The 72,089-nt window shown below is 38.0% G+C and overlaps 1 protein-coding gene across 10 annotated transcripts; it reads right to left on the reverse strand.

The window, feature by feature from the left end:
- Positions 1-7,462: 7,462 nt before the first annotated feature.
- Positions 7,463-46,755, reverse strand: LOC141448384 (uncharacterized). Of its 10 annotated transcripts, none has more exons than XM_074116725.1 (9): positions 24,954-25,082; positions 20,816-20,943; positions 16,178-16,264; positions 11,232-12,848; positions 9,894-10,502; positions 8,973-9,254; positions 7,924-7,968; positions 7,774-7,845; positions 7,463-7,642 (listed from the first exon to the last, which is right to left on the reverse strand). In XM_074116725.1, exons 4-9 carry the CDS (start codon positions 12,680-12,682, stop codon positions 7,606-7,608), a joined length of 2,496 nt encoding a protein of 831 aa, XP_073972826.1. In that variant the 5' UTR covers positions 12,683-12,848; positions 16,178-16,264; positions 20,816-20,943; positions 24,954-25,082; the 3' UTR covers positions 7,463-7,605. The 10 variants fall into 10 exon arrangements, 8 of the variants coding, with proteins under 8 accessions (XP_073972826.1, XP_073972825.1, XP_073972822.1 ...); XM_074116724.1 differs by having other exon boundaries at positions 20,816-21,013; positions 24,954-25,068; XM_074116721.1 differs by lacking the exons at positions 16,178-16,264; positions 20,816-20,943; positions 24,954-25,082 and adding exons at positions 13,455-13,614; positions 13,707-13,846; positions 13,968-14,105.
- Between the last annotated feature and the right edge of the window lie 25,334 nt (positions 46,756-72,089).

Here is a 72,089-nt window from a genome sequence, read left to right on the forward strand (position 1 = left end):
CTCCAGGCGCTCCACGTACATTTATAGTGTCTATTTCACTACAATCTTCCATTTATACTGCCTTCTGTATTTTTGTAAAAGAAAGTTTTCTATTTGGTTCTAGGATTTCGCCAAAACCAGTTATTCGGAATCTCTTAAGAGCACAGAATACCTAATTTGACCTATTATAATGTCTAGAAGAGTCCAGACACAACAACAATCACTCTCCCACTTATCAAGGAAACAAGAGCGGCCATCTTAAAAGCGAGCCAACAAAGTTAAAAGAATTGAACAATGCCGGGCGAAAAAATGAATGTTTAATTTCATATCTGAAAAGTAATCTAAGTTGGCAAGACTGGCCAGCATGCCTCCGGGCCATGTCTCTGAAGTTATTATTCATCAAGGAAAAGGAACCTAACCGAAAAGCGACAGAAATAAATGAAGTTAAAGAGAAGGGTTACAAGACAATAGGCGCTCCAACTGGCCTCGGTCCTGTAACGGGAGAAATATCTTTTAGCAGGGTGTTAAATGGAAAGAATGAAATAAAAGTTTGAGAGGGATGGAACAGGCAGAAGAAGAAAATGAAAAGAGAGAAAACTGAGATGGAGTGGGGTGAAGGAACCAATGCGAGGAGAAAGTGGAGATTGGCCAAGAAGTGGATCCATAACGGAGAGGATAGAAGCAAAAGGGCGGCAGTGTTTGAGAGCGGAGATTCGGCAGTCTTAAAAAACTGCGCATCCGAAAGTCCAAGTGAGGGAACTAGCCTGAAACTAAACGGGCAAAAGCTGACTAGCAGCAGGGTAGAGTCAAGTCTTCCTTCGGCGCGAACTGCAATAGGTGGCGTCGATAGGTGCCACTCTTGAATACATGAAGCCACCAACCTATCTCCGTTTCATCAACCTCCGCCACTTCACTACGCTGCCACTCCTCTTCGCTAACCTTAATTAAAGAAAACTATCAGTCACACCTAGTTCCCACAGAGGAAATTCATTCTATCTACATATTGGTCCCATCTACCACTGCCATCTTTGCGAATTCGCCAGAGATATCTGGTGAGAACAGTGCCAATTACTTCCCATGCCGCTAGTCATGTGATATTCTTAAACTTAGAATTAGTTCTAAATGTGTAGGCGCCATCAATGTACACATAGCCACTGCAATGAAGGAAGCATGACGCAACAACTCCAGGACCGTCTGGGAAATTATATTAAACTGGAATTTACCATGATCTGCTATTCCTTCGTCACTAGTATTTTCTTTATTTTTGTTTTCTTGACATTTAATGCTTATAATATTATAGAGTTGGATAGAAGAGAACCATCCAGAACAATGAAATGGCACATTCGATCCGAGCTAACTTAATTCCCTTAAGTCACTCTGTTGTTTAAGTTCCACAGAAAAAAATTACAAATAATGTGACAGACAACATACGTAACTCCTCACAGTTTAAAAAGTTAAGTATAAGGGTTGATTTACTGACAAAAGGTACAATTACAAATCTGCAAGAACTTAACATTTCGTTCATACTTCAGCTCGTAATTTCCGCCATTTAGAAATGTTTATTTATTAAATTTAATTTGTTTCAGATTAAAGAAAATAGGGCAAAGATAAGACCAAGCTCCATATAAGTAAGCTAACTCCTTTTCCATAAGTTGAACACGATAAGGCTCTGAAGGGCAAACCTGTATAAATGTTCCAATCGAAAGAAAACTCTTCATTGAAAATCGGTTCGCACCTTTAAGTCCTGCTCTGCCAAAACTAACCAAACGAAGAACTAGGAGAGTCAAAACAACAAAAATGACTGAAAATGCCATTTTTGTTTTCCCGAAAGTAATTTGATCTGTTTATTGCTATTATTATTATTGTTATTATTTTTTTTTTTTTTTAATATATGATTTAAGGCACGTCAACATCTAAGGTTATTGGCGCCCGGAGATTTTTTCAGTGCACTGCCGGCCTCCGGACAGTGTTCTCTCGTTACAGACAACACTGTTACATCACCGGACAGTGAGCTGTAAGAAGCTCCTAGGAAGAGAAAATCTAAGGGTCAGCTGCTGGATTCGAATTATTATTATTATTATTATTAAATATTATTATTACTTATTACTTATTAATGTTAGTACCTATTATTATTATTACTATAAATGTAGATTTGCTCTAAATATTAAAGAACATTTTTTTTATAGGAAAAGAGTAAAAAATTATCAAAGTTTGGCGTAACGCTTTTTTCACTTTTGTATACACTTTTGTGCACTTTTTGACGATAAACCTTTATAACACAGTGGGCTGGAACAGTTTTAATTACTTAGTGTGTAAACTTGTTGTACAACTAACACTCTAGCTCTGTGCAACACGATGTTATTAAATTAGTTAGCCAGATTGTTGCTAACTACCTGCAGATTGTTGTATTATAAAACTGTTCCTTTAGTGATAACTAGATGCAGGTTATAGACAGAAGTATTAGTGGAAGCTGAGCAGACCGAGTCAGCTCGGAAGGATGGCATTATTGTGATTGCACCGCAAGGGAGGGCTCCCGGACCAACTACAGTCGTAAGGGCTGCAATTCTGTCTGGCTCCCTTCACAGAGGACCAATTAATTTATCTCCTGCAAAGCAGTCCTTCTGGCTCCAGCAATATCTCCGGCATATTCTAGATTCACCTTCCATCCTCTTTCACTTAGCTAATTCTTACTATAGTTTTGCAATAACTGGTGGTAGCTAAAAATGTGATGCCAAACTTCTGACTTCTGTCTTCTTGCAGAGATTATTGTCCTTCTAAACGTATCAATTATCTTGAAATCTAAACCTAAAATTGCAGTCAAATAAGTGCCGGGTTGTAATAAAAATTTGTGAACACTTATAATTTGGTGCGCATTGAGTCTTGCAGGTAGCAGCTCTCTATTAATTTGATCCGCGAGGCGAGATTAGCTGATCAGCTGCTGAAACAGCTTTCCTTTTAACTGTTGAGCAGTAGAATCTTGATTTTTTAAATTTAAATGTGTATTTACTTTCTTTATAATATTTTAAATCAACTTTTAAAGATAAAATGTCTAAAAAAATACCGTTACATACTGAAAACTGAATTTCAAGAAATTCATGTTAAATAATGACGAAAGAATATCAGTAATCAGTTGTGCCAACTAAATGAAAGAAAAACTTAATATTTGGCGTTATGCAGCTGTCAAATAGAACTTTTTAATTAAATGACACTTAAAATAGAACGTTATGACTTCTCCCGTATTATATTTGGTTGACGATTATTTGAGTTAGTTTAAAAACAATACGTTTCCGAAAGAATGTGGTTGTTTATGGACTAGAAGGAGATCTATCTGGGACGTAGGTATGCCAGAAGTGGGCGTGAAGACGGGCCACAGGCCTAAACAAGTCTTGGATGTTCCTAAAGCACGTGACGTGACTTGTTCATCAGCTGCGCCCTAGCTCCTTCATTTAATCGCACTCAGCTCTAGATTCTCTCCTCGCTGGTAGAACGCAATGACTTGTTGGGATTCCAAGTTCCTGAAGACCGGACTGGATCAGGGTAATTTCCACTTTTTGAGATGGAAAATGCGATTTATTTCATCTTTTCATCGTGATTACAAACATATAAACCTAAAACGTTTATTTGCAACCTTTTCCAGGACAATTCTATTAAGGGTAGGTCTGGTAAAGAGATTTCCACTAATGTAGCATTCTTGGGTAATGTACGGTAGGAGTGGCGTCATCACCCGGCTTACTCGGGCAAGTGCCGGGGCACACATCACTTTTATGTTTTGATCTGACTTGGTACTCGCCGAGTAGTTCCTGAATGCACTGCCAGTAGTTACCATGTCTCTCTGTTTTTAGATATAAAGAACTTCTTCAGTGTTTTCTAATCTAGTTTAATATCGACTCGGAGCCGGAAGGTAGCGCTGTTCAAACATTGATGGGACGTAATTATTCAGTAAATAATTAGAGATACTATATGGGTAGTGTTAGTGTGTGGTGTCACTACGGTAAGCTACCCACACATTAGAAATACATATATGCTGGGCAATATAACTGCATTAGTTGCCACTAGCTGAGCCTTGGACACTAAACTATTCAGGAGGATGTGCTCGCCCTTACTGTGTTGCCATGGTTCACCTGTAAACGGCTTTCGTACAAGTTCGCCGACTACTCGCTGATAAATAGTTTGGAATATTTTACCGTAGCCATCTCCCTTAAACTAAACATTTTCTAAGTATTTCCTGTTACTATCCTTCTGTTTTTACTTTCTCCCACTTTTAGTGAGTGATCTACAGCAGGAAAATGCCAAATCTTCAAAATTGACTTTTTGAAACAGTCAAAGAGATTCTTTGATGCATAGATTCTTTGGAAACCTTTGAAAAGAGCAAATCTTCCCTTGAAATGATTAGTGATTAAGTTCTACATTATAAAAAGGGAGGCTTAAACTTGCTAGGCCTTCATAGGACGGCACAGTCCTAGCCTCTTTGGCTAGGTAGTAAAGCAGGACTACCGCTGTCCCCAAAGTTCCAAAGTAACTAGAGGGGAACAATGGGCAATATCTGCCTCCGCTTCTTCCCCGTTCGTTTTTAAATATAGTTAGGGAGGTAGGATAGGTAGGGGATATCTGGTAATGAGGCTAATGTAGGTTAATGGTCAACTCGTACGCTTTAACCTCTTTTAGTACTGCAATTAGTCCGTTGTTTAGCACTTGTCAGCCATGATTCTAGGTTTCTTTTGCGCGAATATTCTCGCAGCATTCTCCTTTAGAGGTTCGGACAGATGGGAGTCGGCAGACTAAGATGCTGATTGTATACCATTGAGGACTGATTATAGGATGTTTTTGGGGAAAACTGAAAAATGGTACCCAAAGAAACTTTAGCGAACTCAGCGAACAAGAGTGAAGACCCAATCCAAAGGGAAATAAAGGTACAGATTTGCTGAGATATTGCCATGCCTCAGTCACCCAAATAATCCCTTCATTCACGAGGGAATTTGGATTATTGATTGTAGAAAAAAAAGAAGAAAAAATCCCAAAATAATGATTATGGTCGATCAATAAATTCAGTTTAATGGGTTGAGAGGATCGACTAGGCCGGTGAAAGTAGCGATTAAAAAATGCCTAATTTACAACATTATGTAATCCTCACTGAGAGCTCCTCAACGGCAGGTTTCTCTGGTAAACGGAAGTACCTTCCCAAACTTTCTGGACACACTCACACATCTTTATTTCACTGCCGTTATTAATTAATCTTATTAATTATTAATTGCCCTTATTTATTTAATCTAGAATCATAGGTTCACCTCATAAATACACTTCAAATTTGCCGGCAAATTTCGATTTTTCGTCAGGTTGTTCAATCGGCCTCTCCCGTTTCAGCTAGTATAATGGAGCCCCTCTCTGGTCAAACACAAATTGAGCACTCAATTTTATCCAAACTCCCCAGATACGATTTTTCTAGAGAAGCGTTATTATTGGAAAAATTGCAAAGTCGCATTTGTTGAATTGCACGGTGGATATAACCCGAAAGCTTTGTGCGGAAGCGGTAATAGTCACAGAACCAAACACTTCGATGAGCCTGATATCTTTCTTGAGATGGTTTTATCCCATTGAAGACAACAAATTAGAATTCTGTCATTCAAGGAGTGCCCAAGGTCTCGTATTAGTCTTTTTCCAAGGAAGAGAGAGGTTTATGGCATATGGCTAACCAGACGGCTTACAGGTAATAAGCGGTTGATTGAACTTCTTTTGAGTTGATTTTAGGCCAAAACTCGCTCCTTCGGGCTGTCGCTAACTCCGATCAACGGCTCATTTTTTACGGGAAAAGTTTTATGTAAAGAAAAAAAAAATTGTGTTAAACAAAAAAATTAAAAGTAGGTTCCTTCCAAAGATCTTTCGTACCTCCGAAGAAGTGTTGATTGAAGTGATGAGCAAAGTAAGAGGGGCTTTAGGTCCACAAACCTAACAGCTGGATGGATGATTTCGGATACTTTACTGTGAATTTCTTTTTTACTCACCTAATAAAATCGGAGGCCAAGGCCGAGATCGAACCAAGTACCACAATAGATCTGAACTTTGCGATCCGCGTCTCTAAATGCTCGACCACAGTGGCGCCGGTTGAAGTGATCAATGGGCCATAGTTCGAAGGAAAAACACATTATGCTTCATAAAGTAAAGCAGTCAAAGAATGCAAATACTTTGGTTAGTACCAGTAACTGACTTAAACCAAACCATAAACTTAATTAAATACTTGGAATTTACAGTTAGTATGGTTCAGTTTAAGAAGCTCGGGCCGTTCGCACTATTAATGTTTGTTACTAAGATGGGATACCTATAGGGAGCCTAGAACCTTGCTAAACCAGGCAGTGCCCAAAGTAAGGTGTACTGCGACAATGGGCGGAAATAATAAGGAACATCGAGAGTAAGAAACATGTTTCGCGTTCACACACATCCGGTGACCCATTTACGCGGCCGTGGACGAACGGTGCATGTTGCTGAAATTCAGAAATGGCCGCCGGGTTTTTTCAGTAGGAAAAAATAAAGATAATTTGATGCAAGCAGTTGGCATTTCTATGTCATTAGTTAGTTTTATAATGCATAAATAAGGATGTCCCACATTTTCAAACAAATGAAGCCGGTGTATGCATCTAGATGCAGGACAAAAGGTGCAAAAATTGGCAGATGCAGTCGCTACTTGTTCAAGTACGGAGTGCATTTAATGAGGTTGAGCTGCAGATGTCCAAGATGTTGTGCAGCGGGCGTGCATCCCTTCTCCTCAGTGATCAGCCCACTGACCCAATATAGCTCGCCGGAAGCTGATACCACTGCACTTCCAAGACCTACTTAGTGACTCCTATCTGCTACATTCCCTCGGCTTCCCCACTTCTTGGTCGTCTATCTTCTTCAACAGACTGTGAATGTCTTATGGAAATGTGCAACCAACCACAATACCAAACAAACGAAACATTGCACAGCGTTCACATTTGATTTTTGGTCCAGTTGTCTCCAGCTGACCTCACCATGTCAATAAAATGAAAGTGCCACTTTATTAAATCAAATCTCCAGTATTTCAGATTTAAAACAGCTGTACTATTTGTGTACACACGTTGATTTAAAATATTTATCCAGGAAACTTTATTAAACGGGATTTTTAGAGGAGGGGGTCCTCTTGTAATAATATTCTAGTGTTCACAGGTCAGACTTTTCTCTTTGGAACTGACGAATAATAGATATTAGTGAGATGTTGGAGGAGCTGTGACGTCACGCCTGATTCGACATTGCGGTAAGAGGAAGTGATTGGGTTTTCACGGATTTCTCATTATTATTTATAATTGAATCCAGATCAATCATGATCAAGAATCGTCACAATTACATCATTACAATCTCCGTCAAGTCCTCACCGTTTCGGTCATCTACACAACTGAATATAGTGTTGGCGGAATGAAGTGTTTGTCGTCAACTTGAGAACAACAAAAATTAAGTTTTAATAAAATAAATGAAATGCAAAAGTAAAAATTTTTAATTGAATAACTTTTAGTTAATTACAAAAACAGTAGTTGTGTAGAATAATTAAAAAAAATCAGCAAATAGCTCTTCAGTTGTCTAATGTCGGCGGACCAACGGCCACAGTACGTTTTTCAGCCTCTAGTTATTGGAACTGCTATCTGGATAACCGCTTCTTCTGTAACGTTTCGATTACTTCTTTAATGATCTCACACAGCAGTCATCACTTATTTCAAAAATTTATCTCAAAAGAGGTCCACCAACTGAAAATGGAGTTATTTACACAGAATGACTTCATCGCCTTCTCACCTTCTCGACTTCACGCTATGGACCGATGTCGCTCCCTCATTCTCCAAACTGGTCGAACTACGATTCTTCCTCCTGTAATGTTCTTTATCTTTTTGTAAACAAGAAAGGGTGATAATATGTCACAAATACAAGTATGTTATGTTAACATACCTGAGTGTGTTGGTTAGAGTATCGACGACACGTTGTTCATTAGACCTGTAAAGTAAATCTAATAAAGAAATTTAACAATAATACAGGACAACCCAGACAGTGGCACTCCTCATCCGTTATCTTTCTCCTACGAGAGGAAGCATCGTGATCGTGTACATTTTCAAATTGAAGAAGGAAATATTGACAGTTTGTTATGAAGAGGGAGCTATTGACAGTTTGTTATGATGAGAATTTTAGCATTTAATCCTTTATCAGGCAGTCCTTCAGCGGGTGAACGGTTTCTCCCATTGGGAGACTACTCTGCCTTGCCTTAACAACCCCAGGAACAGCTCTACTTTGCCAGTGTCTAGTGAAGCTGGTCCACCCCATTCCGCCAATCAATACTGAATCCTGTTCAATATTAATATTTTAGAAAAGTAAGATAATTTGGCTGACGGGTGCTTCATCAATCAATTGATGACCGTCAACAGATGATATGACCGGGAATGGAACTCGGCCGACTCTCAATACTCTTCCTTGCTGAGTAGACTCTACTAACTATTGGAAAATAAATTATTTGTTTAAATACTGGGGAAGCCATCAATCTTTGATTTTATTATTCGTCTGTTTATGTGAACCTGCCACTTCTTTAAAGATCTTGGCGTTACAATGGATATTTTAGGCCAACCCCAATACCAGGAGGGGGTAACCCCATACTACCAGCTCCCAATTCCCCCAAGTTGATGTATCACATTTTGGTGATTTCCTCAAAATGGATACCCACATTTTCAGTAAAATTCGTATACCAGTGATGCGCGCAATAATTAGGTATTTGAAAAGTTTTCCATAAGAAAACTGATTTGAGAACTGCGCATGTGTACTTTTTGTGATAGCCATTTTATATTTGTTCGCCTATTAATTTCTTATAATCTGAGGCTACATCACACAGGCAACTTGCTAATTTAATTTCACTGTTGGAGCTATATAAGTAAAAGGGTACACGAATATGCGCTGGCTTTCACCCAGGTATTTAAGATTTCCTCAAGTGCAAACTGTTTACAAATATTCACCTGCTACTACAGAAAGCGTTTTGTGCGGAGGATGTGGCCATTGCTGACGTTAAAGTAGCATTCTCAGTTCTGTTTGGTTCCGCAGTCGAAATTCTGCGGGTATTTGCCGCCGTGGCATCGGCAACAGCGGCAGCATGAGATCCTAGTTGGTTGCTTCGCTCCAAGAAGTACCCTCCCGGTGGACAGATCTGTCCCATTTTGCGTACTTTCACCGGGGGTGCTTCTTTATCGTTAGCCAAGTCTTCTACTTTAGGTAGCTTTGAAGCCGCAGAATTTTTATTTCTATAAACGATAAATTAATTTATTAAAACAGATTTACATATATAAAAAGATATACATATGGATGGAATAGGAATTTCCAAATTTCGTTACGCGAAACCGCAAGGGCCCGGGATATAGTTCATAGATTCCACCCCGAGACTAGATTCTCTTTACCTCTCTCTGTTTCATAGAAATGTGTGCAGCATAGTGTGTAAATAAACATGTATGCAAAAGTAAGCACATATGTGTAAGCACATATTTCGGACAACAGGAACAAAGAGTCGAATTTTGGAACCTTCGATAAGGATGCTATGGAGCATTGAAGGAAACGAAATATACTCGCTTACAGACTCAATCAGAGGACCTCGAAACTCGTTTCTCTACGTGAGTACTGTACATAAAAAATTTCATTCTATTGCAATATTCCTCTAACTGGGCACCAAGAGCGGTTAGAGTCGAGGCCTGTAAGCAAAGATAAGTATTGTGGTACTGGCTTTTATTTCCGGTCTAGACCAGGGAATTTATTTAATGGTTAATATAAAAATGATTAGTACAGAATGTTTCCCTCAACAACTCCTAGTTTAGTGGTTGGACGCAAAGCCCGCCCGAAAAATTGCCATTACACTTTCATTTGCAAAAATATGCTTGAGTTAAACTCACCTGGAGGTAAGTTTGCTGCTACCACCTGCAGAGCTCTCATTGCTTATTTGTTGTCCTGAATTACTGTTGGCGGAAGTGGCTGTCGCAAGAGGAGTTGTTGGCGTGATAATCTGTTGGCGGTGGGTGTCAGGCACCAATGTCGACATGTCAACCGGCTGGGACACATTATTTGCCACAGATAGTTGTGGAATTAATATAGTCGGCTCGTTCACTGGCTGCGATACAGAAGCAGCCGGCACTTTAATATGGTGAACTAACGAATTTGCGAATAAGTGCCCATATTGAACATTAGAAGTGGTGGTAGGTGTTTGTTGTGGGACTTGATTTGATGATATGCTAATTGCGGCCACACTGGGTGGTTGCTGCTGTTCTGGTTGAGTCCCAACGGCCGGTGCAGGAGGATGAATCACTAGTGAGATATTATGGGTGACTGGATACACTGGTAGCTGATTAGCGTTTGGTAACACCGGCACTATCTTACTCTGCCTTCTTCCAGCTGGAGTTGTACGAACTCGTGGTTCCTTTCTGATTTGTTGCTGTAAGTGTGCCATTGTTTGCCCAAAACGATGATCTGAAGATGCTTGCGGAATATTTCCACTATTTGTGGCGCTACAAAGATTTATAAGATTTTTAATTTTTTAATTTACAATGAGAAAACAATTAAATGTAATTACAAAATTAAAACCGTATGGATTGCTTGATTGGAGCACTTTTTTATTTTTATAAAGCTAAAGGAAGATATGTGGGGCCTCTTAGATTCAGCTATCTAGAATGGGGCTGCCTTGAATTGTGTTTGGTAGCCTAAAGATGTTCGATTAATGGTTTTGGATGGGCTTCCTGAAATCGGAGAAAAGCAGAATTTTGAAAGGGATTTTGAGGTCATCAGATTACATCCTTACTAGGAAACATTCGCCATTTCCTTAAGGTTTGGATGGAAGGGATTTATTTGCAGAAAATAGGAACATTTGGTTGCATCCCACTATTGTAGTCTTTATGCCCAGATTAGTCTAAAACACAGGAAACAGTGTACAGGTAGACTATAATAGTCTTTTGTTTGTTAAACAGTTAAGATGAGAAAAGTTTATAGCGGCAGTTAGTTTCCCGGTTTTTCTGATTTGCATCCGGTATATTACTAGTGAGCCTTTTGTCAGACTAACGAACCGGATTCTGTCAACCTTTAGAAACAGTTTTCCGGCTAATCTCGGATAGAGAGAATTCTAGCGCTAGATATAAACATGTCGTTGAGGCTATACGGCCGTCTCGGGTTGCTTACTCCTTCAATAGTTTGAGAAATAACTAAATCCTGCAATTATATTTATGAGGATTAAAAAATATTACCAGGAAGGTGGTGTTTGTTCTGCGACGCAATGCTGAGGTAGATGATCACCAAGTGTGGCGCTGAGACCACGTTGCTCCACTTGAAGAGTATGCTGGTTGGATGGTTGTAGCGACAGGTTGGCACGACGTCCTGAGGCACCACACCTTTGCATATCTTGATATCGTTGTTCTCTCTGAACATTGTTCCCCATCACAGTCTGAGGCTGATTGTAGTAAGAATCAACAGCTTGGGCCGGCAGCGTAACACGACCGTTCTTTTGCACCAAAGCATTGTTTTGGAACGTTGGATTGTATGAATACGTCTGTTCTAACCTTTGATAACTTCCACAATGTTGGTGATTTAGTGAATTGGCATACCGCAGTGGCATCATGTTTCTCATCACATTCGGTGTTGGATGATGTGGAACATTGTACCGAGTTGGTGGTCTCACTATTGGACAGCTTCGGATGTGATTATAATCTGAAATGAAATTCTGCGATGTCAGATTGCGTGCGACGGGTAAATTTTCACTGTTCCTCATTACGTTTGATTCCGGGTGCTGAGAACTGTAAAGCTGAGGTTCTTGTGGAAGTCTAAACGAAATATACCGATCATGTCGCTCTTGTGGAACAATGTTGTGCAAAGAGGAAGGGAATGTTCTCATCTGATTGTAAGGTGGTTTAGCTCTGTAATGTTGTTGGTTTAGTGGCATTGAACTGTCCATTAGTTCATTCTGTTCGATACGACGAAAATCGAAATACTGAGGAAAAACTCCACCCAAAGAAGCATTCAGATCGCACCTTTCTTCTGAAACGATGTTCGGCAACATTAAGTTGTTTTCATACCTTGATCTTGTTCTATATGGTAGAAAACTAGCCCTCTCTACATTGTTCGTCAACTCGTTCTGTTCCAAATGGAATGGAGCGTGATTTCGAGCGACCTCTACTAAGTGAATATTGCGATCGTATCTGGGTTCCGAAATACTGTTCCTCCTATGTGGAATATTCTGCTCAAAAATAGCTAAACCAGCGGAAAGCTGAGGAAGTAGCCCTCTACTTTCAATTGTCATCATACCTAATTCTGGACGCTGCGCATCATAGTTCTGTGGCTGAACTCCGTGTAGAAATCTATGATCTGGAATACTGCCCTGCAAGGATGGTTGTATGGCGGCGTTACAGAAACCCATCTGTCTGCAAATTCGATGACTCTCGTAATGTTGATGATTTGGTTCTATTACAGAGCTGATTACTGCGATCGGTTCGCAACAGTTGACAGCATCAAAGAGGAGGGTGGGTGTGACTGTGGAGAGGATGGCTGAACGGATCCGGCTCATCGGCACCATCAAATGCGGCACCATAACCGTAGGGAACATTTGGACGGTGGGAAACGCCTGGCTGGTTATCAGGTGGGTGTTATCACTCTGCACTGTTGGAATGGTGCACAAGTGGTGGTGGTCGTTAGCAGCAATCATTGCAGTTACGGCCTCCTGTTGCAGCAGTTCCGGGTCAGCTTGCTGTATTTGGCTTGTTCCAGGTTCTGGATTCCCTGCAATGGGTCCTGGAACTTGAAAGTACACTTGGCCGTCAGTTGTTGCATTAGTTTCACGGTGCACCACTTTTACATCATCGTCATCATCTCTGCAAGAAAGAACACCGTGAAAGGCGGGCATTAATAAGTTATTTATCTAACACTGCAAGCGCTGCCAATCACAGAGCTTTAAGCGTAAAGGACAAATTTCGTGGGCAAAGTGGGGTGTAAAAAGTCATTAGGAAACAACCATATTAAAAGCGATAGAAAGAGTTTATCGTGTCAAGAACTTTTATTGATATCAACCCGGTGTCAGCGGCCCTCAAACAATGATAGTTTAGTCACTCCAGGGCATAAAAAGGCGTATTAAGCCGACCCAATTAACCCCAACAAAAATGGGAGCAAACAGCTGGCAATCCAGTAATTGTTTCCTATTCTTATGAAGTTGTGGGAGCAAAGATTTCAAGACAGTGCTGCCAAACCAATCATCTTTCTCTAAATGAGAACCAAAAGGTTGTTCTCTATTTGCAGAAATGCGTTAAATTACCAAAGTTGAAAAAGGATTGGCTGGTATTAAACAGTGACAAAATATATTGCAACAGGAGCCATTTGAGTAATACTCATGAAATATTTGCCCAAGATATGGATGTCTTGATAACTTATGAAAATAAGTAAATTTACTTAACATAAAGATAGTAGGAAGGAGGAGTATTTACATGATGATGAGAGGTGAGTAGAAGGATCCTGAAGGGTCTGAAGAGAAAGTGCTGGCGACGGTCTCGTGACCAGAAGGAGTTTCAGCGCTGGCCGGAACAGCTGCCCTGCGAGGCATCATTCGAGCCAATTAGAACAAAATCGTTTCTTATCCAAATGAAGCTGCAGAATATGCACTAAGTAAATATTAATTAGTAATCTCAGCCACTGAGACGGACAATTAAACGAATTATGGGTAATTTAGCGGTACTTACAGGAGTGAAGTGAAGAGGTAACGTGATTACTTGCGGATGTCGCTTCTCGTGGCCTTCCTAATTAATTTGTGCCGACCTCAGACACTTATGGGATATTAAAGATCAATGTGAACGGACTTAACCTGTAATTTGTCTATAAACTTCAAGAAAAGAAGTTAAAGTGAAAAAGCGGAAATCAATTACAAATCTTTTTGAATCAGCTAAAAATATTGCTGATAAGGCGGAAGTGGAGGCCCCTCAAAAAAAAAAGGCATAACTTACCTTCGCCAAACAGGACGCACTGTCACTGCCACTGCTCTGTTAAGACTGACTTTCTTCCCAACAATTCTCCAAACTTGGCATAAATTATAAATAGAATTATTTATTGTAATCATATAAACAACTCTAATCGCACGAAAGTAATTTAATGAAGTTATGGTTGCTAACAAGTGACTGCATACAAGAGTGAATTGTTTATTGCTATCTGACATTGTTTACTGAAAGAGTTTGTTTATAAATTCATATCTTGTTTTAGCGGAAACTAAAATCACAAAGATTTCGAACTGAAATAAATAAAATGCTTTTTTTTATTTAAAGAGAGAGACAGTGAAAAGTTCAGTCTTTATTCACAGTCGATAAAGTCTAGAATGTTTACAATTCAGTCGGAGATGATGTCATCGCAAGTTTAACGGGTAAACTATTACTTGTTTTATTTACTCTTTACCAATTTTCTGTTGGTCGACTAATATTTTATTGAAGATATTTCTTTAAATACTGATTGATCGATTCCTTGAAGGCTAGAAAATTATCAGTGATACTACGACGGAATTCAAAATTGCGGGGAAAAAACAGCTGCAGCTTGATTCCAGAACGGAAACTTACGGTAAAAATTCGATGCCTACAAGATTTGACTCGATCGCAATACTTCTCTTTCGCACTAGTAAGAAAAAGGAAATATTTAATACTTTCACCATTTATTTAAATACCACGAACAAATTAATCATTAAAATATTAAACATTTATATCTGCTATTATCTGGCAATACATGGCTGCCACTTCCGCAACACTATATGTGATGACATGACGTGCAAACTTCACAGCTTTCTGGTCAACAATGCCCAAGTTACAATTAGATTTTTAACGAGATTCCCTAGAGTAGACTGATGCTGAAAAAATCGTGGAAAATGGAAGAGAAACTTCTTTTTATAGAACATTTTAGATGTATCGGTACAATAGCGATACCTTTCAAGTAAAATATGGCCTAAAATAAGAGTCCAGCAAACGTTTTTACTTTTTCTACAATTAAGAGTTAGCATTTGGCGTGAACAAATGATTTAAATTCATTCTAATTTTAGGAGCAGCTTCTTCCTATTTAGGCGGTGTTGCCTTCTTGATTTTAAATCCGAAATGAGCTTACGTTCGCACACCACAATTATCTACCATCTGAAGAAAAATTTGTTCTTTTGAACAAGTTGTTGAACTGTTCGTAGTGAAACAAAAGCAAGACCCCCAAAAGACAAGTAATAGTTATTCCGAAACATGCGAATTGGAGGAAGTATATTATAAGATTCATTTTCATTTGCTTAATTTCTCTTTCTTTTTTTTGTTGATAAATTTTTAAAAACTGGACTTAAATCGAGCGCCTGCTTATGCAAATCTGAGAGATCAACCTGAATTTGGTCTACATTAGTGATTCCAGATCACCACTCAGACGAGTGTAATAAAAAAGATAAGACACGATAAAAGTATCCATAAAGCCAGATAGTCTACAAACTATGTCGTAATAAAAAACATCCATAAACTGCCATGAATTATTTAGAACGAGTTGGTCGGGGCGAAGATTGGTCGTAGCTATGGATGCAGACGGCTGTGATGCTGTAATAGGAAGCAGATCGGCGGACAGGTGTCCAAGCCGCGACACCTGTGTGCCTAGCTGGCCCAAGTCACAGCTGGCTCCCCCACCCATTGTCTAATTGTTCTTTGCATCCGCGATCTGCGTGGCTACAATTCTTTCAGCTTCACCCCAATGGTAAAAGTGTTCTTATGGCTTATCCTTAGGTAATGGTAAATTCTAGGCTCTTTCGGATAAATGAAGAGGACCACTCGATAAAAAGGCCTTATCAGCTAAGATTAGACGTACCCTTAACCTCTGTTACCAACTTCCAGGTCTCTACGTTGGTGTCCTCGACCCCTTGGCTTAACTTACCCAAACTAGTTCTTTTCAACTGCTTACATTTTGGGTAATACATTTAGCCACTACCCACTTTTATGAAAGTTATATCGTTTCGCTTTACTAAAGTAAAAAAGTAAAAACTTAAAAGACCCATGCACCTCATATGTATTTTTAACAATATAATTAGAATACAAAATATAGTCAGAAGTAAAATGAGGATGTTTAAAATGAGAGGAGGTGAAAATAATGACTCTGATTAAAGCAGTTTTTCCAAAAAAAAGTTTATTATAATCAGCACAATATGATCACTTTTACTCACCACTAACAAGAGAAGTAATTTCACTTGGTACTGATAAGGAAAGTAACGGCGATGGAATCGATTCCGACTTGCTGAGATCTCCGGAGTCTGAAAAAGATAGAAAATGATGTTAGTGGCTAAAAGGCGAAAATCGATATTAATCGATACTTTCGAACGGTAGATCGACCGTTCAAACGGAAGTACCACTTTACTGGCGGATTTTTTTCTGATATTTTCTCGAAAATGTCCAAAATTTGGTTTTCATCATTTTGTAATTGTTGCACTTATGATGGAGAAGAACTTTTATTTCGAATATTATTTTCGAGAAATCGATTAAAAACCAAAGTGGACAAATGGCCTTCCCCTAAAGAAGTATTTTATAATAACTTTGATTTTATCCGAGGTATCTTCGCCTGTTTATTGTATCTCTGACCGATTTCGGACTTTCGTCCATCATTAGAGGTAGTTTGGTTTAGAGATTTCAACTTCACTATGGCATTACTCAGCACTATTCTTGCTGAGCTACAAGAAAAAGACATGCACGTGCCCATTATTATTTTATCATACTATTCATTAAATTACTTTAGATCTGGACATTTTACCAAGTGCTTAGCAGTTTGGAAGGCACACCATGAAGCTTGAATTGTATTTCTGTGATGATGACACACGGTTTATGAATTCATACTGATGGTGGACGATGGCCAGAAATCAGTATTGACCAATAAGAAACGACTCTGGTTACAACTATCTTCATATCACACCAACAAGATGGCGGCATTCCTTTTCAGGAAAAGGAAATATTGATCATTGCGGTGAGTTCGCAACAAAACACTTTGCCACTGCTGATGTAAAATTAAACCCTAAAATTAGATAAATTATAAATATCAATTACACAGTTAGAAAGTCTGAAGGAGTTAAGTGGGGCCCAGTATGCGAGTCACATACCTGTATTCCCTTGTGCAGAAGGAACTCCCGTCTATTGACAGCCCTAACATAGTGAGTTGAGCAAGGTCAAGCGATGTCCAAGGTCAGGACAGTGCAGGCTGCAGTCTGTGTCAGTGTGTTTCAGCCATCGTCTACCAGCATCATAAGGGTACATTATTAACTTAGAGAAATTACGTAGTGGCAGAAATGTGGTCTTATTCAAGTGCAAAAATATATTTTCTATAACAGGTGATTGAGGCAGGCAATGGAATAAGATCATTAACTCTTTCCTGCCGAAGTGAGAAACATGAAGCTGCATGGAGCGATGTTGCCTGGGAGAGGAAGGAGCCAGTTGGATCTCATAAGAGGTTTGCTTAACCTCATCTACGCCGCCAACGATTCCATAGTCAGTGTTTCAAGTCTAATTTTCCAATTTGAGTTTTCATCTAATTAAAAGGTTCCGGAGTGACGTCGAACTATCAAACTATCACTTCTCCTTCTAAAGTTCAAAGTAGAGTTGATTGCAAAGTATCATTTTGCATTAATTCTTACTGTTGATAAATCAAGATGATAGTTTGATCATTCGGTGATACTTTAATAACTGCAAAATATGACTTGAAATAATTTGCCTAAATTTGGCGAGGTAAATGAGTTCAAATTAATTTTTAAAAAAACTTGAAAGTTGACGTTTAAAAATCTGAAGGCAATGTTTTATTGTTTACAGAAAAGATTTGGCGAGAAGTAGCGGTGAGAAGGATGCCTGAACCCCACGTCAAGGAAATAGGAGACCTTCCAGAAGGTAAAGGAATGACGTACTCTAATAGGAGAAGAAGATTTGTTATGCTAGTAGGCAATGAATGTTTTTTCTTTATTTTGTGTTTTTACTATGTAATGGTGAAGACTAGCGCTATTGGAAGGAAGGGCGGTTATTAGAAAATGTGATGTAGAGGAGATAGGAGAGTCAACTAGATGTGAATGTGCTGGCAATTTCACTAGTTGTGGACAAGAAAGTAAGCGCGTGTATGAGGAGAGAAGATTCCAGAACAGGTCGAGCGACAAAGGTACGGGTCAGCGTTGGTTAAAGAGCTCCTAGAGGAAGGAAGGTGGACTGGAAGAGAGCACTGTGGGAGAGAGCGCTCGAGGAAGGGAAATTAGATGTGGGAGGCAGCCAGTGCTGGAGAAGTACAGTTAGATGTCTATTACCGGAGCGGCGGCCCATTACCGACCAGTACGTGGGAACTGTGCTGCACTCTGAGTTGTCACAATCGCTGGAGCCGCACAGTAGACCCTATTTAAACCATATTCTAATATCCATGAGTATATTTAGTAGAATTATTCTTTCATAAAACTTGTTCCAATTCTTTTTACTCTCGTCGCTATTGTAGTAGCGAATTTTTACTTCCGTTTCCCACCTGGAAAAGTTGGTTTTTAAAAAAATCTGGGGAGCGTTAGTCTGAATTACGCAATTTTGGGTTTAAGCCCCCCCCCCCATTTGAAGAAAAAATCCACTCGTCTTTCTTTCTCGGGGGCGAATATTTCAAATACGTGCCTCTAATTTCAAAGAGGTATTTTCAAAATGAGATCTATTCCCACAGAAAACCTAAACTTTAAGACTTCCTGGAGAAGTCAGCTTTTGTTTGCTTTGGACTAATAAGGGTAACAAAAATCTTAATTATTTTAAATACGCAACCTAATATGTATTCGCTTAAACGGTGCCTTAGTAATGGTTGGGAACAGACAGCCGTAATTGGTGAAACTGACCAATGTTGGCCTTCTTCGAGGATCAATTTGTGGCAGAAACTCGCTCCAGTTTCTCTTATTGCCACCCTCAACATTCTGACTCATAATTTTCTCCCTGACTTCCATCTGGAAATATATTTCCTTCACAGGACATCCTGTCACTAGTCCTCCGCCCTAAAATGAAATTTTCTAGACAAATTTTTGATATACATAATTGTTATGGAACTGTATAATCTCTTGCGGAAGTTTAAATAATGGAAAATATTTCTGAGCCAATCTCAAAAACTTTAAAATTTACTGCGACGATTCGTGTTTTAACTAGAATTTCACCTACACATGGTCAAAACACACTGTTCCTAGAGTAAAGGTACCCTATAAGGGATATCTCCAAACGAACTTCGATAGAGACGTCCTACCCAGAGAAAGTGACTATCGAAGATCGACTAGCAGGAGGAAGTACGAATAGTAAAGTTTAACTCTAATAATTTGGAACGGAAAGGAGTGTGCTGGTAGCAGATATTCATAGTTAAGGTGAGTAAAGAGCTATCAAGGCTTCCCTGGCCGCCGAAGACTTCTTCACCTCTTGTCAGTTTAGTAAAAACAAGTAAATACCTGGAAGAAGGATAAACATTGTAGATAGCAAATAAAAACTTAACCATTCTCTGAGGAGAAAATAAATCGCACTAAATCAATCGATAATTCGTTGATGGCCAGATTAAAGTGAGCAGGACAGCTCCTATCACTGACCGTACAATTATCACCCATTAAATAACGCGGTCCGATATCAAACATCGCTGGCTCTCTGAATTAGTGCTCAGCTGCCATCATAAATTACCTTCTTAAATGCTGATCTCTGTATGCACATAAATTCCACTACTTATCAACTTGTTTTTATTCAAGTTTTTATAACTTGCGCACCATATTTGGAATGTTGAGAACATACAAATTATAAACACCCGCAACATGGCGAGCATGACTAAACAGCATTTCGTTTTAACAGACTATTGTAATTCAATTATATTCCGTTTTAATGATCTTATTAGTAATATTGCCCTCTCCAGTTCCTAGTGAGAGAAAGCAATGCCTATTTTTTCTGGCTCTACCAATTAGGGGTCGCACAAGGTAGTCAGAGAATTGCGATCGCGTCAGTTTGTCTCGCCGGAAATATCCGAACTGCTCCATACACATTTAAACTTTATTACCTTTATTTCTACAATTTTAGCCAGAAAATTTAATTAGCAGCATTTCTGTGAGAGGGGGGATGTTGACGTCACTCTTTTTGTTATTATAATGAGCGGTTGCACGAATTAAGTAATATTTAGAAAGATTAAATAAGGTGCTAACTTTTTAGAGTAGATAGTAGGTCTTGCCCGGAAATGCTAACGTTATGACTTTTCCCTTCCCCTTTCACCCGGTGAGTAATCAATCACACTTTGCAGATGAGCAGCTTAATAATTAGAGCTTCCAGCGGAAATACCTGTTTTGTTGTCCCTAGAGTCTTAAAAAGTTTTTCTGCTTGTGTGAGCGAAATCACCAACATTAACTCAAAAACCAAAAATCCCAGAAAGATGAAATTAGGAATTTCGCTTAGATACCAAAACAGGAAGGAAGCCTTACTGAATGAATTTTCAGATTTTTTAAGATTTTCTTTAAAATGACTCCTGCAAAATTCTTTAAAACTTGATGTGGGCCTCTTGAGAGCATTAAGAAGAGAGCTAATTATCTTAGAAAACAGCGTTTTGTAAGTGAACTATACGCAAAGATTTTATTTTTATTTGCCAATAAAATATTTAATATTCCCTCACATTACCATTTCCGCTTGTGTTACTATTATAAAACAGGAAATATTACTTGAGAAAATCTCGATTTTTAGATCAATTATTTTAATTGCTCATTCTGAAATTTCATCGAATACCTTTTTGGGAAAATATTGTGTAAAAAAAAAATTAAAATATATTTTAATTAGAAATAATTCGCATTAAAAAATTGACCAACCAGAATAGAGAATTGAAGAACCAAAATGTCGGTGGATGTGGAGCCAACAGGAAGCCATGATGGTGATAGCTAGCCACGCCCACATCAGACTGACCACGCCTGTACTAATGAAATCATGACTGGGCAACCTTTACAAAAAGGTTGTTTATTATTTTATTATAACTTTTAGAATTTGTAGTTTCTCTTGCTTTTTTGAACCTGGAAGTGTTATTGCAAAAATGTCAAGCGCTGTAAATTGTAGTTTTATATTTAATTACTCTTAATTCATTTATTTGGAGTATGTAACATCAGAATATAAATAAAAAATATTTAAAAGATAGGTCTAAAAAACACAGTTTAAATAATAAACTTTAGTTAGATATATTGATATCGGTTATATCCGTTTTGATGTCCCCTGAACCTGAGTCCGTAAAATGATTTTGGAAAATTGTGTGACGTGGACGGACCCTATATCACATATTTAAAAATAGCAAAAACCTTAAATTTAATAATTAATGTTCGAAAATGGCGTATAAAGATTAAATGTACTTTAATCTGTTACTTTTATTTCATTTATCTTCATAAAAAATATCGTCCATGGCAGATCCGCAGGATGGGTGGAGATGTTTCTTTCCAAGTGCCATTGCTGGGTTTCGTAACTTTGGCAATATGGAGTATCCAAAACAGAATTTTGTTTGTTTTATTGTGACCGTGTTTACGATAGCAATCATTAGTCACAGTGTTGCCAACCATATAAGAGAATGAGGACAAGCGGGGACAAAACAAAAATTCCTTCAAGTTAATATTCCTACCGCGCATTCAAAATATCATACAAAAAACAAATAAACTGAAAGGAAAAAGAATACAAATGATGTTAAAAGAAAGAAAAGATGAAATAATTGTTTTTGTTTTGTGTTTTTTGTTCTTTATGTTAAAGCTTTTTAAGAGATGAAATGTTATGGTGTTGGGGGAGTAGGTGACGCGGCAGGAGTAGTTACACACTGAGACAGCAGAGTGTGCTGGTCGGGCTACCGTAGCAAAGATCCTCTTCTTCTGAGAGTCGCTTCTTCCTTTTGTATCCTGGACTGTGAGCGGATCAGAAGAGTAAAAGCTAGCGTCTATCTTGAACAGTGAGAATGTTTCTCTTGGCTACACGGACACACTGTAGCAGAATGGTTGGGAGCTAGCTGGCGACGAGGGCAAGTGGGGTTTTAGCGCGGTCGGGTGTCATTGAGCAGCACTCGGATAGAGCGAGGTAGGAGGTTAAATGTGTTGGCGACCAACACAGTGAAGCTCAGAGAATTCCATAGTGTGTTAGTGTGAGGTATAACCGAGTGTTTATGTTCGCCTAAGAGTAAGTGAGATGGAGTGATTGTGTGTGTGTGTGTATGTGTGTGTGTGTGTGTGTGTGTGTGTGCGTCTGTGTGTGTGAGTGAGAGAGAGAGATTTGGGGTCGGCCCAGTTCGATAGTTGTCGGCCGTGTTCGCCGTGCGACTCCCTAGCTTTCGAGTCAATAAGGTGCAATGTCCGTGTGTATACGCTGCCACTGCTATATCTGTATATACATGTAGATATATTGTTAGAGTGTGTATGTATACGTGTTTGGTGGAGTGCCAATGGTTGGCCAGCCTGCTTCATGTCCACCAGCTCCACATACACTCAGAGTGTCACAGTATGTTGGTATGCGTGTATAAGTGGCGGCAGTCTTGTGCCAGTACGCCATCTACCCACTATTGTCATTACTACTGCTTCTGCTGGCTGTTGTACAGACGGCTCTGCTAATAGACACACGGCTCACCAGTGGGTGGTCCTCCTCGCATATATCGCCTCCATTACATCAACACTCTCGCTCGACCCCATTAAATCCAATAATATCATTAACATTTATACATTACATAGACACACACACTGATCACCCGTAGTCATGCAGTATGTATTGAGCTCCGCCAAGTCCAAGGCTTGGATCCGCTCACTGTTTTCCTCTAAGAGGAACCGAGTGTAAACAGAACATGCGATCTCTCCTCATAGATAGGCTTGATAACCTATTAAGTGTTTAAACTGCATATTGGTTGCAAGGGTAAGATCAGACTATGTTTCTCAAATTTTGGGACAAATTTCACTTCTAACGATATTCTACAATAACGAGATCATAAATTGTCCTTAAATTACACTTTAGAGGCAACTGAACCCTCATTTTTTCAGAAGTATCTTAAAAAGGTTTTGCTGACAAAATCACAAAAGAATTTAAAATCGGTTCTGTCAAGTGGCACTTTCGATTGGCAGATTTAGTCTCGAGATCTTATTTCCTGGTACCCTGAGAGCATCCAAATCAATCATTAAATCGAACTTCCCGAGATTTTGCGATTTAGAGTAATGCAGGGCATATGCCTTTTACGAGAACTTTTAGGTAGAGACGCCCTTTCGATTTAGGCAGGAGCAAGGTAGAGTTTATTGTAAATCCCCTTTTTTGGGGGGAAGAAGGGGATATGTTGTTTTCCCAAAAACCCACACCACAACTCGCCAAAAGCCCAAGTATGTGAACCACAAAGCATGTACTTCGGGAGAAAACAATTAATTGCAAAGTTTGGCTCGAATCAAGTGAGAGAAAGTGAGCAAATTCCAGTAAGTTACTCTGGAATAGGAAATGGTGGGGAGCAATGATTAGCGATGAAGAAATAATCGACGCGCAAGTGGGTCATACACGCTATCCCCGCGCAGCCTTGGGGCGCGCAGTTTCGTCACCGCTCTAACGAGAACAAGGTGTGTGTAGTTACTGGCTGACACTTCTCATACCATCCATTTCTTGTTAGCCTTCGAAAAATATCTTTGTAAATCATTTTTATATCAATATTTCTGTTGTTACGTAAATCACTCTGGGTAATTAGTTACTCTTTCTTTTTCCTCTTCGTGAGAGAAACTTTTGGGACTGAAAGGGATTTCCATTTTCCTGGAAATTATAGTTTTCCAGCAGGAAAAAAAAATTGGTATTCAAAACTGGATTGCATGATTGTCTGTCAGCGTTCGGAATTGGATTTTTCTACTTATCAACCCGAATGAGACCCCAAAATTAGTTTCTCTTCAAAGTCAGCCGACCGGAAATGCTCCTTCATTGAACACTTTGCATTTTTGCTAAAATGGTTCCTGTTTTATTTTTAGTTTGGGATATTCGCTGCCTGTATGTTGATCTATTAATTTTGTTTGTATTGTTTCGAAGTGCAAGATTGTTAGATAGGTTTTTCTCTCTAATTTTTGTAGGGATTCACCAAAGGGTGTTATTAGAAATTGGGCATCTTGGGAACCAACAGGTGGGAGACTGGTTTCTGTCTATATGCTCCCCCCGTTTTTTTAGGGGAGGAAGTGCTGCCAAGCGATAACACGAGGCTAAATAGTTAATGAGCCGATAGAGTTGGCAAGGCTGCGAGCAGGAGCCTACTGCACCACCTTGTTGAAATAGACCTCCTTCGACAATTGATTGCTGTCCACCGAGAACTACCGGACTCATTAAGTCGTACAACTCGAGACAGATTGCATTGTGACAGAAGTTGCACATGATTTCTTAAATATTTGTTTCTATCTGAAAACCCTTCGACCCGTCTGCTTCCGCTGATCTTTTTAATACGATTGTGAAACACTAAGTACTCAAAAGTTATCATTTTCTTCAACTGAGAGAAATATCAGAAATACTGTCTGGTTTCTTACCAAATTTACTTGGTTCTATCGCTCCTAACTCTTAATGATGCTGTCTTCTAGTTTCTGTGTTATGAAGTAATTAAAATATCTTCTGAGCCACTATTCTGCTAATTATTTATTTTAACGCAAAGCTATAAAGACATTGTCTTTAAGTGCAGCTTGGTTTACGGAAGCTTGCAAACTGTTTTTGCCAGATTCAGAAGAACTCATTTTCTTTTGGAAGAAGTTTTCCATGTCTTAGTTGGTAAAAATCGACATCTTTGGCCAATATTTCCATTCAAAAAGTATTTTAAAAGAAGTTAGTTAAAGACAACCATTTTTGTAAACATTTAGCCACCAAATTTGCCGTCTCGAATGAGAGAAGCCAAGTACACTAAACTAAAATCTCCATTTCAAAGTTCCTATTACAGGTACAGGTATACATACGAGTATATACGCAAGCAAGATCGTCACTTTTTTTAATAATCACTTTATTTCGTACGTTTGCCTTAAATTCTTCGCCTATTTTTTGGACTAAAGTACCAGACTCACCCAGCTTCTTGCCGCATTTGGCTAACTATAAGTTTTCTTTTATCTGTGATCTTCCTTCAAAGTAACATTACCATGGTTACACACCTAAACATACACAATTACTACTATTAATAATTCCAACGAGTTTGCGGTACTAACTCAGTTTAAGAAGTTGACGCGATTACATAAATTTCTGTTGGCTGCTGAAGAATATGGCGGTAAATTCCGGAACAAGCTGTATTCATGCATGTTTATTTACATAGTGCGTTGGTTGGATTCCATAAGGGAAAGTGTTAGTTACTGTTTGTGTGGAAAGCAAATTGGCGGGCTAGTTGACCCGCTCAGATAACGGGGCGCCACCACAACGGGCCATCTTTTCACTCATTCTCTCCTCTTTACGCTCCATCATTATTATTATGGTTACCTTCAGCCGACTGTTACACAACTCTAACCTTCCGGCCCCTACTCCTCACTAGTGCTGGCTGTTAGTCAGATCTGGGCTGCAGAGTTCGGTCTGTTGATCCGCGTTCTTGTGTAGTCAGCTGTCTGGTCTCTGCACGACCTCAGTTACTCACTACAGTTACGTTCCGCTGTTTGGTCGTCCTGACTATAGAGATACCGCTACTATTACGTCTTTACCAAAATACCGTATTCTCCTTCATTACTCTACTTTGATTACTATTTTGCCCATCCTAAATAATATAACATATTCTGACCAATTATTACCTTTTGCAAATAACGTTGACTTCTAATTTATAGCATCTAACTTACTAAGGCAAAGGAAGAACCTTCAAAACTTTCTTTTAGGTTGCCACTTCCGACCTAACTCGAGAAATCACTAACTCGTATTCTCTTTTACAGTTTACGAAATAGTGTTTGCTTTAACCTGTGGGTTTGTACTGAAAAGATGGTTTAAATATAAAATAACTGTTCTATATAAAAATTCTAATCATGGACGTTTGACGTCGCAGCTGCCCAACAACAAAATTAGAGAAGTGGTAGGCCTGACACCAGTTATGGTTAGCTTCCAATGAAACTTTTGGTTTCCTCTAAAAGTGAACCAGTAGCATTTCCGGTGGACTGATATCCCTCTAACTTTGGCTTTTTCCTACGCATTTGTTACTCATACATATTACACCCTAGAATGTACCAAAGCAGCATATTAGAGAGATAGGTCAAGAAGCCGCTTAAGTGAACTCTTTGAGGAAAATAAGTCCCGCGAACTGCTCTACATTTTTCTTATATATAGAATATTCAAAGAATCATTTCTTTAAATAACTTTGTTCTAGATTGGCTATGGAGAGGATATGGTATTGTGTCACTCCTTGCGCACAACTAACTCTAGATGATTTCCGTTAGTGATAAAACCTCCAAAACGAACAATTTTCCGACGGCCCGATCTTCCAGTGTATCCACTCCAGTCACACTCAAGTCTACTTTAAACAGGCGTAATAAAACTTCATGGTGTTCTGCAAAAACAACTTCATCTAAGTTCGAGTAGATTTACTTTATCTTAGTGTCGCAGATGAAGGGTTAACCGAACCGCATTTCATCACATAAAAATGATAACTTCCAGACAACCACAGAACAAAGAATTTACAGGAAGTTGATGGGTGTGAAAATGGATTCAGCTGATAATTAATATACGGATGGCAGGACCGACCTCATTCTGGTGGACGGACGCCTGCAAGCCAGTTGGACTTTCTTTAGATGCAACATAGCATTACCAATACTGCAACAATGCCAACCTCAATATTCAAGTCTTAATGAGCGCACGATTCAGTTGTTATTGCACCTTTCTCTTGGTGTTAGTGCAGATGTCTTTAAGTAGGAGTCATTCCACTCATTACCCATGAAGATGCCCCCTTACCGCACATCCTAATTACTTTCGCCTGGCCAACTTGAGCAGCTTTCATCGGCCCCCTCCCAGACTGCCTCCGCCACTTCCGCTAGTCTACAAGCTTGCAACTAAATCATCAGTGGAAATCTCATATTTGTAGCTAGGAGTGACAAGTGTGGTAACTAAGATTTCATCATAGTTCCGTCTCTGTGTCTTTCCCCACTGTTGAAAGTAACCACCAAAGTTTCAAGTTAAAAAAAATTCTATTCCCTTAGGACTAGAACTCTGGCTATCCTAGAACGGCCAGAAAAAATGTAATAATACATTTGAATCACAGTACAAGGCTGGATTACAGGCTCAGCACATCAGTGTAGAAAATGAATCCATTAGTTGAGCTGTAACGGGAACCTTCAACATTTTCTTGTTTAACTTTCTACTTCGTTAGATGTGATAAATATGGAGTCATTTGATTTAGTTTTGCGTCTGTGTTTGCGCTGAATGTTGCCCAAATGTCACTGAACCAACCAGAACGGAACTAACAGAACACGAGACTCTTGGCGTTCCCAGCAATTCAACTATTTCTTCCTTTGCTGAAGTTAATTTCTGTTTCCTTATTCTAGCAAATTACTGAATAACAGCGTTGTGGCAGACACTCTCTGACTGAACTAATTATTTTCTAATTTTCATTGGGAAATTTTGTTTTCCACTTAAATGTATAATTTAACTGGCGACCTCTTCATATTCTTGAAGCACCCCGTTTAGTGCAGCTGTTGATGGAGGGATGTCAACATGCCTTCAGTAATGTACAGTAACACTCCAACTATCGTACGAATGACGCGTACTGCAAATTCGAGAGCTGTTTTACAATGAGTTGGAACAGTGGTCTCCTTGTCCAGGTGGCTAACCTGACTGTCCACTTCTCGGAAAGCACCATACTCGGAAAGCTCATTCTCAATAACTCGGTTGGTGTGCCTTGTTTTGGAATGACGCTTCACAACTCTTCCCTATTAAAGCAATCATATGGCTTGTTTGCTAGAACTTGTGACGTACAAACTTGATATACAAAATTTGACTTTTGCAATTCTCTCTCTTAGAAGGAACAAGTAAAAACTGGTGGCTAAGAAATACACCAAGTCAAAAACAAAAATTGATGGAGGATATTGAGAAAACACAAACCAATCGATCTTAATGTCGAAGCGATAATATGTAATTGTGGAATTTTGAGTTTGGGCTTCCTGGTTGTAACGAGTTCGTGGTAAGATAAAGGGCTGACTGGGAGAAACCAGAGATTTCTCCACACAATCGGATGTACCTAACTTTGAAGGAGGATGGACCACGAAAACGGTCAGAGTGGAAATATATTATTCGCTCGCTCTTTATTAAAATCATCGATATAAATGCTTACTGATGTCCAGATTAAAAGCAAAACCGAGAGCGGCGTTAGTACATTTAATCTGGCAATTAAGTCAAAATAAATTCTTTATTAAAAGTTTTGGAATTAAACTTGTCAGCATCTAAGGAAGATGACGCCTAGAAGTTTTTTCAGTGCAGTTGCCAGTCTCAGGATAGTGTTCTTTAGTTACAGGCAGCACTTTCCGTTTACGAAGAAGCTCATAGATCTAAGAGTATGCTGCTAGATTCGAACCCGGGAATCCAGTGAGCTAACCACTGAGCGAATTGCTTCTCTGCTTCTGGTTATTAAAAGCAGTTTTGTCGTTTTACAGCGACGCATGATCTCAAAGCATTCAGCTCGCTCAATCAATCCATTGATCAGTAATTGAGCGAGAAACTTTTGCATTATTATTATTATTATTGTTAAATATCTATTTGGTTAGATCAATTGTGTTTTTAGTTCGATTATTGTGGTCAGAACAAATTGGCGGCCTTCTGCGCGCTAAACAATGGCGATAGATTACAAAATCAAATTATTAAAATTGATAACGTTACAAATTAGATAAATCAGAAATAAATGGCCAGCTGATGTAACTATTAGCTGGACGGTGAGGCTAGGTGGCGACCAGCCAGAATCTAGATGGACCATTTTGCTCGACTCTGATTTAAATATCATCAGTCTAGAACTAGCCGTCAAACGGTACACTTGGCTACAGATATATTTAGTTCATATACTCCACTGGTGACAATACCGATCTGATGATCGAACCAACTACCGGGCGTCCAAACATCCATTCAAATACACGAACTTTACGTTCTCAATCGTTAACGAAACAAAAGAAGGTGTCATTCAACTTCGTGTAGTTTCTAAAGGACATGGTCATAAGATTAATATCGATGACGATAGTTCAATCGATAGCGACTCAAGTGGTACTTCAGATTGATCGACTTTTTATCATTAGCGAGCACCTAATGAAAAGTCAAATTTGATCTTCAGCAAATTTTCGTTCCCCTTCCTAGCAATCAAAAGTTGAACTTCTTCCGCTGAATCAGCTTAACTGTTCAAAGGGTGGGGGAAAATAACTTCTTTCCGGTCAACAGTTCCAAATTTTATCACCAGCCGCGCTCCTTCATGCCCCGATGAGTCACCCGCAGAAAAATTCACCCATTTCTGAAAAAATCTTTTTTTTTTTAGTTTAGACTCACTCAGAAGCACCAAGAAGGAGAGAGGATTCTAGTTTGTAGAAGGGACGCCTGCATGTCTTTGTAGATATCGGGAGATTTATGTAGAAAATGCATTGTAACAATTAACCCACAACTCCATGTGTAATCATTAATTTATGCGAATGTGCATAATTTATGTGACCCGATAAATATGCACTTTCTTGAACCATGCAAACTGATAATAGTGGCATTGATACAGTCAGATAATTATCACCAGGTTGGCTCAAATTCTGTCAGGTCAAACTCAAACTCAACCCTTTTTTAGAAACTTTTTTTCGAACTCGAAGGGCCTTGCAAGTATATTTATGGTAACAGTTGGACACGTTTGCAGTGACAGCTCTTAGCAGTAAGCCAAAGGGAGTAAAAAAAATACCTCAAGTTAAAATTTGGTTAAAATTAAAACAAAATGAATAGATGCATCTAGACGAGCGAATTCGACTTCGAGGAGTACGATCGCCAAGAATCGCTTCAAATTGAAAAATAAATCCTCTCTTCTTGGTTTGATCGTAATAAAATCAATATGGAGTTTTGAAAAAGGGTTTTTACGAAAGAGTTTGTTTTCTGTAAACGGAAGTTGATGTGGAACGCTTTGGGAACACTATCAGCTGATCAAAGTTATTTGTTGCAGTCGCAAAGATCCACTACATCAGCTGCGGTCAGTTGTGCTCAATATAAATTGTATGAATAAATTATTAAATTTGATTTATCTATCTGTTAATAAATTTACTGTTTTAGAACTGAGATCAATAATCAGAGTTTCTAAACTAATAGATTATACCGAGGAGACATACATCCTACTTTTAAGTTTGCTGTTTAGCTGATGTACGGTTTACGAACTGTATTGGAATAGCAAGAACGATTGGGCATTGAGGAGAGCACAGGTGAGAATGTTGTGCATTGTAGTAAGATAAAGTAGAGATAGTTTACAACAGAGAGTCTGTCCTTATAATAGTGTGGCAGAATGGCCGGAATGTCTAGATTTCATCTCCAAGGGAGGTCGCATTAGAAACATTCGGTCAATAGGACAAAGAGAGAGATTAAGATTAAGTGAGAAAAGTTGATTGAAACTATTTTGTTGGGAATGTAGAAGTATTGATGAATCTCTTATTTTGTTTAGTTCTGCGTAAGAAGCCGAAGGCGGTGAAGTAGCTGGTTGCAGGTGGGGGTAATTTATTAGTGAGCAGACCGCAGCCTTTACCGCTTTCTGCACCCTCTTTGGCTTATTTAAAGTTTCCGTTTTAAAACTTTGCTCCAGCTTCTTTTTTGTCCGACCAACTTCCGGCCGCAAGTTAATAGAATTATTGGAAGTTTTTTAAACACACACCTAAAACCAAATATTTCCTCTTTCAAGTTACTATACACTTTAAACTTGATTTGTTTTATAACTTTTCCTTTCTATTAATCCCGGAAAAGTTTTGAAACCTATTTTCCATTTATATTTAATGCTTAAGTTTCTAAATTTGAAGAAAATAGAAGCTCCAAACTTTACAAACAACTCAAAAGCGGCTCTTAAAATTTTCTGCTTCCTTTTTGCGCATTACTGATAGCAACTCAAATTTGTTTAAATCAGCTTCCCATTCAAGTTGCAGAATTAGCGCATGATGATGTTCTTCCCAATCGCATCTTGTACCCAGGAATTGTCAGCCGCTGTTTGTTTTTCATTTGATTTTGAATCAATGAGTTTAAACCAATCTGTGATTGGAAAAAGAATTTTTCACACACACTTCTCGTTGACCAGAATCTGTACCACCAGATGGGATGGATGTCCTACATAGTCGCAATGGCGACCAGTCCCTCTCTAAGGGCTAGCACAATTCTACGTAATACAAGCTTCTACTATTTAGTGCTTAAAGCCAAACATCCACGTTAAAACTTGATTCCATTATCCATTGTTTGTTTCTTGGAAGGGAAAATTCGGCTAGAGAATAAATGCAAGTTACAGCCAGGAAAAGCATGAGTGACGATCATCGTTAAGACTGTATGACCATATTGGGGTCGGAAAAGCAGCTGGAAAATTTTTTGACCAATGAATCGCTTAAATCTGGCGGATCACGTTTCCAAGCTTCTTTTCCCGGGATAAAAAGCTTCCGCGAAGGAGCTATTCCGGATTCGCTTCCAGCTACCATCCACTTGTTATCCATTCATGTACCTACTCATTAGTAGATCTGAACTGACATTTTTAATATTTTTTCTTGGATATATCAATTAGGATCGAAGAGGAATGACTGTAGTTAGGCAGTCTTTTTTAATAAAATCTCCGATTCATGATATTTACATTGGTCAGCATTATTAAATGAATTGATAAATCCGGTCTGAAGAAAAATGTAAACATTTTTTTTTTTTTTGCCACAATTTTCGTGAAGTTAACTTTTGCCAACTTTTTAATCTCACTACAATACAGACAAGTAAACCAAATTTTTTGCAAGCAGACTCATTTAAGTGGGAACAAGGAGTAGACCTCCTCTAATTGCGAGTTTAAGGAATGGAGTGTTTTATATCAATATAATATCGACAGAAGTAACCATATTGAATTACCGGAAGTACGAATCTCTTGAAACGATTCCGCAGTTTTCACACAAGATTGGTCGCTTCTGTTTCACATTCTCTTCTTGATATCGAATTTGACTAGCGGTTCCTGCAGTCATTTTGTGCGTGAGCTCAAATCTTCCCATTAATTGAAAGGATCAACTCATTATGAATGAAAACAGAAAGTTACTTTCTATGCCGGGTAAAGCCACCAGTAAGCAATAAGACTCATTTTCCCAAAATTTATCTTAAGCGCAATGCTTTGTGTTAGCAAGAGGAAGTGAAAAACCTCTCTTACGTAGTTATTGAGGTACTCGAATCTTCTTTATTTTCATCAGAAAACCGAGGAAATCCTCCTTAATAATCTTTTTTAACGATAAAACATTGCCGGGTCTCAACGATTTACCAAAGTAAAACATGAAACACACAACTTTGAGACTGAAGAGAGCGCGAACTTTGTTATAAAACTTTGAAGTAACTTTGTTTAAACAACTTTGCCCAGCAGAAGGCCATAATATAACCCATTTACCAACACTTCCGCCAGTGAACCCTCCCCTCACTCTCGATATATATAGAGTGGGAGAGGGCATAACTCAAAACGGGGGCGGACTTCATTAATCCTCAAGCAATCGTACCCACCAAAAATATTCCTTTTGTTTTTGTAGACATGGCTTATTTCGTCTTGATGGGTCCATTAGAAGTGGATAATATTGAAGAAATGGCAACGAAACTTCCTGAAATGAACTTGAAATTTCAAATTAGGTGATTAGTCGTGTGAGGACGATGTTCAGTAGCACTCTGACTTCCAGCATAATTGTCAAATAACAGAACAAAGGACAATCTAATTCATTTGAAAACAATTTGTATGGGACGAAGCAACTCGCGCCTGTCCGGATGTTGTACCGACACAGCCCCAGCCTGTCACCAATCCAGTGCCTCCTAGAGACCATGAAATTAGTATCTTTGTAAAAAAATAAATAAATAAATACAAAAAATCTATTAATCTAATTTCCCTTGAAAATTCTGCACGATTTCAAAACTTCCTACTACGTTTTGTAAGAAAAATGATTAAATTAATAAATTTTTAATAGCTTAGAGTCGGCTGAAAGTCAAATGAATTTCTGTTAAATTTAGAATATAAAACCATTAGTGCAATCTATCGGAAATGGGCTGTACAAAAATGTAATTTATTCATTGAAAGCGCGGAAAATCCAGGCACCAGGGCGCGCTGTAACTGGGGCAAAGGGTGGCCTTTCTGCGCCATATTTTTATAGCACCATAATTACTATTAATTAATTTGGTCAATTAATTAAAATACTGTTTATTAAAGATGGAGTTTTACCGATGTTTCACGCTTCTGCCACTGGAAACCTCAAGTTTTCCCATTCGTTAAAACTCGAAACTGAAAACTTAACACGATCTCGAGAATTCCTCACACTAGGAGTGAGAAGTACAAAGAAATATAAAATGTGATCGATTTCACATCCAGTTCATTACCAAACTCAACCCTCTATATTAATAGATAGTGTCAACTTGCGGAAGGCAGTTGAATACAAACTGGCGCTAAATGGCCTCCACGTTGGAGCGAAGTTGGCGCTAATAATCTGGAGCGGTTTATTAAGTGATTAGTACAGGTGGCAATGCGCTGATTTAGTTCTTCCAGCGCGCGCGGTAGTTTCAGTCACTGCTGCGTGATGCATAACTCTTTGTTCTTTAACAACCACTGCATTCAAAAATTCCCTTAATCAGGTGCATTTTAATGTACGTATGCCATGTGTTACTCAAACCCCATATTGCGCTATACTGCATCACAGCTCCCCAGAAACCCGTCAATCGTCCCAGAAAAGCAAACAGAAGTGACGGGATAATGGACAGTCGGTTTGATTAGTAATTCTAATACATTACTCATGCGGTTTATATATGCTCATTTCTTTTAGGATCCAACAAAATCTCTATTTTTAATGCTAACAATTTCTAGTCTCGAGAACATGGACAAAAGTTATGTAAGGTCTGTCTATTCGGTTGGATTCAAACTTTCTTCAACGGAATTATGTTATTATTTGTACAATACTGGAGTCAACTACCCGTTTCGTATAAACTCATAGTTTGAAGAAAAATAAATTACGTAAACTACATTAAGAAAAAGAGGTGTGACTGTTTGTCCCAGAGTATGGCCTCTCGAAGTTATATTGTCAAATTGTGGAAGCCCATAAGGACTGGCATTCTTTTGGCAACCAATCAGCATTTGTATTTCTTCCTTCAACCGGTTTTCCAGTAATCTGGAAGCAAAATCTTTACGGCCTTTGAAAGAAGAGCGTTCCTGATAAAGAGCTTAAAACTTAATAGAGAGCTTAAAGCTGGCTAGTTTTGAATCTAGTTAATACAATATGGAAGTTGTTCACATTATTGTAATCAGCGCTGTCTGTGTGCAGCCTCACAGAACTGGTTTCTATAAAATAAAAATAAAGAAGTGAGAGGAGAAGACGCGACTGGGTGGAGAGGGGTCACAAGAGATGTAAAGTGTAGATCACAGGCGAGTTGTGCCCCCTCTGCGCTGAACTCTCTAATCTAGCTCCGTCTACAATCTAACTCTGTCCCAAGCTTTTATACATAGTTGTAACTTTATTAGATTTATTATCCAACAGGATAACCTTCTGTCTTAAGGAGACCAACTCTTGTATTTAAGAATCTCCTTTTCAAGTGTTTTCAGGAATGTTTCAGAATTCGTGGACGACTTGACGAACTATTCACTTCCTGGTCGACTACATCCTGGTTACTGTTCACTTGATGGGTGCGCTGGTTTCCATCAAAACATACTTCTCAATTTTATCATAAACTCGTATAGATTTAGGAAGTTACTGCATTAACAAAACCGGAAAAAGCTATGTGTGTTCAAAGCGGATTTGCAATTCTTAAAGGGATTGCAATATTCGACACATTGCAGTTTTTCAAATTTCAAACCTCTATATATTTCTTCGTATTGTTCCGATTTTAAAGATTTCTTTACCAAATTGTAGAGAAAAGTCTGCTCTATGTCAGCTAGAATCAGCAATGTTTTAGTTATATTAGTTTTTGAGATACAAAAGGTTAAAATTTGAAGTATTTGAAAACCTCCAAAATTTAACCTTTTGTATCACGATAAGTATTATCACTACAACATTGCTATTTACGCCACTTATAGAGTAGACTTTTCTCTACATTTTCGTAAAGAAATCATTAAAATCAAAAGAATAGAAATAGATAGGTTTGAAATTTGATCGATTTGAACAAATTTTGGAATTTTATCTTTTATAGTAAAAGAGCAAAATTTTGTAAAAGTTGGGCTTTTGGTTTTTCAACGTTGCGCTTTTTCGAGCTGTTTTTGACGATCATCTCTTACACTACTGCCCTACAGTTCTAATTAGAAGAATTCATAACCTATTCTTGAACGAGTCCATCTCAAGTTAATTTCTTCTAAATGGAAACTTAGCTAGGTTAGATTACTAGATACTAGATATTGTACAGGCGACGAAACTATAGCTTGTTTTAAAATAAGAACGGGGAAATGTTTCAAATAAAAATGTTAAGTATTGGGGTATATGTACAAGAAGTTTAAGAAAAATTGAAAAAATAGAGCTCAATTCAAATCTTTCAAGTTGAATACCCAAAATAAAAGATCCGTTCGGTTGTAATAATTTCCTCTTTCAAAAAATAATAAATAAACAATTTGAAACTATCAATTATCGTAATTCTGGAGAAAATTGTGTGATTCTTTGTCACGACATTGTTTCCGGTAATGCAAAATGAATTTGTTGTTATTGGACTGAGTGATGTATGAACAGTGCGCGGCATTACGTATTTATGTACATTATTGGGTACTCTCAGGTTGGCCAACCTGAGCAGCTATCCTGCCCCCTCTCTCTAACCCTCACTTTTTACTTACCAAAAAAAAAACCCTGCCTAGTGGAGGCAATATGAATCCGACTGTCCATTATGTCGAATACGGAACACCAAATGGACAGATACATAAAACAGACAAAGAAGGAGAAGAGAGTTGGATTCAGACCGGATGTAGTGTCCCAGCTCCATTAGTTAGACTAATTGATGCTGGGCTCCCGGGAAATTGAGTCGATCAATGAGCTGATGGCAACTCACTGCCTCTTCCTCATTTTTTCGGGCACAAAAATGTGAAAAATGAAAAGTACGCCCCTCTTTGAGCTATTCATGTCCACTATCAATGGTCACTTCTTTAACAATATTTTAAAGAATTTATTAATTTGTGGAAAGAAAGTAATATGAAGAGAAGTAATTTTACAATAGGCGGGTGTAACTGGGAGGTATTCCATCTGCTCATAGAAGAAATCCTAGAAAGCTAGTGGCTAGTAATTTGATTGGTTGCCTCTACAGTAAACTGCCCTGTATAGAGATCTTCGTACCCTCCGTAGTAGATAGAGGATATTACTCGGTAGTACGAGGTAGACTCCGGAGCAAATAGATAAAAGACGAAAACAGAAAAAAATCACGAAAATCCAAAAACTTGTTTCAGCGCGTTGATAGAATCGTTACCGTAATTATTTCTGTTAAAAATAATAAAATAATATCTGTAAAAACCTTACACAGTGCTAAGATAAGTGTAACAAGCAGCAGGCAGGCCTTATAATACGTACTAATCCTTATTGACTTCTAAATCACCTTGAAGAGTGCAAATATCATCTCCTTAACAAAAACTTAGAATTAAAAAAGGTTAAATATAAGGGTCGATTAAACCACCTTTTGGCGTTTTACGAAAATCTGTCGAGTAGCAAACGAGGTATTTAGAGTTAAATTTTGGTTTCCTTCGAAACAGTAAAATATTAACCTTCAAAAATCTCGATAACTTCTCGATAGATATTGTTAATATTTTACTTGTATATGGGAAAATCTATTGTCTATAATTGAGTAAATCTTAGTAAAAATCTATGGAGTAGGAAACGAGATATTTAGAATTAAATTTTGGTTTTCCTTGAAACAGTAAAATATTTAACATCAATTATCACGAAAACTATTCGAAAAATTTAGTTTATATTTTACTTGTATATGGAGACAACTATTGTCTATAATTGTATAAAATTTAGTAAAAATCTGTCGAGTAAGAAATGTGATATTTAGAGTTAAATTTTAGTTTCCTTTAAAACAGTGAAATATTTAACTTCAAGTATCTCGAAAACTACTCGATAGAGTTTGTTTATTTTTTACTTGTATGTGGAGACAACTATTGTCTATAATTCTATAAAATTTAGTAAAAATCTGTCAAGTAGGAAACGAGATATATAGAGTTAAATTTTGGTTTCGTTAGAAACAGTGAAATTAATAACATAAAATATCTCGAATACTACTCGATAGATTTGGTTTATATTTTACTTGTATATGTAGACAACTATTGTCTACAATTGTTCAAAGTTTAGTAAAAATTTGTCGAGTAGGAAACGAGATATATAGAGTTAAATTATGGTTTCCTTTGAAACAGTGAAATATTTAACTTCAATCATCTCCAAAACTACTCTATAAATTTTGTTTATATTTTACTTGTATATGGAGACAACAATTGTATAGAATTTAGTAAAAATCTGTCGGGTAGGAAACGAGATATTTAGAGTTATATTTTGTTTTTTTTTTAAAACAGTGAAATATTTAACTTCAATTATCACCAAAACTACTCTATAAATTATGTTTGTATTTTACTTGTATATGTAGACAACTATTGTCTACAATTGTTCAAAGTTTAGTAAAAATTTGTCGAGTAGGAAACGAGATATATAGAGTTAAATTATGGTTTCCTTTGAAACAGTGAAATATTTAACTTCAATCATCTCCAAAACTACTCTATAAATTTTGTTTATATTTTACTTGTATATGGAGACAACAATTGTATAGAATTTAGTAAAAATCTGTCGGGTAGGAAACGAGATATTTAGAGTTATATTTTGTTTTTTTTTTAAAACAGTGAAATATTTAACTTCAATTATCACCAAAACTACTCTATAAATTATGTTTGTATTTTACTTGTATATGTAGACAACTATTGTCTACAATTGTTCAAAGTTTAGTAAAAATTTGTCGAGTAGGAAACGAGATATATAGAGTTAAATTATGGTTTCCTTTGAAACAGTGAAATATTTAACTTCAATCATCTCCAAAACTACTCTATAAATTTTGTTTATATTTTACTTGTATATGGAGACAACAATTGTATAGAATTTAGTAAAAATCTGTCGGGTAGGAAACGAGATATTTAGAGTTATATTTTGTTTTTTTTTTTAAACAGTGAAATATTTAACTTCAATTATCACCAAAACTACTCTATAAATTATGTTTGTATTTTACTTGTATATGTAGACAACTATTGTCTACAATTGTTCAAAGTTTAGTAAAAATTTGTCGAGTAGGAAACGAGATATATAGAGTTAAATTATGGTTTCCTTTGAAACAGTGAAATATTTAACTTCAATCATCTCCAAAACTACTCTATAAATTTTGTTTATATTTTACTTGTATATGGAGACAACAATTGTATAGAATTTAGTAAAAATCTGTCGGGTAGGAAACGAGATATTTAGAGTTATATTTTGTTTTTTTTTAAAACAGTGAAATATTTAACATCAATTATCACCAAAACTACTCTATAAATTATGTTTGTATTTTACTTGTATATGTAGACAACTATTGTCTATAATTGTTTAAAATTTAGTAAAAATTTGTCGAGTAGGAAATGAGATATTTAGAGTTGAATCTTGGTTTCGTTTGAAACAGTGAATTCTTTGACTTCAAATACTCGTATCTCGAAAACTACTCGATAGAATATGTTTATATTTTACTTGCATCAAAATTTTTTTTTTCGAGTTTGATTCGTAAATTTGGATAAAAGTTTATTTCCACGTCAATGTTCCTACCCGAAACTGCAGGTGCTGATTCAAAGTACAGATTTACTTGCGGAAACTTCTTTGGAGGGAACCCTTCCTCACGGATATTTCCTCCGAAAACTCAAAATCGCTAATCTCAATGATCGCTAATCTCAATGATCGCTAATCTCAATGATCGCTAATCTCCATGATCGCTAATCTCCATGATTGCTAATCTCTATGATTGCTAATCTCCAAGATCGCTAATCTCCAAAATATAAAAAATATTTCTTCAATAAAATCAAAAAAGTTGTTTCACTTGCACCAACTGGGAACTGGGACAGAGCTCAAACTGGGTCGAACAGAAGAAGTGGAAATTTATTTTAAGATGACTCCAATTAATGACGTTCTATATTTACTGTTGAGAGCTTTTAGTGCGTATTCTTGGAAAAAATAAACTTTCCCTTTCCTTTTATTTCTAATGATGACGTAAATTTATTTACCGCGGAATTTTTTAAATTTATAAAATAAAAATAAATTTAAAATGCTGTAGTTAGGTCATTTGTTCGTAGGTTGGTAGTCTGATTGTAGAGTTAAATACGCTTGATAATCACGTTTTACAGATTAGGCACATTAGAGGCATGCTTAATGTTCCAGTTCTCTCAAAATCTCTGAAGAAATATTCTCAATAATCAAGTTACAGTAATTAAGAGTAATAATTGATTCTTGCTGAAACTTTGATGGGATTATTCGATTATTTTAAAAACTTGGTCGATCAGCTATTTTGTGTAGCTATATTTGAGTGGTTGGTCGACATGTAGGGTCACTGTATTTGATTCATCCAATCAAACTTCCCTAATTCTTACTAGCCAATAATTCTCAAAGTCGGTGATGTGTCTGTCCAGTTGTAGCAACAAACACGAAATTTAACCAAAGGAAGTTGATAAGCTGTTATCACTCAGCTACAATCTTGAGGTTAGTTTTTGTATTTATTTGTTTGTTGTTTGTCCCAAATTCTGTTGTTATCAATGTTATTTTGTTTTTGCGCTGAACTCTTGAATTGTCACCAGTTACGGGTAAAGCGGCCATTGTTGCCTAGGTTGCCAGGATTTTTCCATCCGACCTCTTTTAATAATACACTGTGACACACACAAGGACGGTAGTCGAATGGAGGAATAGGTCGAATGGAGGTTGAAGCTACTTTCGTTATCTACTGCGAGGGTTGTTGCAGAAGATGAATACAGGTTGGGTCCACTTAGCCCTAAGGGCTGGGCAACTCCAAACAATGTAAGCTCTAACTTGGTTCCTCACATGAGCTCAAAGAAATATCATAGGCCAATAAAACTTTTGACTGATAGCCAGGAAACCCTAGACGTTCTCAAAAATTTAAGAAGCTAACTACGCCATTAAAATTTTGCACTTCCTAATGGAGCTTGCAAAATAGAGGTGACATCCTGTTTAAAAAAGCGTTGGGTAAGTTGATGCAAGAATGATTAAAATGAAAGAGCCGACTATCTAGCAATTGTGCGGAACTCGAGAAGAGGTGCCTCCCACATCCTGCCTACAGAATGTAATGATCGTCAATAATTGGGAAACTGGAGTAGTAGGGGTTGATTGGCGGTCTGTGGGTGGGAGCTGTCTACTCTTTCACAGCGGAAGTAGCATGGAAAAGGACATTCTGGCACACAAAATCACGTGACATTTTGTTAAGTTAGCGGTTTGGAGGAGCTAGAGGATTACTACTGTAACTATGTTGATGGATATTAATTGTGTGTAGACGTTCAGTGTCGGGTAGATTGTGATAACAGTAGAGTTACTGGCCAAAACTGTAGTTCCTCTGGTCCAATCATTGGTATCATTCGATTCGCACAATAAACCCGCAAACAACTCCAGCAATCCCAATTTCAATTATTCAAATACTTCTCCGACTATTTGGACCAGATGATCTATTGTAGTGGACACTCTATCAACAAGCGCTGGCCAACAACACATTGAGACACTAAAATCCATGTTGACTCACACATAGAAAATGACTTGTATCTGCGCATATACTTAAATAAGGGGGTTCTCAGCGCCTGCTGTACATGATGACGTTTAGAGTCATACCAGTAGGTGAAAATTCATGATCAGTCAAAGGTTCACGGTCCAAGCACACTGATCTACGATCTGTAAATGTGGAATGGCTCTGAATTGCTTTTTTTTCAGTGGGAAAAGAGTTGAACATTATAAATTGGTTTACATAACGGTGATTTCAGAGGATTAATCTAAAACTGTTGGAAATCGTAAAGTTGGAGAACATTTAGAAAGGGTTTGGTGGTAACAATAAAATTTGGGCTGTCTGCGATATTTCCTTTTCTTGATATCCGGTTCTGGCGACGCGCACACGCAAACACTTCCACACTGACGCTCATCTCATTCCCTGAAATCGTCCCTTTTTTTACAGATATACGTTCCACCACAATTCTGGTGAAAATCTTATTTTGAACCTTTTCGAAAATCATGCTTATGACTTTATCTGGGCACGGTTTCCCAACTTATTGTATGATGATCGCATTGAGCCAAGTGAAGTGAATCTTCGAGTATTATCTTCAACTGCAGCATATCACCAAAGAAATTAAGCCTAAATAATTATATAAGCGATAAAACTGTAAAGTGTTCTGAAATGGCTCAGCTTAACTACTCTCTGCCTCAACGTACCACATATTTATTTATCTGGACAATAAACTCTGAGGTGATAGATAAAAGAATATACATGGAAACCGTATTATTATTATACATATAACCAGTTATTACGAAAAATACCTCTCTTTTAAGAAAAAAAATCGATTGATTGGAGTAGCACTTCCGTTTAATCGATTTTGGCCAAAACTTTTATTGGTCTCCAAGTTATCACAAAATCGAATTATTATTTCTAAACGCTGAACTAATTTCCATTTTTGTGCTGCGGTGATAATTTAGAGAAGACCAATTAATAAGAACTGCTTTTTGCGAACTCAGGGGAACATCAAAAGGTGTATTCTGGGAAAATTATAGAAAATCAGCCAGAGGGCCATATTTTTGAAGAGGTTTAGAGTGAGTAAAAAGATACGCCCGAGTTATCTGAGTGGAGTGGTAATATTTTTGCGAGCACGTATGCGAGGAGCAGCAGATATTAGATACAATGACCACCATTTTGCTAATTACCTTCACCCTACACCCCTTCCCTAAATATAATTTGTGGTGGTTCTTTATGTGGATGATGTTGAAGAGGGCCGAAGAGGCGGGTGTTGATTTAATTTCTTTATTTCCTTGTTCCAGAGTAACAATTACTAGAATTGGTCACTTAGTGAAATTAATGCGTTACTGTTACTGCGCTGTATCTAGATTAGTTATAGATTCCGTGTGTAGCTACTTGCAGAGCTTACTCTAAGTTAAACATTGACTTCACCTGACTGCGAGGATTGCTCGTCAATGGCGCTCTCCTCTCCTAAATAACTTTGCCCCTTAGTTGGAATCAGTTAGTTGCATCAACAGCAATTTATAAAGATCAGAACTTACAGAATCCTTTATTGGCCAACAAAGAATTACCATTACTTTTCAATATCTTTATCTCACACTTTCTTAAATATGGTGCACTAAGTAAATGCTCTAAATCAAACTAAAGAATCACTCTCTGATGGTTGAAAGAAAAAGCTTGCTGTTGACGGTAAAATAAACGATAAAAATACCATTTGAAGGTAAAACCAACAAATTGGCCTCCTTTTAGAAGAGTAGATAAGTCCATTTCAAAATTCTACCATCCAACCAATGTGCCTCAAAAACCGCTACTTGAAAACTTTATGGGGGAAATCTGTCAAGACTGCCCTTGCAGGGCGAGTAACAACTACTGAATATAGTAAACAAGATCTACCACGCGGGTACGCTCCTTGACCCCAGATGACGTGCTAAAACGTAAAACAATAGAGCTGGAGTGACGTCATTATGGTAATCAGCAGGATCTCCTAGCAGGGCACCCCCCCCCCCCCCCGGGCAGAAGTTTCGTCTGCACACGCCGCTTTATTGTTTTATTGTTTGCATTTATGGCTTACAGTTTTATACTCAAGCGGTTAGTACGCTAACTGTCTGCCGACACGCCTGTAATTGATTCCAGTCTTGTTGCGGCCATGTTTGCACCTCTTCCAGTTGCGATTTATCACCTCTGAACCACACTCAGAGCTCTAACCTGCGCCAATTACCTGGGCCTTTATTGGACGGCGAGTAGCGGTTTGGTTAATACAAAGAGAACCGATGAAATTTGTGATTAAAACTTCAAAAACAAAGAAAAAACTAGCAGTTTTCCAATAGTTTGTCTCAAAATATTAAAGGAATCACTCAATATTGGACGAACTCAAAAAACGCCCACCAGGCCCATCAACTTGATTGGCTCAAGGATCTGAAATCATGGTTATCCAGAACAGAAGGAAGAAGGAGTAAACCACAGAAAACTGCTGAAATATTCGCTTGTGCAAGGAGTGGGGAGAAGGTATAGCAGAACAAACTGAGTTGCAAAATTCAACTCCTCATTTGTTTGCCTTGATTAACATATGAATGGGATGCTGAGATTGGGATGAGTAATTGATATTCAGGTAATCAGTCAATCAGGCTGAGTTAATTACTTGCACACAAAAATGGAGCAGCTGTGTCATTCACACCTCCAGCACACAACAGCTCCTCATCTTTGTTTACTCTGGATTTACATGTAACAGCACCTCTGAGGCCAGCTGGCTAGTTCACAATCAATCACCCAGTTTTTTCACGTCCTTTAAAAAGGCTAATTTTAGAAATAAATCAGCGGAAGTGCTACTTTATTGAGCAGATTTCCAGTTTTTTGAAATGTTTGCGAATCAGCTGATACCATTTTCTTTCAACATTTCATGCTCATTACTATCGTTAAATTTTCTTTGTACCCATTTCTAGGAAATTTTCATTCCAGCCAGCCGTACTATCGATTGCAGTTTCGATTTTTGAGTATTCTCCAACGATTTTCTTGAAACTTTGTTCATGTTCGAACCAAATGGAAATCTTAGGAATCTGAGAAAGAACCAGTCAAGTAAGGTTCGCTCCAGAGATTGTTATCTTTTGTTAGATTAACTACTACTTTAATTTAAAACCACTTTTTGAAAAATTTTGATTTGAGAGATTCTTTGGAGAAACGTCACACCTCCGACTAAACTGACAGTTTGAAGAAAACTGGTGTTTTGATTTCAAAGAATCCCTGAGCAAATGTAAATCGAGGGCTCAAAACGGGCTCGAAACACTGTTATGCTAGAAATGGGTAGGTTGCTCAACATTAATTGAAATTACGGTGCGCACCGAATCGGGGGGGGAAATGATTGTATTTCCTGATTTGGCGCTAAATTAAAACTTGTCTCCCTTCCTTTGCCACTACAATTTATGTAGGGGGTCACTGCACTTGTATTTGTTTTCTTACAAATACTTATTTTAATTCTGGCCCACTTTCAAGAATCTTCCCTACAGCTTCTCCCCAACTCGAATGAGGTGGAGGAAAATTAAAAAATTAATTTTAAAAAAATCTCAGCACTTTTAATAGAAGTGAGAGATAGTTGGGTTAGTACGGCAATCAGCCATCTTCTATTTCCTGTGCCTTGTCTTTATTCCAGCTTCCCCAGAGAGAGCAGAAGTGAGGAACTGACTGTCAAACAGAATTCACCACTTCCACACAAAGAAGTAAATGTCTTCACTTACACCAGAGGAGTATGCATCCAGTAGATTAGCGAGCTGCATCAGAAAGTAATTGAAAATTAAACTCTCCTACTTTGAACGAAGAAGACTTCTTCTCACGCTTGAATCAAAAGAAATATCGATATTGGAGACACTCTAAGTGCAAGAGTTAAGTGCACATCGTTGAAATTAATCAACTTCTCATTTCGTCCAAATTTTTCGCCAATATGTCTGTATTTTACCCAATTGAAGACTACTTCTATCCCTAAACTCCAGAGAACCATGAATACGGGAGTCATGAATGGTGTATTGAATGTGAGAACTATTTTTACAGAAAATAACTTACCTCCTGGAGGCCAGGATACAGGAAACCTGCCAAATATCTCATCACATCACAATCAATATTAACAACATAGCGATCATAGTGGCCCAGAAATATTCACAATCTGTTCGACTTCGAACCCAAGGTCACGCACTGTGTCACTTATACTGCGATATGTCGTACAACAAGCTGATGCCAGCAAGGTTATAACCATCAATCTCGCCACTTCAATTTATTAACTTACTTTATTTAAAATTTTAGCCAAGTAATTGTTGTGTTTTAGATTTAATTGTTAGCAATGTAAATACTTAGCTAGCTTAAAAGGAACAATTACCTAGCAAGTAATGGTTAGGTTAGCTTTATTCTCAAGGCAGACTATACCGCGGTCAAGTTTTCACTTTTCTTGAGGTTCGAGGGTTTCGGAAAAACATTACATAGACACTTTCTCATCTTGTTTCTAAGGCGCGTCAATATCTGAGATCATTGGCGCCCGGAGCTTTTTTCTGAGGCTGTCCGCCTCCGGATTGTGTTCTATCGTTAAAAACACACTGTCCATAGGTGGACAGTGGGCTGGCAGACACTTCTAGGAAGAGAAATCTCTTATAGAATAGTGTCGGCAGCTGGATTCGAACCTGGCTTCTTCACGTCTTGTTGCAATTTCAAGAGTTTCAACTAACTTCGTATTTTAGGTTTTAGGTTAGTTGGTTTCGCTTTGATAAAAGTTATTAGGATTCACTGTAAGTTATTTTATTTCAAGTGACTACACCATAAGTTATTTTGCTTCACAAAAAGATAAAAGTTTCTTCGCTTTGATGTTGATTCACTGTGATAAGCATTATTTGACTTCAGTCTAGTTACTAACAAAAAAGTATTTTAGAGACGCGGGTCGTCCCATTCACTCCTCTTAAAATCCATTTACCGGAAATGAACTCCAATCCGGAGCGATTAACTAGCCGTGACGTGGTGGATGAGACACCACTTCCAATCAAGTAACTGATGATCAACTCCATCCAAAATGCGGAGAATCCCTTGCGGAGGGGACATGTGGGGTTCATTACTAGAATGATAAACAATATATGTGCACATTGTTGCAAGCAATGTTATTCAATATTGCTTCTAAAATGGATTTTGATGAAAGTGTCTTGATGAAACCAGTTTGAGCAAACCTTTTCAATCAATGATTTTCCCAGTTAATAACAACAATTGTCATTTATTAAACATACAAAAACATATGGTACAAACAATATCTAAATCTGAGGCCACTTTCCCAATTAATTCTCGATAAAAAGCCGAGGTAATTTCGACCTTTCCAAACATTACGTGCAGCGCTTCCGGCATCAACCTTCCCATTGGCACTTTCTCTTACCTCTCAGTTAGAGTTCCCATTTTGAGGCCCCCGCTGAACATGCAAGTGATTTTACAAAAAAGTGGCACACAAATATGACTTTCAATGTTTTTTGAGCATTAATCCTGAACATGAAATAGTTGAGGGTTCAAATACGGAATTTGGTTTAGATAACCACCTTCTCAACGATACTAAAGAAAGAATCAATTTGGTAAACCGGAAGTGACACTTTACTGAATAGATTATTTAGTTTTTGTAACCACTTTTTAGTTCATTGACTTTGATTTTCTGTATAAATAGTTTAGCTTGATACCTTGTTCCTCAGGAGATTTCACTGTGGCTTGTTAAAGGCGAGTGAGAGAAGTTAAATTCTGTATAATGGGAGTGTCCAGCCGAAGTCTCAGGAAGTGCTACTATTCAGAACAGCATTTTCGAGTTTTCTTTAATTTTCGAGGGTCCCATTTGATCTTGAGGTAGCGAAGTGAGCCTCACTTTGTTTTAGGAACACTGATGTCGTTGTGGCTTTGAGGAGCTGTCAGCTAACGCTTCCCACAACTGTAATATTTTATTATGGTTAAAAATACTATAATATTGAAGATAACTAACTTAATAGTCAATTCTAAGTTTACAAAAAAGTTAACGTAAATTGAGCGAGTGTTTTTACCATTTTTTGTACAGTGTTTGGATAATTTAGTAATGTTTGAGAAAATCAATGAAACTGAACGATTTGCAAAGTGAAGTAGAAATAGATAATTAATAATAATGTAGTAGTTAAAGAATTAAATTGAACAGCTAGAGTGTAGAGGGCGATTAAAGTGAAATGAGTCGGTTGATTTGGTGCGAAGAGCAGGCCTGTTCAACTGAGCCACGAAGAGAAAGCTGCGTTCAACAATCTGCTTCCCTAAATAGTTACATTTTATATTTATACATATATATACAAACATACATGGCCACAGTACACAATATATGTATATATATTAGGCGTATTTCTGTCCTGCCACAGCTTCACTACGTCTTGTACTCACACTCAACACCCGTCTAAATTTATACCCACAGAGAAATTATACTTTACTCAGAGGTCTGTTCTCAATTTTCAACACTTGGATGAGCTCTGCTCGCCCTAATAATATTTTAATAAACTGCTATGTATACAAGCGTTTGGATATGTATTCTAACTGGTAGTATTTATAAAATCTAATTATAGTCTGGCTATTTAGGTAATAGGCTGAAATTAAATGTATTTCTAGATTATCATTGCTCTTAGTTTATCTTGCTGCAAGAATTACGTCGGGAAAATTCTGGTGGCGGAGCGCTCTTACGCTTCACTCTTACCATGGTTTATGCCACATTTCCTGGAAATTTAGAATCTATGCTGAAAGAAGCGTTCACGCCCGCCTCTCTTTCCTTTCACTAACTACACTGCGTTAAAATGATAGTTTTGAAACAAACAGGACAGCTTTCCCGACATTCCCATGATAAGAGTTTCGAACCAAACTTTTGAGTTGATTTTAGATGATATAACAGGTATAATTTTCTTATTTCTGGCCGGTTTCGAATTTTTCGGTCTTTCAAGAGATTGATTGATTGATCAGTGGGGCAAGACTGTTTGATTTCCACTTATAATTGCTTCTGCGTATTACTCAAGAATTTAAGAGTATGTCACAGGTATTCTTCAAAACTTCTTTGCCCCTATATCTAAGAAATGGCTTTCGTCTGCCGAAGAAGAGGGAACATAGTTAGGAGTATAGGTCCTGTACTTCAGGCTCTGTAGACAAAGAAAAACCTGGCGATGGCGACGCAGTTAACTGGGTTGATAATACCGTTCCTCCTTCTCCTGACAATTTGCACAGGAACTTTCGTTATTAATTCTAGCGTTGATTATAACCTTACCATGTGAAATGGCTTCCATAACCTACTTTGGTGAAGGCGTTTCTTTAGCAGACCAATTTAGTTCATACCTAGTTTGTGGGTTCCTTTGGTTCTGGTTTAATAGCTTTAGTATCAGCTTCTATTTGTCTGATTCCTGAAATTACATTCCAGCACTTCTGCGGCTCTCTCCAAAGTCATTCTAACTGAATCCTTGCTATTTCCAAACCAATGACCATTGAAGAAATGACTGCCACATTTGCTAGCCAGCAGGTTTGCTACTTCCTTTCCTCTGATTCCCATTATGCCCGTCAGAGACATACTGCACTTCTAAGCAAAGTAAGAGTTAGTTGCAGATGCTAAAATTTTTTAATGGTGCTTTGCGGACCTGTAAGAAGAAAACTTCCTTCTGAAATACTGATTACAACGACACAAGAGGTTATGTCACAAGTTATTTTTGGTTAGTAACATTTACTTTTCTTCTAAAAGACAGTAACAGTTACTAATCGCTCCAGTATAGTGCTTTGGTATGTTTAAACAGACTATTTTACTGATAAACGTTTAGTTAGTAAATTTGGGCAAAGCTGAATCAATTCTTGGTGTCTGAACGACCTCCCACGAACAATGAACAGTGAACCAGGCAGCCGTAACGGAGATAATGTTTCCAGCGGCGGCTTCATCACAAAATTGAAGTTATAAATGTTCCTTCTTAAAATGTTTGTTTACCGCCGAAGAAGTTTATGGCCAACAAAAATGAGCCATTAGATCTGGGGTGGTTAGCCGCTCGCAAGAAGTAGAACAAAACAAGCCTTGTTCCACTCATAAAAGTCAAGATGGTGACTAAAGAAAAGTCAGTCCAAGTTCCTATTAAAATTTATTTAAAAGTCTAAATAAAAACTCATTTAAAATAAAATAAAAAAAAGAAAAAACTGCAGCGAACATATTTGACAGTTTACGATACCGCGGTCTTCGAGATCGGGAGGGCAGGAAACAAAGAAAAAACTTTTACATCCATCAATGAAAATTCAAGGCTTAGACCGGGGATCGAACCCAGCACTACAATCCATCTTGCCTTGCCTCTAACCACTTCGCTGCCGTGGCGCCTTTTACATAATAGTACTGTAATGAACACTGCTTTAAGAGAATTAAATATGTTGTAAATTTCGATTTTTACTCATTAAGAACGTGTTCACATAAAAATATTGATAACAAGAATGACATCCTCAACCTTGGTCCGCTAACAGTTAAATAATGTCCAAACATTTAGATAAATATCACATAAAATACAATCTTGTTAACTGAGCGGACGAAAAAATTTGTTAACTTGCCGGGGCAGATCGTAGATGGGTGTGTACTATTCATCTCGGCCCTGTAAGCCTTCCACCATAAATAGCTGCTTTTTGTGTCTAATAACAATAATACAAGCTAAGGTAACTGATTGTTATTATACCATTTTAGGTTATTTGTATTTCTTTATTAATGTTGTTTATCTAGATCAAGTGGGCACTGCACGCACACAGGAAGGAAGTACAGGCCAAAGGTGACGACCGCGCATGTGCACCGCTTTCACCGAGCTGTTCTTGCACACACCACAGTATTAGGTTGCTCTTACTAACTGGATTCTCTATTCTTCAACAAATTGTACAAAACAACTAGGACGCAAATACCAAGACTTTCTATATCCTCCTCTGCTGAAGACTTCTCTAAAGAAGCATTATCGCCGCCATCATCCCAAAGTTTTGAAATTGAGTTTTCATCATTAGATGTTTCAAACTCTTTTAAATGCAGAAAACGTGTTTTTTAGAACTCGCTCCGTGTGGAAACTAACAAACTGACTAAACCAGAGGTAGGAATTGATGAGCTTCCGTGTAAGGCTAATTTCAGGTAAAGTACGTCTTTAATAAGAGTGTATAATGAAAAAAAAAACTTTAAATTTGACTAGATTGAAGAAAATGAGGTCAGAACCTGGAGAATTGAGGTGAAAAGCGAGAATAAACGCCAGATTGGTTACTTTCCAGGTAAATAAACAGAAGACCTTAAAACGGGAAATCCGGAACTTTTGACCCCTCTTCCGGACATCTGGTAATCTTCAAAAATGAACGTTAGGATAAAAGTGAAATTTCAGAAAGGAAATGCTAGAAGAAGGCAGCACTAATTGGTGAAGATAAGTAGTGAGCTGAGGTCTGTCAGATGGAGGCAGTAGCTGCTGGCCGGGAGCGGCCAGTTAAATATAGCCGATTATTGGAAGCGGTCCACGCTACATTACCGTACTATTGGCAACACAAATTCTAGCTATTTACGTTTGATTCGTTTGCCTCTATATTTGTATTCATATAGTCGGACCGTCCTTACTTCTCAACATCGCCTTATTCTCCAGTTAACATCTTGCGCGCCAGATCTCTTTGTAACAGCAGAATCCCTGTCGCTAGTCATTAATACCAGCCACTAACTGTGTTTAGGTTATTTACGCGTAGACGCAGTGAAGAACGCACTCTAAGGCACCTTTAAATGCCCAGAGAGTTTTAGAAGATGAACAGCCCGATCCTCTGAAAATATTCAAAAACTAAAAGTTCTCTGTTATAGTTGTACAAATTGCATTGTAGGGTAGAAAACAAAATTATGCATATTTAGGAAATCTTTGCGCAAACCCAAAATAAATTGTTTACCGCTCTTACATTTGGATTTAAAAAATGAATTTGTATGTTGTCTGCATACTAAACAGATGAGTCTGCGAGAGGTTGGCCGGAGCATTCAGAGACTTTTGCAGGCTCTAGTTGGCTCCCCCTCAGTCCTGTCTGTTGATTAGTTTGGGGAGAACCTACTAGATAAAGCGTGGATATTCCAGCTTTTCCTCTTAAAGAACAGAACTTCCGGTCATCCAGACCTGTACCATGCAGAACAGGAAGCGGGTACCCAGTACGTTTAGTGCCGCTTCCTCTTCTCCCTGGAACACATACACTGGCTAACCACTTAGAGGTCGGCGCGATGTTTGTGTTTACTCAGTCTGCAACTATGCAATGGCCATCAATCGTCCGCACGATGTAGTAAGTTTAGGTTCGCCTACCTCGGTCTGGGATTTCCCTCATCAGTCCCGCGACTTCCATTCTCTGACAGCCGCATTAGTAAGGCGCAATTTGGAGATGACGCAAAAGGGTTCAAGTCCCATGAAAGCTGTACAGGAACCTTCCTGGGCCAAACGATCCGCCGTCTAATTGTGCAAGTTTCCTGAATGCTTTGGTATCCAGACTAGGAAGACTTTATTTAGGCTACTAATTGTCAACAGGAATTCTAAATTAGAGGAATGTTACCAATCTAACAGCCATAACACGGATTTTCTAGAAAGTTAAGCTTTTAAATCAATGTTGGATGTAATAGGTTTTATGAAACCAGCGGAAGTTGGTTTCACGAAAATCACAGAAAAGAGAAAGACACAAAAACACACTTCCCGTCGCGCCGTTTTCTTCAAAAATCTCACAATTTCGCCAACTCATTTAATGAAAGGTAATGCGCTTTAAGTGCAAGAGCGAAACGTTCTAAAGACAACCTGAGATCCTAAACTGCGCTCGTTTGTGGGCTTGTTATTGATAAAGTAAGAAATTGAATACAGAAAAATCAACAAAAAAGGGAATTTGGTTACAGACAGCAGTAGATGCACCAACTAATTGTGAGGTGTTCAACATCACGTAACTTGCTGACACACTCTGTAAATATTACTACTGTGTGTGAGTGCATGCGAACAAAATGAGAATAGAAATGCAACATTCTTAGTGTTCCGTGATGTAATCTGTACTGCAACATTCCTAGCAGAGGCCCAACTGCATTTTTATACCTCTCCTAGCCGCCAGTTAGAGTGCATTTTGCAATTTTATAAAACTAAATAAATAGTCCAGTAAGGTCTAACTGTGTCCGTTATAGCGCTGCCTTGCGGTTCCCACACTAGTTTTAGTTAATTGGCTGCAAAATCTGCAACATTTCTCCGTCAGTTTGACTGCTGCCTTATAGAACTGATTACATAATTCTGAAGATACTGTGCGACTATGACTGCAACGACTTCGGCACACTTTGCTGAAACTGCAATTTGTGGAAAGCATAACAATTTCCTCTTTCTAAATAAATCTTAAATTCTCCAGAAATTTCCCCGTTGTTGAGGTTTACGTCATTTAATTGTTTTGAAACTTGGAATTCATACAAAACAAAGATGGCGGACTGATAATTAATTTCCTTTGTAATAACAGTATATTTACTGAAGGGAACAGGCCATTCCCTAGGGAAGAAACAATCAACACCCTGGAATCGGAACTTCCCGATTCTTTAGTTACCGCTGACCCCACCCACCGTCCGCACACACACACATACAGACTAATGTTTGAACTTTTCAAAGTGGACGATTGAGAATATTTCCAGCGAGAACTTCAAATTGAAAATCTGCAAGCAAACAACTCTTCCCCTGACGTCACAGGAAATCGCTGAAATGCAGCCAAGATATTCTCCACTACTTGTCACACACTATACAAATTTATTTCACTTCCACGTCCTAAACAGTGCCTATCAAATAAATAAACGCTTTATTTAATCACATTTAACTATAATAAGTGTCCAGTCATGCAGCAAATTCTAGGAAGACCTAAATATATAATCTAGAGGGCATTTGTAAACTGGAAATATTAAATTAATAAAGACGTTGGATTTTCTAGAGTGTTGTTGTCTCTTTCTACAAGATAATCCTGTCCAATCAGAGTTTTAATCTGATATAACCCAACCGGATATACCTTTACTGAGATTTTCTCGTGAGTAGCACTTGGATTTCATCTAAACATTGAGCATACATCCTGTAAATGTAGATCCATAAGTTTCGAGAGAAATTCATTTTAGGGCAGTCCTGTGGGAGAGCAGAATAGCTTCCCTCTAGTTTCACAAACTGTTTTGTCAGGAGTAAATAAGTTGTTGTCGGAGTTTAAAAGAAATTGATGAGAAACTTACTAAGAGGAAGTTAGGCAAGGGTTAAAGAAAGATTGATCACTATTGGCGAAGTACAACGCTAGAAGTCCAAGTAATGCACTTAATTGCCGCAATGCTCTTTGCAACGAATGGTTTACAAATTGGATGACTTTAAAGACGCAGCATTTGAACGGATGAATTATAATCGACTTGCCTAGATTCTAACGACTCTAATAGTCGAACAGAGATGATAGAATGCGTTTCAAGTAGATGGATACTTGGTGCAGCTTAAAAATAGAGAAATGGAAAAGGAGCGGAAGATGCAGAGCGACTGGATGCTGTTTACTCGGAGAATTGGAATGTGAAAGGGGCCACATGTTTCTATTGTGCGTGTGTAAGTGAGTGTCCCTTGTCTATGTGTTACTATATCTAGGAATAGTTGGGCTTATCAATCCGTGCTCTGCGCTGCTCCCGTCAGCGCCCGCAACTTACTCCAGTTATTATTTCATGCGGTGTCAGAGCTTTGTGCTTCAAACTATTTTTAATTACTCTCTCTCTAAGATGAACTATTGTGAATGTGCCTATTTGCTGAAAAGATTTCAGCTTCAGCACCACTCTGAGGTCTCCCTGACTAAGTGAAAAATCTGATATGCAACCCAATCACATCCTCAAAAGTTTCTTGTACTTTGAATTTCCACAAACTGGTTAAATTTCCTTGAAACACGAAAATTGATAGTAGAAAAAGTTGAATTCGCAGTAATAGTTCGCAGCCGGAAATGCTGAACGGCCCTACAGCAAATTTTCCCAGAGAAATGATCGAATCAAGATTTCAGCGTTTTGTGTGAACCGTCATTTACTCTTTTCAAAATCATTTTGTGGTGGTTTTTCGGAAAATATACCCTGAAAACTGGCAACCCTTCAATTCAAGTTGGACACGTCATCGATACTGCCTCTCACTTCCGCACTCCATTAAGAGCAAGTTATTCTGTGATCGAATCATAATGTACTCGTAGATTAACTTTTGCAGCCCGAACAGTTCTTTGTTCTTTCAGTTCTAGGAGCTCATTAGGCTGCTGTTAAGATTGTTACAACTATTAAAAAAAATCAGAAAAAAACATCGTAACATGTGAAGGGGATGCGAATTGGATCACATTTGTTTATTTACATCGTGTTCACACCGGAAATACATTATGATATTGTGGTTGTGTGAGTTTTTACGCCGGAAGTTGTTCAACAAATCTCCTCGAGCGGTTAAAGCGATTACCTTTAAGCTTAAAACAATAGCTGCATTTAATCAATGAAACTGATTTTAACAGTATTGGTGGTCACTGGAAACTTATCTCTAGTGAGTGTTAGTTATTATGGACCGCCCGACTGCAGCTAAATGGAGCAAATCAACAGAAGAGTAACCTGATTGTTTCACACCCTCACGGTAAAGAAGGAAATTGATGCTTGAGAAGAAGAAAATCTTGATGTACCCTCACATGACTTCCTCTTACCACAGTTTAAGTAATTCAATTTGAAAAGGTTATTTGACATCAATGTTGCTCAACAGGCGATCTACAAGCGAGTGACTATTCGACATCAAGAGGTTGGTAAATCTATCCAGTGGGTAATTTTGAATTTCGTACAAGGAGTCTACATTCATCACTTTTCCGTTTAAATCACATCTCAGCACTTAGTGTGCACTTATAATTTTTTTAGTTACAAGTGCTAGAATTGTTTTTAATGAATTTTCAAACTAAGTGGTACAATCAATGTAGATTCTTTTGATGCGCTGGAACAGCTTGATTGATTTCCTTCCTAACTACACACCAATGCCTAAAACATATATTACTTTGGATGTTTCAATGTTAGTGATCCTCTCGAAATATATCTTTGAAGTGAGTCCCGATGGAGAACCTGGTGTAAGGGTAACCTGGAAGCTCCCGATTAATGTAGCAGTGTAGAAACAATATCTTTATCGTATTGCACTAAAAAAGCGCAAGACGTTTTGTATCTTTCCATAAATATGTTATTTAAAAACTTTACTTTTTTAAATTTTATTTAATTCCATTTCGTTAATTCCACATTAAAATTGAAATGCTGAAAGTTCAAAAATCTGAGGAATGTTTTACCTCATTTAAATCAAATTTCTCGGCAAGAATCTTGCTAGAAGAAGCACGCTACATTAAGATCTGTCCTTCTAAAATGAAATTACAAAAATATATTTGAAGAAGAAGTCATTAATACCTGTCTTCTGGTAATTTTGTCGCGAGATTCTTTTCTCCTTTTGGTTTTGCTTTTGATTCAAGTTATTAAAATAAACAATTCATTTAGAACTAAAATAAAATCTAGCCAGCGGCGCTACAGTAATGACAGATATCGTCTAAAATAATCAATATCACAAGGAAGTACAGGCTGATTAGCCGAATTTTCGGGCACCTTACAGGTTGTTGAAAAACGAAATGGCACGAGGCGTGGAGAAATTATTTCTGAAAGGCAGACTTTAATGGACACTGAAAGGGATTTGGTTTCGATATTTCCAGAATAAAATCCTCAAATTAAAGCAAATAAGTTATATATGCAGTCATTGATCTAGGGCCTGGTGTAGTGAGGGGACGCATCACTGGAAGTGACCTGGTCTCAGCTTCCATAAGAAAGCTGTAAGAATAATATTCAGGGTGTAAAGGGGTAAAAGTGAAGTACTTCTTCAGCAATCAGGCATCCTCACAATACCCTGCTGTCACGACTGTACAATGCGTTGATTGTTAATGAAAATCCGGATATACATATTTATCGAGAAAGACAAACTGTCACGCCAACGAGATTTTCACATTGGACAAACAAATTTAAAAGAAGCCAACGTACATGGCCGCGAAAATCCATGATTTTTGGTCCAAATCTCTTTTCCATTCAGGCCCTTACAAAATAAATTTCAAATCTGAACTTAATAACTGTTTGCAGACAAAAATTACACTCCTGTTAAAGAATATTTTTTAAAAGAAAGTAAACTTTTAGATACAATTCTGTATGCAGAATTCTGTATCTTACTACTCTTTCTAGTCTATCTATTCTTTCTAGACTACTCTTTCTAGTCTCTCTATCTGTAAGTAGTTTAAGAGAAATTTGAGGGTTCTGGGGAAAGGTGTGACTCCCCTTCTAAACTTCCCGGTTATTGTGGAGAACCCACGGCAGAATGTGCTCCAAGCAACTGAACCTAGTCTTAATCGAACATAAATCAGTATTTTTTTTAGGCAGACTTCACGTCCAACTACCAATTAGGTGCCGTGGACGGAGGCAACTAGCAAACATACTTTACCGTAAATTTCTTTTATTAACCATTAAATAAAATCCAAGGCCTAAGACCCGGGGGAAACGAACCCACTAAACCAACAATACATCTTACCTTTGCAGGTCTAGCCTTAACCGCTCGGCTACCGTGGCGCCTTAAATCAGTAAGTTTGTAGCAGTAACAAAAAGTCTTGAGAGTGTACTTTCCATAATTAGGAATTTAAATCCAGCAATTTAAATGCATACATAACGAGGTTGGAACGTTTTCCTTTGAATTTCTATCTTGACACATTAAAAGTTTTTAAGAAATTATACTGTCCCTGTGGGTGCGGAAAAATTCGCTGAATATGAGTGATACCAGAGTGTGCGCCAGAGAGACCGACGAGTGGAAGCTGGAGGAACGCTGGCTGAATTTCAATCAACGCCACTAAATCGCCCGCTGGTCATTTCAAAGCTTTTAACTAAATTGAATTGTCCAACTTTTATTGCAGCATTACATCTCTGTAATAAAGTGTTTATTGACTTCGCTTTGCAGCTTACTTGCATAAGTTAGTGGTGGTAGGTAATTATTATAATTGGTTTTTGTGGGAGGTAAGAATTTGGTGGTGATCTGGAGCTGACTAGAAACAGCCGAATCGATCTAGTATCCAGATATTGAACTGCATGTTCATCATTCTCTCCAATGACTTGTTTGAGCAGTCCCAAGGTGGGATATAAGTAGGCATCGCTCGAGTCGGACTCGCTGAACACTTCTAGTGTAAGAATCGAAATGGTTGCCATTAGCCCTGGTTAGAAGACAATCGCTCGGTGGACTACCCGCAAGCTACTCCGCACATCCACATTGATCAGGAGTTCTCTTGCTACAATATAATGGATTCATCTAAGAATCGAATTTAAAACAAACAGATCGTAAACAACCACTCCCAAGATGGCAAGTAAGTCTCAGTGCTACAAACACTTCTTTGGTGGGCATGCTCTTTATTCGGGCTGTTTTGTTTCTGGTAGGACAACAGTTTCACACGAACTGAATTCACGATTTAAATATTATACATTTTGCAATTATTCAGACAATTTGATCTCCCGTGATTACAACTTTAAGCCGGAAGGAAGTAAACAGATGATATAAATACTCGTATAACATTTTCCTGACTAATGCTAAACCAAGACTGTATTATTAGTTAGGATAATTTTTTGTTCTGTTTAAATTTGTAGGAACAGAAGAAGAGGTGGAACATGACTAAATATATGTGCGACTGAGTTGGGGATGAGTGTGTAGTAAGTGATGATGGTGCATCCAGTGTATGCTTACATTGACAGATTACCTTCCTATCCTGGCCGTCAGAGTGTTAGTGCAGAAGTGAGGGTAACTTGTCTCTGTGTGCACCCTCACACATTGATCTATTCCGTCCACAAATAGAGCTCCTCAAACATACTGCTTCTCAATGTCATTATATATATATATATATATTTGGGGCATCATTCAGCTGGACTGCGAGTACTCCCTTCTGAACCGAAGATGTAGCGGCGAACTAGAATAGGCATATACAAACTCTTCCCGATTTAACATCACAAACTCGTGGCCTTACCAAACACCAACCCTAGAAGCATATATATATTTAAATCGCCCAAACTTTTACTCATTCACTTCAGATCTAAAAACACTACCCCCTTTATGGGGAAAACATATTTCATTGCAAAGAGGTAGGGGGTAAAACAGTTATTTTTAAAATGTGACAAGTTTAGACACGATGATTCTAACGCGATCCTTGTTCTATCTTAAGGGATAGTTCATCTGTGATATATCTAGCATTTCCAGAGTATTTCTGCTTTTAGTTTGTACATGTAAAGGTTTTTTTTTATCTTTACTATTCGTCAGGAAGTATTTGAGTTCGTGGTGAGTTTTTTCCAGTCAAAATATATGTTTTCAGGTCCCTAAAGAACGAAAAAACCTTTTTAGCTAATTAGCCTTGGAGCTGCTGGAAAAAAGCCGTCAAGGGGGGATATAAGTAGGCAACCCTCCAGTTTTTATAGTGGACATATATTAATAATAAAATAAATTATTCATGTAATGTACTTGTATTTACTATTAACTATTATAATTCTTTCTATCTCGAGTCATGCCTCGTCGTCTCAGAAGACGTCGCCACGACGGTACGCCTTGGACATCCTTGCTTCATTTTAGTTCGTTCCTCCGCCAACCATGCTAAGCATACGTCCAAATATACACCCCGGAGGAATGTTTTCCTTTCAACCAAAAGACTGAACACATCCGCCATGACATTGGACAAGATTTAGAACTAAAATGAAAATGAAATAATCCAGTACCTGTTTCCAGAGCAGCGTAATTTCAGTTAGTTTCTAAAAGAACTGAAAGTTCTTAGAACTGCAATAAATACGCATACAGAATCCCTAAATTAGAGTGAAGATTAACGGGTATCCGTAGTGAGACCGTTACCCAATTGATATCTTCATTGAAATGTCTGCACTGGCCTTTGTTTTTTTCAGGAATGCCAACAGAACTTCTAAGGATGCCCACCCACACACTCTGACAGATTGATTAATGTGTGTGACCTTTATACGTCACAATTACCTGATGGCCATGATTAAACGGAATCATTAACTCGAGATTTAATGGTTCGCACTGGCTGGCCCTCAGAATATTACTTTTATTTGTAACTATTTCCAGGAAATTCTCATAATGGCATTCCAGGAAGAGAGGATATTCCTTTAATGCTCCACCTTAAAACAGATTAAAGCTGAAGATGGCTAAATATTTGATAAAATTCAAGTTCAAAGAAAATGAATTTTCAAATTTTTTTAAGATTTTTTAGAACTAGATTTTCCCGGGAGAAAGTAGTTACATTTCATACAAGCGATTTTATTTTGTTGAAGGCAGCTCTAGCGGAGGGTTGAGGTCTCTTTAGGGTCATTTAAAGACTATTTAAGATGTAAAACCCTGAGATTTGCAGTTAGGAAGTGTGAGTGTTGATGGCAGATTCAATGGCCTCAAAGGGGATCAAAACTATATTGTGTGAATGGTCTCTGTGACACGACCGCAACTACGATTTTTAAAAAAGAAGCTAAATATTATTAATAGTGTAAAAAAACAATTAAGACCGGAATATTCATTATCGAGCGAAGATAACCGCGAATGCGATAGGATGACCTAAATAAGTTCGTATTGGTAGATAGCGTCTCACTAAATGCGGTAAAAACGGAGAAATAAACTGTAAAAATAAGGATTGTAGAAGAGCATGCTTCTTGGTCTAACTGAAATGCGTAGTGCTCCAGTGATAACGTGTGATCAGGTCAAAGAGGTGTGAGGTGATCAGCAAGGGAATCCGTGTGCCCACCAGTACCCAGGGCAAGGCAATGAGGCAACAGCGATCCGAGCGGAGTACCCAGAGTTCTGGGAGGTCAAGCCGGAGTGCGCATGCTCCGGACCTAGCCTGCGGGTTCGTCCGCCCACAGCCTTTGCTACTGCGTCCCGTTCCCCAGACATAGTAGCTCCTGTAGGATCAACTAGAATGTCGCTTTTAAAAACCACTGGTATTTTATTCTTAAATACTCGAACTGAGGTCGAATCCAATAGAGGAAATAGTGAATTTTCACCAGAGATACACATCTTTGGATTTTCAAGACAGGAAAATCACCCGTCTTACTAAAGATTCTTTTTAAACATTACCTTTACTGTGAAACCAATTTATTACTAAAGTCTTAAAAAGCTTGAAGCAAAAGCCTTGGATACTAGCTGTAACAATCTATCATATAGTTACTAGATAATGCTTTTTTGATATTTGAACATAAATTGTACAAAAATTTGTAAGATACAACATTGTCTTTGCAAAAATCAAATTTGAATATAACCATCTATTTTGAGGGGTTGTGAAGATCTTCTACTTCTGATTTCTGTTGGTTCTTCGTCGGGAGATCTACAGACATTGTTGATGTTGAGCAGGAAGTCTGTAAACTGAATGACGAGCCTTTCCCCTCTACCCACATCGATTCACCTTTTCTTCTCTTCCACCTTCCACCTTCACCAATTTCAGATATCTTCAGGAACGGGGCTTGAGTAACTCTGTTACAACCTTCAGCAGTCCCAGGATGTGTCAATGACAAATGGTAGAAGAGACTGCCACGGAAGGCAAGTCGTCCTGATGATCCTGGAGGAGAAGTGACCCACAGAATCCCTCCATCAGTGAATAGACTTTGATTACTTCAAGGAACCAACCATAAGTACGAAAAAGTAAGACAAGGTCAGAGCAAGTCTGGAAACATAAGCAACACTGGAGCTCACAATGTAGTGGGGTGGACGTTTGCTTGCATGATATCCATAATTGGGTTAAAATCTCCCACAAATTGATAATTATAATCATTATCGCTACTCAGCCACTCATGCAGTTCCAGTGTAGTAACGAGTACCTTTACACTGATCTATTGCTCCATAAACTGAAACAGGTTTTACACTCAATTTCTGATTTTATTTATTTACCTCTCCGAACATTAGTTTTCTTTTTTCCTCCCTCTCCATGTAAGAAAAGTATTGCAAGAAAAGATTTTCAATTTTCATATTCCCTCGGAAGAACTCTTCTAGGATCCACTCCTAAGTGGTTTTTATAAATTGGTACTTAAATGTGTGTTGGCCAATGTTTGCTTCTCCATGTGATTAAAAACGAAAAATCTGGTGTTTAAATGGGACATGGGTTTAGGTGCCACAGGAACCCTATAGGAAAGTACTCGACAGAATCAGTCACCTGAAGAACATTTTCTCTGAGAGGTTTTATGATCTTTTTGGAATTTCCTCTGGAAAAACAGGAAAAACTTCATTTTGTAAAGTGGCACTTCCGCTTGAGGGATTTTCTTCAATCAGGATCAAAGCATACTACATCTACAATCTTCTTACAACCACCAAGGGGAACGTTTGGCAATTGGCAATCATTAATGTTGTAGAGTAAGTATTTAAAGACGCCACTGTAGAGAGGGATGGAACAACAGGAAATGTTAAGAAGTAAAGGGAACAACTGCCAGTCTGAGCAACAGTTCAAGTAACGAAAATAAAAATAAAAACAAGCAGAGTTGGCGGGAGCAAACCTGGAATATATAAACTGTAGAGGAGATAGGATTGCGACGCCCGGAGCAATAGCACGCTGAGGTCGGTAAGTCGGTGACCTGGCGGTACATCAGCCACGGCGACTTGGAATTCGGAGCTGGAAGTCGTTACACCAGCTCTGTACCACCCCGCCTCGCCGCTAACAGACGCACGACCTGACCTGAAATCCGTTAGCTTTTTCATCCAATCTCTTTCATTCTTTATTGTTTTTAATATTTTACATGTATTTGTAGTGCTTGAACACACTTGGGCTTTGTAATTACCTGCGTGAATAACGCTAAAAAATTGAACCAAACGCTCCAAATCAAGCATCCCAATCAATATTACGTTTTAATTTGTCTTTTTTATTATTTCTCCGGCAGCTCTGGGGAGAAGTAAGCGATCATGTCCAGTTTCTAATATTTTATTTTCATCATTTAGAGTAAGATATCATTTTCAGTCTCATAGGAAATGAGCTGTAAGTTTGTGAATTGAAACAAACAATCGCACAATCATTTATTTTTTTCCAAACGTTGCTCCACATCTAAACCAAACATTATCGCCTGATCTAAACTTCCTAAAACCTTAAAGCAGAATAGCAAAGTGAATGCAAATACATAAATCCAAACATGTCAAGTATCCTTTATAACGCACAGCTTCTCTTCCGTGATTGGATTGCTCCTAGGCTAAAGACCCATTGATACCCAAACATTTCCAGACTGCTCTCCAGTGCTCCTAGGCTACAGACCCAAACGTATTGATGCCCAAACACTTCCAGACTGCTCTCCAGTGCTCTTAGGCTACAGACCCAAACGTATTGATGCCCAAACACTTCCAGACTGCTCTCCAGTGCTCCTAGGCTACAGACCCAAACGTATTGATGCCCATACACCTCCAGACTGCTCTCCAGACACTAACAAAAAAAAATTATTTACATCTCCTAACAGGGGACGAAACTGTTAAGAGAATGCCAACTCCACTCTAAAATCCACGCCATTACTGAGCTCGTGTCCTAAGTACACCCTAACCAAATCACAATATGGCTTCGCAGCCAGAGAAAGGATGTTGGAAGATCTTTGAGAGTTCAAGATTTTGGAAAGTATTATGTAACAGAATGTAACCTAATGTTTGTACCAAGTTTTATAAAAATTAACTAGCTGATGCTAGAAGAGTTGCGGATAGTTACGTCATTCTGGCGGGGGCGGGAGTAAAGTGAGAGGAGAGTCACGGAAGTGAACACAAAGAGACATCCAGCTTCCGCAACTCGCATAGTGACGTCACAGCGCGCACTGCACTGTCTTACTCCTTATATCGTCCTTCACTTCACTTCCTGCCATCCATTTCCTATTCAGACTGAGCATTCTTTTACATTTAAAAGAAAAAGCTTCTGTACACGGATTTCACTCGGTGCCAAGTGAGTATTACCAATCCTCAGGACTAAGATTAGTTTCGGTGATAACCTCTTTTACTAGGACCACTTTCCCGAGTTCCTCTTTCCGTTCAAACGGTGTCCTGCCCCTTCAGGGAGACAATCTTCTCCCCGAGAAAGAAGTTTCCGCTCCCAGAGTTGAAACGGTCTTCAGTAACAGGTTCTTTCAGTGATAGAGCCTTTAAGAAGATCGCGGCTGAAACTGATTGGGCAACATGTTCGGTTGGTTTTCTACGTATTTCAGCGATCGAATTTTCTTACTACTGACATTAGTTTTCAGTTTAAAGAAAATAACTTCGGAACCATTTTCGAAATTACCGTTAAAAACTACAAATCTCTTGAATAAAATGGTTCATCAACTGATTTCCATGATTCGGAATTTGGTTTGCACATCTAATTCCAATTATTAGACAGGTGATGGCCGCACATTGCCCTGAAACGATACTTTAGAGGTAATCCATCTCTTCCTATGATAAGTCTCTAAAAGTGTTATTATTATTAATAGAAGCAAAACTTAAAGATCTATATTTGTTCATCTACCTACGTGTTATCCAGAAAAATCAATGGGGAATATTCCAGAAAATCTGAAAAGAGAGTGAATAATTAAGTGAAGTCCGCCTTCTGTTAGTGAATTTTCCCATTGAGTTCTTCTTAATATTATATAAGTAATAGGATAGTTGGGATTGAGATTTTAGAGCGAAGTGTTCTCCCTTCTCTCCCAAAAATGTCCTTAATCTCATTTTAGAGATTAGAGGTCGCAAAGAAGAGAACTTTTAATTTGGAATGTTCCTCAAGAATTGTACACGTAATCTTTTTTTTGAATGCCGTATAAATTTTATTTACATTTAGTACCTGAAGAAGGACAACAAAGATGTTCGAAACTTTGGTCAAATAAAGTAGTTTTAATTTTACCCGTAAACAAGTGTACTCTCTGCAAATTGATGCAGAGAATATTGGCAGATTGACGTCAAAACTCGCTAATTACGTCCAACTTGTTCATGGCCATATAGATAATAAAATTAATGCGAAATAAAAACTATGGTGGTGTCGTTAAATGCAAGAAAATATTTAATGAGCACTGAGACAGCTTGTCTATTGTGATTTTGGTTAGGGTGAACTTAGGCCAAGGGCTTAGTAATGGCCCGTGGATTTTGGAATGCACGATTTGCATTCCAGCAAACCTCAGCCCTATTCTTGAATCTACTTTCCAAATATTCCATCAGCGGCGTCTTATCGCTGGACAAATAATCTGTCCAAACAGGTTGCAATGCAGTTCTCAACTAAGTCGTAAAGAGATTTAGTTTAATTTTATTGTATAGTTCTAGATGCTGTGCAAGGCAGATAGTTTTAACCTGTTGCAGGTACCTAGTTAGTTACCTGTCTGTGGAGGTAGCCAATGTTTTTGTTCTACAGCATCCTCCATCTAAAGGCCATATCTCTTTAATGTACCACTTTACTAGCTGCACCTTGGTAAGATTCAGGTGATTTTGAGATCAGAGCAATTTGTTAGTGCTTTAATATTTATAAAATAAAGTCGCCAGAGTTTTCGAAATAACCCCCCTCTACGGAGAGGGAGAGAGAGGAAACACTGCTCACAATTATCTGACCGCTTTAAATGCAATATCTTATTTCCCCGTACTGACTGTTCCCTTCATAAAAGGGCTGAAGGGTGACGTCTCATACCTAACCCTCCGGTCTCTACAGAAATCACTACAAGATATTTCGTGAGAAGGGATTCATTTCTAACTAAATACCTGTGTTTCTGTGTGTGTATCGTGGCTAAATATTGTGGGAGTGTTGTGTGTAGTGTTGCTCCCATGAAGTACTCTTACAGACAATGTTCTTAGCAAAGGACCTACAGCCAGCCCTATATTAATAGGGTCGGGAGGTATACACAAAGTTGGGTGTTTACAAAAAAGCACGAGATGTAATCTAGCCAGTAATGCAATGTGTGTGTGTGTGTGAAACAGCAGTGAGCGGAGGGGGGAGGGAGGACCGCAGAAAAAATAGAATAAAAAAACTTTTACTAAACTAAAAGGAAACTCATTGAGAAGATAGTTTCTAAGGCTGTGAACAGGTACCTACATCTGCTCCGGCAGATTCTGTTACTGTGTGGTCAAAACGCTGTGAATTTCTTAAAAGGAATCGGAGAAGGAGACAAGAACAAAATGAATATCTCTTTGGATCTTTGCAAAGAGAAACTGGGACGAAAATTTGAGCGTTTACAACGTTCAGTTGGTGAACCTGTACTATTTACTGGGTGCCACGTTTAAGGCTGACGTCAGAATTTCATCCAGAACCCGCGATCAGCATTTTTATCTAATTTTTATGAAAACAGGATTAGAGTGAATTAATGCTTTTAACAAGTTTCAAAAATGTGAAAGCAGAGAAATATACTTGCGGGAATGGCGGGTTTCATCAACATTTAAGGGCTCTAATGATGCCATAAAAACCACTACTAGTATTGGTATTATTTGTACCAGAGTATTTAAGGGAAATTACCATTGGGAAGAAGACGCCCATAATTTGAGTTTCAAGAAAGCTGCTTGATTAAAGAAAAAATTAATTGTTTGTTTGTGGACATTCGCTCCGGATGCTACTATGGTTATGGTACTACCGGGATGCAATGAGGCCAGTTTAGTACTGCAAGGTGGGAGAGGGTGCTCCAGAAGGTGCTCGCTCATACTAGACTTGAATTCCGTTCTTCAAATGTAATCTGACGTATACATATTGAATTTCCTTCATTGTATGCAAGTAATGATGGCGCCGACTTAACTCACACTCAAGCATTCAAAAAGTGGAAAATCGAGGCACAACAGTGGCACTTTCCATTGGCCAAAAGCTTATTGTGAGTCCCCAGTCCAAGGATGGCACATAACCCACATAACGAATTTGAACTTCCTTCAACTGTCCCTTTTGCAGTTATGCGGACCACAAACACACTAATGTACCAATTAGTACAAAACCATTACTCGAACTCGAGTTGAATTTTTCCGATGAAAATGTCAAATCGGAAATTGGCAATATTTTCTTCTTACTAGACGTCAGATGAAGTTAATAAGGTAGCAGAAGAATAATTGATTTTCTAATCGCTAATCTTGCAGCGGCAACTAACAGGGTCCGGGCGTCAGAATTACATTCCTACGTCACTCGGTACTTCACCAATAAGAAATAATAAATACTCACTGATGATCAGCTAATTCACAAATTAATCTAATTAATGGATATTTGGTTGCCCACGAAGTTGTCTCATCTACAAATAACTTCTGTAGAATTTACACTTTAGTAATTAAATGCAAACATGTACTATATATGTGTGTATAATCTATTTATATGAAGGATTTCTCTTGGAACAAACTGTGGCAACGCGCAGAGAGCTGTTTAGCTGGAAGCTAAATGGAGCGTATATACCGGAAATAGGCTAGCTCTGCCTTTGCCGCGTAGGTCACAATAAAAAGAGAGCGTCCGCTAACTGCTCACGTAATACGTATATTGAGTGGGCGTGCTCAATATTCTCTTCAAATTGGATTTAAACTGGGGTTGTCACAAGTAATTCTAGACTGCTGATCCAATTCCACATCTTCATGCCCAACAGCCTCTCTCTCTCTCTCTCACTCTCTCTCTTTCTCACTCTCTCTCTCTCTCTCTCTCTCTCAGCCTACAGCAGTAAGAGGAAGTATTGTTATCGTGGAGATTTCCGCTTTCTCACAGGAAATATTTGTTTTGAGAATCCTTGAGTCCTACAGAGCGAGTGGGTGGGCAGAGAGAGTGAAGTGACGCCACAGAGTTCATGTTCCTAAAACGACGGAGAGAATTTCTTATGCTGTAATTGTTAATTACAACTAATCGCCGAGCACAACAGGAGACAATGGGTCTCCAAACCATTACTCGACTTTTAAGTTTGGAATCTATGTTTCATTATCCACTTTGCATTTTATTTAAATATAAAATGCTGATATTTAGTTTGTAGCGAAACCTATATAAACTAGCAAAATGTTTTTGAAATCTGTCCGGAATATAGCGAGACATTGTTTGAAGATAATGGTTAAAAATATCCCTGAAACCTTCGGGACTTCCTTGGGGTTTAGATGTGGAATTCTTTATGGGCGATCAGTGAAAACAGACAATATTCAAGTTTGGTAAACTCATAATGCTTTTTTTTTACCTCCAATTGATCAGCCTCCATAAAATAATTAGAGATGGTCTAGCTGGAGTACTCACAGAACACTTAAGGTAAAACTCCATTTTCTGTGATCCATTTTGACAGTGGTTCAGCTGTTAATAACTACCCACAGTTCGGAAGCACTAATAAATGAAGTTATAACGGCTTAAGTGATGAAGCGCAGACAACGTGGAGCCATGCGGGCTATCAGATTACAGGAACGGCTGGGAGAACTAGTTTGTCGAGCAAAACACGGGACCTCCTGAACTGGCTTTCCTCATCACATATTTGAAAACGTAACTGCGTTGTTCTGCTACGTTGAATATCTTAGGTTTCAGATGGTACAAATCTGCGTAATGCTGAACTTACCATTGGGTCTTTACTTTCGCGCATCTTGCACATTCTCATGGTTCGAGATTTCCGGATTTCTTCTTGCAATTTGAAAAACTGACATTATACTGAGCCTAACCTACTAGTCCAGGCTCTCCCTGACAACTCGCCAAAATCCATTTTTACAACACAAATCATTCATATAAAAGGTATAGATATACTACATGTAGCGAATGTTTATTAGAAAGTTACAGAAAATCCTTTTCATTTTCATTATCTTGAAAATGTGGTTTCCGGAAAGTACTTTGAAATTTTCTCTCTCACAGCTTGCTCCTTGTACCGTGGTTTTTAAGTGCAACGCAATCAGAGAAAATTAATAGAAGCCTGTTCACCTCCACCTGACCCAGTGTGCCGGCTAAAACTCTTTTTTAGCCTGTCGTGTACAGGAAACTGACATACGAGTATAGCCTGACTAAATCGAAAACCGCGGACCTAGACGAGAACGAATTTTGACGGAAAAACTCGATAAAGTTGTAATTATATCAGAAAGTTATGTGTTTCGAAAAGCTGGCGCAATAATTGGATGGACGAACAGAAGATTTAGTCCCCGCTTGATAGTTTGTTGACGATAGTATGAAGTCGTTTCCATACATCTGGAAACTGCAAAACTGAGAGATATCTTGGCGCAAGCAGTGAGAACTGTCTTGTGAACCCTGGGAATCACCAACCTTCACAAACAAAATAAAACAATCCGACAAAATGTTAAGAATTCGTTTTTTTGTTCAAAAGCGGAAATTATTAATTATTTTAATGGCGTGTGTGTGAGAGATGGCTTCTAAGATAATATTGTAATATTTGTTCACACTTGGTTTTTATGTTTATATCATGTTGGTCGCGTGATGCACACTATCAGACCCATCAGTGGCCTCCTACACTCTGTCCAACAGCCAGACAAAACTACTACTACTGTTGTTTCTTTTATTACATATTTTTATGGATGTGTAAAAAAAACAGAAGGAATCCTACCAAAACTGCTCTTGTTCGTTTCTACGAGTATTTTAAACTCCAACAATAATAATAAAAATATCTGAGGATTTCTCACACATCGGTTTTACTTTCGGCTAACCATTTTCATTCAATTAAATAGGCAATGGAATCCTGATCCGCGAGGGGGGAGGTTCCTAAATGTATAATCCTTCCAGAACCAGTGAGAAAACCAGAGCACCTCAACTACTTGTAGCAATAACAGACTGTAAACTGTCAACTGCCTCTTGAAAACGGAACAATCCCCTAACCTAGATATTCCCACATCATTTTGCACTTTAATAATTTCCGTATAAAAGGCTGATGTATGACTGCATGCAAAAAGATCCCATTTACAAATCCCAGCACAGAAACATCTGTCATCCAAGCGGAAACAATTATTAAATATTGTTTAGCAACAAATGTTGAACGAAGCGTAACATTTGCATGGAATTAAGTGCACATTAATACTTATGCAACATGACTAAAATTTGTTTCATTTCCCTCTATCTAAAGCTAGTGATACAACGTCCGTTCTACTTTTAAGTATGTTTAGTGCAGGGCTAAAGTGTTCATTGTCGAGTTTTCCTGACTGCAATGGAGATGATATTGGATGGAACTAATTTCTGAAACCAATAGTCTCTTCTTTTGTTTGGAATTGAAATCTCAGGGATGTGACTGAGATACTTTATGGGCAGTTCTGAGGAGTTCTAGCGGTCGGCTAAAAGAGTGAAGCTGTAACAGTGGGGGTGCTAGTGAAGCTTTCCGTTTCTAAGAGTGTGACATTTTTAAAAGAAAAAAAATTGTCAACGTTGGGTGTTCTTCCACATTACGCTTTTTCGTCCAGTTTCTGACGATCAACCCTTATATAACTGTTGTCCCAAATCGTTTTAAGGGTGTTGGAATGGATGGAGTGCTCTAAGGGTAAATAGAAAGGGTTTGGTTCCAGAACCATCCAGGGACTGGAGTTAGAGCTCTAATGAAGATTCTAAGATGAAATTAGTGCTCTAATTAAGGTCTTTGCTGGAGTTAGTGCTCTAATTGAGTCTCACCTTAAGTTAGTGCTCTACCTGAGGGTCTAGGTTAAAACTAGTGCTCTAATCGAGTTCTAGGCTGGAGTAGTACTTTAATAGAGAATCTAAGCAGTTAGTGCGTGTTTCAATAAGTGTTTTAGGTTCTTGGAGGGTATCAGCGTTCTAATTGAGGGTCTTGGCTGGAGTTAGTCTTTAATTGAGTCACAACTTGAGTTAGTGCTCTCCTTGAATGTCCAGGTGGAAATTAGTGCTCTAATTGAGTTCTGAGCTAGATTTAGTACTCTATACTACGGAATCTAAGCTGCAATAAGTCTTTAATTGAGGGACTCAGGGGGAATTGGTGTTCTAATTGAGAGTCTCAGCTGGAGTTAGTACTCTACTTAAGAATCGCTTTGGTTAAGGTTGAATAGCCAACCCCAAGGAATCGAATCTAATTTTGTATGCCAATCTTTCTTCACTTGCCCATCTGGGATGAACTCAATGAAATCATTAAGCAAACAAATAATGAAATCTTTTACAAATTCAAAACAAAGACGAAGAGAAAGGAGTGCTCTAGGTAATAACCGCTCTCCGATCTCTGGCCAGTAATCGGTTGTCAGTGAATGTGCAGATATCTGGACCAGATCTGTGAAAGTAGATTCATCTAAATAAATAGATTCATTGTATACACTCATTGCTACAATCACTTGTTTTTTTTTAGTTTTGATTTGTTTACTTTCCATTTGGAACATATCATTGGGGGAAAGTGGACAGCTCTCTGACATCCGGTGTCTCACGCATGCTTTTAATGAGGCGTTAGCTGATGTTGCGTACACTTGGGGAAGGAGGCTTAAGACTGCTCTATACAGGGTGTAGGTTGACTTGCAGGTCAGATTGAAGGGTCGTTGTGGTGACTAACCAACAGGTGAACTTTCAACCGCCCTAGGTCGTAGGATCGCTTGTGCCATAGAACGTTTACTGAACTCCAAAGTTTATTATATTAATGTTCGTTCCTCCATTTCAGGCTATTTAATCCATAAAAAAAGCATGCTAATTTGATCTGAAGGAAGACTTGGAGTTGATTTTTTGTCTTATTATAAACATTATGGCGTGTTTGCAGACAACTCATGCTAAGAGGAAGTATCGCCATTTTGTGTTAAATGTCCTAAATTATGATCTGATCGCTTCACCATTCTTCGTTATCCTTGACTTCGTTGGTTTTTCATACCATCAAAATGCTGTTTTGATTTGTTAGGAAACTGCAGTATTATCTCCCTCAGGTTCCTGGTTGGATTCTTTGTAGGACTTTGGGACTTCTTTAAAAAATAGAGCTCATCCGGTAATTTTTTTGCATTGTTTGTGGTAATGAAGAGGCTACCCCTTTGATTGACTTTTTAAGATGTTAGGAGATCAGTTTCAAGGTCTTTATTCAGACAGCTGAGCTGAAGAATAGTTTCTCCAAGAGGTCACTATCAGAATCATTCATAATTGCTCGTATTGGACATCCTCCATCATTGAATTACTGATCACTTCATCAACTATAAACTAGTTTGACTATTAAAGGGCAATTCGCCATATTAACATTACAACACGGTGAACTAACATCTCCTGACCTACAAATTAAGCAGATTATGACTTTTTCTTCAAAATCATCCCAATCTATCTATTTTTCTATTTTCCTTAAGCAAAATTTAGATAAATCAAAAAATATGAAGACATCTAAATAGATATTTTTGAAAAAAAAAATTTAGTTGCATATTCTGATAATTTGTCAAATACCTACGGGGGAAAAGTTAGTAAAAAAGATCTAAACTACATTTTTCTATGAAATAATTCATGTTAAATCATTGACTAATCAGATTGCAGAGGCGGAAGTGTGAAAAATGGGCGGTTAGATTGACCAATCAGAAACTAGTACGTACTTTCAAGGCAACCACGCCCACAGCCACTCTTTTTCCTTTCGAACTACGATGGCAACTTGTTGAAGCATGCTATTGCTGATAAAAATGTTTTAAACTACATATAAGAAATATTTAAATAATTATTTATCTATTTTTCGAAAATGACACTAATTATTTTTTCTCATTGGGTATTTGTTACCTGCAATATGTGCTAGCCTAGTATTTCATCTAATTCTCCATAAAATGCGCGTTTTATCTAAGAGAATAATTGCAACACCTTTTGCAAAATTTCTAATGCAAAAAAGTAAATTAATAACAAATAAATTTTGCATATTTATTAAATATTTTGTTTTTAAATTTACAATATTATGTAAAATAAAAAAGTAAAATTAAACAAAATTTTAAACGTAAATAATTTTAAATGTTGTCATACTTTAGAGGTAAATTAAACGACATAATCTATTCGCAAACCTTAACCAGAAAGTTGGAAGTACAAGCCGGTGAAACTGAATCTAAGAGATGGGCACTTTTAGTTCTAAGAATATTCGTAAATTAGAATTACGTGAGAAGTGCAGTCAGAGACGAGTTCTTTTTTACGATTTTGCACGTACAGGTTGATACTACGTTACTTTCATTTTTCTAATAAATTCATTATAGACCAGTTCTAGAGAAGAAATTGAGGTAGGCTTCTCAGTCAATATAATGCGCAGTTTGATGCTACAGTTTCAAAACAACTAAATTTTAGAGCCAGAAGGGTGAGAATTATAGCAAAGAAAGTGTTCTGAGGGGCCAGATGTTAAGCAGCTTAATAATACTTATTGAGCATCGATATTATATTTATAAATACAGAGAACTATTTAAGGTG

The sequence above is a fragment of the Rhodnius prolixus genome, unplaced genomic scaffold (assembly GCF_049639745.1).
Source record: "Rhodnius prolixus isolate KJV_2025 unplaced genomic scaffold, Rpr scaffold_25, whole genome shotgun sequence".
In the NCBI taxonomy this organism is placed as follows: domain Eukaryota; kingdom Metazoa; phylum Arthropoda; class Insecta; order Hemiptera; family Reduviidae; genus Rhodnius; species Rhodnius prolixus.

Bases quoted from the DNA above. Each gene is read 5' to 3' on its own strand.
- LOC141448384 (XM_074116719.1), bottom strand. From the start codon at position 14,176: ATGTCAGATAGCAATAAACAATTCACTCTTGTATGCAGTCACTTGTTA. The intron at 12,849-13,967 runs GTAAGTTATGCC...TCTTTCTTGCAG, and splicing joins GTGCGTCCTGTTTGGCGAAG to AGATGATGACGATGATGTAA. The intron at 9,255-9,893 runs GTGAGTTTAACT...TATCGTTTATAG, and splicing joins AGCAGCAAACTTACCTCCAG to AAATAAAAATTCTGCGGCTT.